Source organism: Triticum urartu, chromosome 7A (assembly GCF_056163025.1).
Source record: "Triticum urartu cultivar PI428250 chromosome 7A, HENAU_Tu73, whole genome shotgun sequence".
In the NCBI taxonomy this organism is placed as follows: Eukaryota; Viridiplantae; Streptophyta; class Magnoliopsida; order Poales; family Poaceae; genus Triticum; species Triticum urartu.
In genome coordinates this window covers 456973717-457045805 of record NC_141879.1, presented here as the reverse complement: position 1 = coordinate 457045805, position 72089 = coordinate 456973717, and positions in this window count along the sequence as shown.

Below are 72089 nucleotides of genomic sequence, written 5' to 3'. Positions count from 1 at the left end.
CTAAACCAGTTGTTGATCATCAACAACGGTTAAAGCCTAAGATGAAGGAAGTGGTAAGAAATGAAATATTAAAGCTTCTGGAAGCAGGTATAATTTATCCTACTGCTGATAGTAGATGGGTAAGTCCAGTTCATTGTGTCCCTAAGAAGGGAGGTACCAATGTTGTTCCTAATGATACCAATGAATTGATCCCACAACTAATTGTTACAGGTTATAGAATGGTAATTGATTTTAGAAAATTAAACAAAGCTACTAGGAAGGATCATTACCCTCTAGCTTTTATTGATCAAATGCTAGAAATATTATCAAAACACACACACTTTTTCTTTCTAGATGGTTATTCTGGTTTTTCTCAAATACCTGTGTCAAAAGAGGATCATGAAAAAACTACTTTTACTTGCCCTTCTGGTACATTTGCTTATAGACGTATGCCTTTTGGTTTATGCAATGCTCCTGCTACCTTTCAAATATGTATGACTTCTATATTCTCTGAATTTTTTGAAAAGATTGTTGAGGTCTTCATGGATGATTTCTCTATTTACAGAACTTCTTTTAATGATTGCTTAAGCAACCTTGATCAAGTTTTGCAGAGATGTGAAGAAACTAATCTTGTCTTGAACTGGGAGAAGTGCCACTTTATGGTTAATGAAGGTACCGTCTTGGGGCATAAAATTTCTGAAAGAGGTATTGAAGTTGATAAACCTAAAGTTGATGCTATTGAAAAAATGTCGTGTCCTAAAGATATCAAAGATATAAGAAGTTTCCTTGGTCATGCTGGTTTCTATAGGAGGTTTATTAAAGACTTCTCTAAAACTTCTAGGCCTCTCACTAATCTCTTGTAAAAAGATGTCCCATTTGTTTTTTATGATGATTGTGTAGAAGCCTTTCAAATACTTAAGAAAGCCTTAATTTCTACACCTATATTGTTCGACCACCTGATTGGAACCTATCCTTTGAAATTATGTGTGATGCTAGTGATTATGTTGTTGGTGCTATTTTAGGACAAAGAGTTGATAAGAAATTGAATGTTATTCGTTATGCTAGCAAAACTCTAGACAGTGCTCAAAGAAATTATGCCACTACTGAAAAGGAATTTCTAGCAGTTGTCTTTGCTTGTGATAAGTTCAGGTCTTATATTGTTGATTCCAAAGTAACTGTTCACTCCGATCATGCTGCTATTAAATACCTTATGGAAAAGAAAGATGCTAAATCTAGACTTATTAGATGGGTTCTCTTGTTAAAAGAATTTGATTTGCATATTATTGATAGAAAGGGTGTTGAGAACCCCGTTGCAGACAACTTGTCTAAGTTAGAAAATGTTCTTGATGACCCACTACCTATTGATGATAGCTTTCCTGATGAACAACTAGCTGTCATAAATGCTTCTCGTAATGCTCCATGGTATGCTAATTATGCTAATTACATTGTTGCTAAATTTATACCACCTAGTTTCACATACCAGCAAATGAAAAAGGTTTTGTATGATTTAAGACATTACTTTTGGGATGACCCACACCTTTATAAAGAAGGAGTAGATGGTGTTATTAGATGTTGTTTACCTGAGCATGAACGGGAACAGATCCTATGCAAGTGTCACTCTGAAGCTTATGAAGGACACCATGCTGGAGATAGAACTGCACACAAGGTATTACAATCTGGCTTTTATTGGCCTACTCTCTTCAAGGATGCTCGTAAGTTTGTCTTGTCCTATAATGAATGACAAAGAATTGGTAATATGAGTAGACGTCAGGAAATGCCTATGAATTATTCACTTGTTATTGAACCATTTGATGTTTGGGGCTTTGATTATATGGGACCTTTTCCTTCCTCTAACGGGTATATACATATTATAGTTGCTGTTGATTACGTTACTAAGTGGGTAGAAGCTATTCCAACTAATAGTGCTGATCATAACACTTCTATTAAAATGCTTAAAGAAGTTATTTTTCCAAGGTTTGGAGTCCCTAGATATTTAATGACTGATGGTGGTTCACACTTTATTCATGGTGCTTTCTGTAAATTGCTTGCTAAGTATGATGTTAGCCATAGAATTGCATCTCCTTATCACCCTCAGTCTAGTGGTCAGGTAGAATTGAGTAACCACAAAATAAAGTTGATCTTGCAAAAGACTGTTAATAGATCTAGAAAGAATTGGTCTAAGAAACTTGATGATGCATTATGAGCTTATAGAACTTCATATAAGAACCCCATGGGTATGTCTCCCTATAAAATGGTTTATGGAAAAGCATGTCACTTACCTCTTGAACTAGAACATAAAGCTTATTGGGAAATTAAAGAGCTCAAATATGATTTTAAACTTGCCGGTGAAAAGAGGTTATTTGACATTAGCTCACTTGATGAATGGAGAACCCAAGCCTATGAAAATGCCAAGTTATTTAAAGAAAAGGTTAAAATATGGCATGACAAAAGGATACAAAAGCGTCAATTTAATGTAGGTGACCATGTCTTGCTATACAACTCTTGTTTAAGATTTTTTTTTTGCAGGAAAGCTTCTCTCTAAATGGGAAGCTCCTTACATTATCGAGGAGGTTTACCGTTCCGGTGCTAACAAGATCAACAATGCCGAAGGCACTAACCCGAAAGTGGTAAACAGTCAAAGAATCAAACATTATATCTCAGGTACTTGTTCGCACACGAACACGTCATCATGTACCCTCGATGCCGGGGGTGATGCACCGCAGCTCACGTCGAAGGAGACCCGTCCGGAAGCGCGGTACGCAAGCAATCCGGCGGGTGCTTTTGAGGACCCGAAACCCCACACGCCTAGGAGGGACCCCGTCAGGGCGCGCGACGGCTATGGGCTGCCCTAGGTCGACCTGATTTCCCCTAGGGCCTCGAGGTTCGTCGCCCTGCAATGAAGAAGAACGAACGAAGAACGAGGAAGAAGAAGAACAAGGGAGAAGGAAAAGTAAAGGTAAAAGATGTAGATAGATTTGTTCGATTGTGTGTTGTTTCAATCGGCCGTCACCCCCAACATATATAAGAGGCGGCTGAACTTCCCGTACAAGCAAAGGATTTATCTAGGCTTTCCTTACAAGAAAATTACATCAATTCACGTCTAAAACCCTAGTCAAATTCGGAGTGGTTTTATCCGAACTTTCCAAAACTGTTCGGTTTAAACTGGCTGTACTTTGAGGGTCCTTTTTGTGGTGACAAACGACCTCGGATGGAAAAGAGCCCAAAAGCAATCTCAACAGTTTCGACGAGACGAACAACTTTCATGTTGAACGTTTTTTCATCAGAGGTCATCTCGAGGGTCAAATCGCTCGTGCAAGACAGCTAATTATTCACGTAGCACATCACACATACCCACATATGTGTCTGGTTCCGGGCGTCATATTTTTGCTCACTGGAGGGTCGCTCTGTGCGGGCTCTAACTTTTGCATATGACCTCGGATTGAGACGATCTTTATATCAAAATCGATCATTTCAACGAGACGAAGACAATTCATGTAGATCAATTTTCAATATGGGGCAGTCTTGGGGGCGTAATCAGCCGAATAGTGTTCTGAATACAAAATCTAAGTACTCCAAACACAACTTCGGCCTTAGAGATGAGACTAGATGACTATGGCCCAAATATCAAAGTTTTTCCTTTTGACGATACGGAACTTTCTCACTTTGAGCACTTCTCCATTTGAGGCCATCTTAATTAAGTTCTTCGCCGTGCCAAAATCTGGTGTCAACACATGCCCCCCTGTTTTTCGGCAAACTTGTGTGCCGAAAAGTAACTTGCACGATGCTTTTCCTAAGGATGTTGTCAACACTCCATCGGCCATTTTATATGCTTAGGACGATAAGTATATATCGGCCATTTAGATTAGCAACAAAAGTGAAGCTAATCAAACATATGATGATTTGGTAATACCCTTTAATGATGTAAGAAATTATATTAATTATATTGCATCCATGGATTAAAATAAGCCCATTGAGGGTAAACAATCATACCTAATGAGAAATTCCATGGCATAGGCATCAACGACATCATTGAAGAAAATGGACAATGTGTGGACCGAAGATGTTGAAACCTTCGGCTTGATCCTTCATAGTTTTCACTCTTTTCCTTCTTCACATTTGCCGCACTCCTTGTAAAGGAAGCTTGCACATAATTATTATTTTGAATACTTCCTTTGGGAACCCATGCCATGTTTCTCTTTTCAAGTTCTTGTGCACTAAGCTTTTGCAATTTCTTCTTTTGCCAATACGATAAGCCGAGTGGGCACTCCGGCTGTGATTTTGTTTGAAGTAATGGCAATTCTTGTTTTACCTTATGCACTCTCAACTTCTTCCCTTCAGATTTGGCACTTGATTGACTTGCCTCATTGCCTTTTATAGCCAATGTTGACACTTTAATTGGTTCCTTTTTATTTGAGATCATATCTGAACTGGCACTCTTACGACCATCTCTTTTGACGCGGTAGACTTGCTCAACCACCTCCTTATTCTTCCTTGTGCTTCGGACTGATTTTTTTTTTATTGAAACGGTCTTGAACATATGACTTCTCATTGAACATTGGTCTTCTTGGAGCTGCATAATGGTTGTCAGATGGTCTAAAATAAGATGAAGAATACGCCATTGCATCATACATGTCCCACAATGGATATGGATTTACATGATCATAGGAAGGTATCCATGGCATTGGCATTGGCGGCACAAAATAAGGATATGAACAAGTTGCATTCAAATTCTCTTCTTGCCAATATCGATCCTTGGATTTGCACCTAGGGGGTGATCTTGATGCCTTTGCACTAGTTGGCCGATAAGCACGATTCTCCTCACTTATCTTCTGATATTTTCCCAATAGTTGCGCGAAAGAGACTTTCGGCTTTTTACCTTTGTGCTTACGTCGGCCTTTGTTTTCTTTGGTTGTGCTTGCACCGATCTTTGGATTTTCTTGTTGCCCCCCAATTCTTGGCGTCTCCATTGTAGCTTCGATGGAATTCTCACCCTCAAGATTATGTTCATTATGCTCTTTAACAATTTCTTTACTTGAAAGCTTGATCCCATCACCTGCAGTTTTTACCTTCTCTTTAAATGGATCATCTTGAAGCAGCCGATGCAAAAACCTTTTACCATCGGGACCAATTGGAATAGATTCGTCATCTCTTGGTGTCTCAACAAATTTCAATCGTCCTTTATCAATGGCCGATTTAACTATTTGACAAAACATGTTGCAATCCTCAATACTATGCTTGAACGAATCATGCAACTTACAATAAATTCTTCCTTGGATAGATGGCTTGACATGGTGATCAAGAATTCTAATGTAATTATTTTTCAATAACAAATCAAAGATTTGATCACACATGTTTGAATCGAAGGTATACATTTTGTTTTCTAGCCGATCTTGGTGTGCGAACGGCTTTGGAGGTAAGCAAACGAATGATTCAGATTTAGAATCTCCCCATTCGGCTATGCATTGTGTTTTCTACTCTATCTCCGATGTCTTTGGATACGATATAATATTAGCATCGGATTTCTCAAAAGAATTTAATCTTGGCTTTAAACTTCTAAAATCAAAGTAGTTAGAACATACATGGCTCAATTGAGACCATGCGTAAGCCAAGTATGAAGTAAGCAAAGCTACCCAATTAGATATGAACTTTAAATAAAGTAATGAGAAAAGCTTTGGCTTCAACAACAAATCACTATCGGTCCCTTTGAATGGTACAATGTATTGACCGATATGCTTTGTAACAATTTTATTGCTATCGGTCTCTTTGAATGGTACAATGTATTGACCGATATGCTTTGTAACAATTTTATTGCTAACAAGTAGATTACCCTTCATCATTGGTCTTTCAAAATTACTTATGATAATTTTTATTATAGAAGCATCAACAATAAAGTTGTGACCAAATCGTAAGATAGGTAAATCACTTGCTAGACATACCTCTTCAAATACATTGGGAGAGCATGATGATTGCTTTACTTGAACGATATCTTGTTCCTCTTTAGAATAGCTCCCCAACACCTTGTCGTCCTCTTTTTCTAGAACAGATTCGGCATACATAATATTTGATTCAGTCTTTTCAATAACTGAATTAACTTTGTTATCTGAATCACCACTCTTTCTTTCTTTGATTCGCAAGGTTGCTTGTTCTTGTCTAAATTCAGCAAACATTGCAGTCATGCTATCTTTAAGCTTTTTTCGCCCAATTTCATCCCAATCTTCATCGGATTGCCCCTAATACTTTGAGACTCTTTCGGTAACGAGATGTCACTGAAATTCTGTAATTGTGTAGGGAAAACATTGTATGCTACGAAACTAGGTGAAGACACATGTGATCCTATAGAATTTTCACTTATTCGGCTATTAGCGTGAAGGTGCGAAGCCGAATTATGAATACCCATAGTTGCATATGGTGCCAAACAATTAGTAGCATGACATGTAGCATATGATGATTGAGGGTAATTGGCCGGATAACTAGTAGTAGCATGGCCAATTCCCGTATCCACCGGTATGTTTTGATTAACATATTGCAAGCTAGTTGCCGATGAATAAAAAGGTGAAACACTTTGTTACATACTACCAGAAGTTCCTATGTGAAGTGTTTCAACTTGATTAACAGAACTCATCATGTTGTTTCGGCATATGGATTTGTGGGGCTGTCGATGCATGGGAGTTCGTATACATATGTTCCATGTTGCTAAAATTATATGAGGTAGAAGCATGGAGATTTTGTTGCATCGGCTCTTGCACATAATTAGATGCATGATTGATAAAGCTAGGGCTAGCCGACACATTATGCTCATTAAACGATCTAGCAACAACATATGCATTATTTGCATCTACATAAGTGAATTGGGTATTCATGTTACCTTGTAGATTGCAAACCCTAGATGACGATCTCTTTGTAGCAAGAACGGGCCGGAGACCGTTCAAAGCTTCGTCCCCAGCGGAGTCGCCAAAAAGTGTGTTCGCACACAAACACGTCACCGTGTACCCTCAACGCCAGGGTGATGCACCGCAGCTCACGTCGAAGGAGACCCGTCCGGAAGCGCGGTACGCAAGCAATCTGGCGGGTTCTTTTGAGGACCCGAAACCCCACACGCCCGGGAGGGACCCCGTCAGGGCGCGCGGCGGCTATGGGCTGCCCTAGGTCGACCTGATTGCCCCTAGGGCTTCGAGGTTCGCCGCCTTGCAATGAAGAAGAATGAACGAAGAACGAGGAAGAAGAAGAACAAGGGAGAAGGAAAAGTAAAGGTAAAAGATGTAGATAGATTTGTTCGATTGTCTGTTGTTTCAATAGGCCGTCACCCCCAACATATATAAGAGGCGGCTGGACTTCCCGTACAAGTAAAGGATTTATCTAGGCTTTCCTTACAAGAAAATTACATCAATTCACGTCCAAAACCCTAGTCAAATTCAGATTGGTTTTATCCGAACTTTCCAAAACTGTTCGGTTTAAACTGGCTGTACTTTGAGGGTCCTTTTTGTGGTGACAAACTACCTCGGATGGAAACGAGCCCAAAAGCAGTCTTGACCGTTTCGACGAGACGAACAACTTTCATGTTGAACGTTTTTTCATCAGAGGTCATCTCGAGGGTCCAATCACTCGTGCAAGACAGCTAATTATTCACGCAGCACATCAGACATACCCACATATGTGTCTGGTTCCGGGCGTCATATTTTTGCTCACTGGAGGGTCGCGCTGTGCGGGCTCTAACTTTTTCATATGACCTCATATTGAGACAATCTTTATATCAAAATCGACTATTTCGATGAGACGAAGACAATTCATGTAGATCAGTTTTCAATATGGGGCAGTCTTGGGGGCGTAATCAGCATAATAGTGTTCTGAATATAAAATCTAAGTACTTCGAACACAACTTCGGCCTTAGAGATGAGACTGGATGACTATGGCCCAAATATCAAAGTTCTTCCTTTTGACGATACGGAACTTTCTCACTTTGAGCACTTCTCTATTTGAGGCCATCTTAATTAAGTTCTTCGCCGTGCCAAAATCTGGTGTCAACAGTACTCCCTTTAATGTTGAAACTAATATTATTAATACCATAACACCGGAGGAGTACATAAGGGAGACTTTCCAGAATGTTCCAGACTCCGAAAAGTAATAGGTATGTGGTACAGTAAGTAAACTGACTCCAAAACTTTTTCAATGGAAATTTTACTCCGTTTTGGAATATTTAAAAAATTAGGAAAATTAAAAGTAGTCGGAAGAGTGCACGAGGAGGCGACAAGCCTGGGGGCACGCCCTTGTGGCTTGTGGCCACCTCTTGTGCTCTCCAGACTCTGTTTTCTTGTGGAACACTCCTTTTCGTTAGTAAAAATTCATTATATAATCTCCCGAAGGTTTTGACCACCGTATCATAGCAATATCCCCTGTTTTCATTTTGAGCTGTTTTCTGCCAGAGTTTTCAAGGCCAGGCATCATGTCGTCCCCCTCCTCCAACAATGTGGACGATGACTCTTGTTTGATGCAGATGGAACTTAGGAGGGAGGGTGCGGAGGGAGTCACGATGGAGGAGGATGAAGGAGATTCACTTGAGGTTCAGCCTCTGGCTTCGGAAACAAGTACTCTGGTGGGCATCTCCACTATTCCAAATCCCTATCAAGCAATAGGGGCTACAAGCAACCACGAAGGCCAAGAGGTTTGAGAAGGGCTTCCCCCTAGGAGGCCCTTACATAGGTTACATCAGAACAACTTTCATAATTTGGTTCATAATTATGGGGTGGAGAACACCCCTCGTGCACATATACCCTCCAATTGGTACATATCCCGTCCAAGTGAGAGCAATAAAGGAAAAGGTTCTTGGTGGGCTGAAAATAAACATCTTTTCGAGGAAATCTAGAAGAATGCAAATATGCTCCAACGTTTACTCCAAGAATTACAAGTCCCGAGAGGTGACTTAATGAAGCTAACGGATACATCATCAACAACTCCCTCATCACAACCTCCGAAGAAAGAGATCTAAATACATGGGTATGGACACTCCCCTTGGCAAATGCCAAGCTTGGGGGAGGTGCCCCGGTATCGTATCACCATCACATTTTTACCTTTATCATTTTGCTTAGTTCGATCCTTTTGGTTATATCTTGATCTAGTAGAGTAAAAGTTTTTAGTATGATCTAGCTTTGAGTTTTGCTTTGAGATCTATGTATGTAGTCGAGTCTCTGAGTTATATAATAAAGAGTAGTTTTGAGTTGAGGGATTTGTCTTTCTTTCTATGATCTTGAGGGAATAAGAAAAATAAATAAAGAATAAAAGAAATAAAAGATTACATAATGATCTTATGGGAAGTGACGACTTCACATATAAGAAGTATGTCGCATGAAACTTGTTAGTTGACAAATATAGTTTTGGTCATTGTTACAATTAATAGGAAGTAATAAAGAAAGAGAGGTTTCACATATAAATATATTATCTTTGACATCTTTTGTGATTATGAGCACTCATTAAAATATGACATGCTAAAAAGTTGATGTTGGACAAGGAAGACAATATAATGGGTTATGTTTTCTTAGATCCGAATAGAAGTTATATTGTCATGGATCCTCCAACATGTTGAGCTTGCTTCTCACCCCTGCTAGCCAAATCTTTTGGACCGAGTAGAGATACTACTTGTGCATCCAAACATCCCTTAAACCAGTTTTGCCATGAGAGTCCATCATACCTACCTATGGATTGAGTAAGATCCTTCAAGTAAGTTTTCATTGGTGCAAGCAATAAAAATGCTCTCTAAATATGTATGATTTTTTAGTGTGAAGAAAATAAGCTCTATATGAATTTGTGATATGGAAGAAATAAAAGCGACGAACTGCATAATAAAGTTCTCTATCACAAGCGGCAATATAAAGTGACATTCTTTTGCATTAAGATTTTGTGCATCCAACCATAAAAGCGCATGACAACCTCTGCTTCCCTCTGAGAAGGGCCTATCTTTTAGTTTTACCTTCTACCTTTATACAAGAGTCATGGTGATCTTCACCTTTCCTTTTTACACTTTTTCTTTTTGGCAAGCACTACATGTTGGGGAAAGATCCATATATATATATATATAGTATTATTGTTGACATTACCCTTGAGGTAAAAGGTTGGGAGGCAAAACTATAAGCCCCTATCTTTCTCTATGTTCGATTGAGGCTTTGAACCCATAATTATCGCGTGAGTGTTAGCAATTATGAAAGACTAAAAGATGGTCGAGTATGTGGACTTGCTATACAAAAGATCTTACATTGACTCTTTACGATATTATGATAAATTGCAATTGCTTCAATGATTGGGATCATAGTCTGTTGGTTTTCAATAAAGTTTTTGATTCATACTTTCCCTTGTGAACGAATTGTTACTTTAGCATAAGAAATTATATGACAATATATGTTGTTGTTCTAAAGATGATCATGATGCCCTCATGTACGTATTTTTATTTTATCGACACCTCTATCTCTAAACATGTGGACATGATTATCGATTTCGGTTTTCGCTTGAGGACAAGCGAGGTCTAAGCTTGGGGGAGTTGATACATCATTTTTGCATCATGCTTTTATATTGATATTTATTGCATTATGGGTTGTTATTACCTATTTTGGTACCATACGTATGCCTTTTCTCTCTTATTTTACAAGGTTTACATGAAGAGGGAGAATGTCGGTAGCGGGAGTTCTGGACTGGAAAAGGAGCAAATCTGAGAGACCTATTCTACACAATTTCAAAAGTCCTAAAAATTTACAGAGAATTATTTTGGAATATATAAAAAATTGGGCGAAGAAAATACCATAGAGGACCCACCAGGAGGCCACAAGCCTGGGGGCGCGCCCTACCCCTAGGCGCGCCTCTGTGGCTTGTGGGCCACCTGGCAGGCCTCCGGTGCCCATCTTCTACTATATGGAGGGCTTTGACCTGAAAAAATCAGAAGGATGCTTTCGGGACGAAGCGTCGCTGTCTCGAGGCGTAACCTGGGCAGAAGCAATCTAGGGCTCTGGTGGAGCTATTCTGCCGGGGAAACTTCCCTCCCGGAGGGAGAAATCATCATCATCGTCATCACCAACGATCCTCTCATCGAGAGGGGATCAATCTCCATCAACATATTCACCAGCACCATCTCCTCTCAAACCCTAGTTCATCTCTTGCATCCGATCTTTGTCTCAAAACCTCAGATTGGTACCTGTGGGTTGCTAGTAGTGTTGATTACTCCTTGTAGTTGATGCTAGTTGGTTTATTCGGTGGAAGATCATATGTTCAGATCCTTAATGATATCCAATAGCCCTCTGATTATGAACATGAATATGCTTTGTGAGTAGTTACATTTGTTCCTGAGGACATGGGAGAAGTCTTTTTATAAGTAATCATGTGAATTTGGTATTCGTTCGATATTTTGATGAGATGTATATATGTTGTCTCTCCTCTAGTGGTGTTATGTGAATGTAGACTACATGAAACTTCACCATGATTTGGTCCTAGAGGAAGGAATTGGGAAGTAATAAGTAGATGATGGGTTGCTAGAGTGACATAAGCTTAAACCCTAGTTTATGCGTTGCTTCGTAAGGGGCTGATTTGGATCCACATGTTTCATGCTATGGTTAGATTTATCTTAATTTTTCTTTCATACTTGCGGATGCTTGCGAGAGGGGTTAATCATAAGTGGGAGGCTTTTCCAAGTAAGGACAACACCCAAGCACCGGTCCACCCACATATCAAATTATCAAAGTAACGAACGCGAATCATATGAGCATGATGAAAACTAGCTTGATAGTAATTCCCATGTGTCCTCGGGAGCGCTTTGCTTTATATAAGAGTTTGTCCAGGCTTGTCCTTTGCTACAAAAAGGATTGGTACACCTTGCTGCACCTTTGTTACACTTGTTACTTGTTACCCGTTACGAATTATCTCATCACAGAACTATTTGTTACCGATAATTTCAGTGCTTGCAGAGAATACCTTGCTAAAAACCGCTTGTCATTTCCTTCTGCTCCGCGTTGGGTTCGAAAATCTTACTTATCGAAAGGACTATGATAGATCCCCTATACTTTTGGCTCATCAAGCATAGAAAAAAATTATTTTATTCCATAAGAGTCCCCCTTTTGAGACAAACGGCGACGCACAAAATGAGCATGCTCATCTAATGATTTTCCCTCAACTAAACTAGTTGGGGTTTAAGCACGAGCACATATGGATATGATCCAAGTAGGAAACTTTAAGTGGATCCATAAACCTTTGATATCTGATTTTCAATAAACATACAATTATACCAAGCAAACGAGCAAACAAACCAAGTAATACATAAAGGCAAACGAAAAAGAAGGCAAATAAAAAGGCAAATATTTATGTATTTTTTCTGAAAACATTTTAGAAGTGGGGGAGAGGAAAACAAGAGGTAAATGGAAATAATGTAAGTGCAAGAGATGAGTGTTTATGATAGGTACTTGGTAGGTTTGATGTAGAACCTCCCCGGCAAAGGCGCCAGAAATTGGCAAGTTGATGGGAGACTATCCGATATGTCTCCAACGTATCTATAATTTTTGATTGTTCGAAGCTATTATATTATCCATCTTGGATGTAATATGCCATTATATGCTATTTTATATTATTTTTGGGACTAACCTATTAACCTAGATCCTAGAGCCTAGTACCAGTTTCTGTTTTTTTCTTGTTTTTGAGTTTTACAGAAAAGTAATACCAAACGGAGTCCAAACAAGATGAAACTTTACGATGATTTTTTATGGACCAGAAGAAGCTCACAAAGTATCAGAGATGGACTAGAGGAGCCATGAGGCATCCACAAGGGTGGGGGCACCCCTACCTTGCCACTGCCTCGTGGACCCCACTAACTTGAAACCGACGCCAAAATTCCTATAAATCCAGAAACCCCCAGAAAGAAACCTAGATCGGGAGTTTTGCCGTTGCAATCCACTGTAGCCATGAAAAACCAATCGGGAGCCCGTTTAGGCACCCCGCCGGAGGGAGAAACCATCACCAGTGGCCATCTTCATTATCCCAGTGCTCTCCATGGCGAGGAGGGAGTAGTTCACCCTCGGGGCTGATGGTATGTACCAGTAGCTATGTGTTTGATCTCTCTCTCTCTCTCATGTTCTTGATTTGGCATGATCTTGATGTACCGCAAGCTTTGTTACTATAGTTGAATCATATGGTGTTTCTCCCCCTCTATCTTCTTGTGATGAATTGAGTTTTACCTTTGAGGTTTCACTATTATCGGATTGAATACTATTATGGATTTGAGAACACTTGATGTATGTCTTGCGTGGGATACCCGTGTTGACAATGGGGTGTTCTATTGATTCACTTGATGTATGTTTTGGCACTCAACTCGCGGATTCCCAAGGTGACATTGGGGTAATCTATGCATAGGGGTTGATGCACGTTTTCGTCCTTGTTTCTTCGGTAGGAATCTTGGGGCACTCTTTGAGGTTCTTTGTGTTGGATTGAATATTATGAATCTGAAGTTGTTTGATGCATATCGTATAATTGACCCAAGGATACTATGGTGATATTGGAGTGTTTAGGTGACATTAGGGTTGATTGATGTGTGTCATATGGTGTTATTTTGCGACAAACTCTAGGGCTGTTTGTGAAACTTATAGGAATAGCTCAATGGATTGATCGGAAAGAATAACTTTGAGGTGATTTCATACCCTACAAGCAATTTCATCTTATGTTCTCCGTGATAGGAACTTTGGGGTGACTCTTTGTTGCATGTTGAGGGATTGTTATATGATCTAATTATGTTATCATTGTTGGGAGAACTTACACTAGTGAAAGTATGGACCCTAGGCCTTTTTTCAAGCATTGCAATACCATTTTCGCTTACTTTTTGTTACTAGTTACATTGCTGTTTTTATATTTTCATATTACAAAAACCTATATCTACCATCCATATTACACTTGTATCACCATCTCTTCGCCGAACTAGTGCACCTATACAATTTACCATTGTATTGGGTGTGTTGGGGACACAAGAGACTCTTTGTTATTTGGTTGCAGGGTTGTTTGAGAGAGACCATCTTCATCATATGCCTCCCACGGATTGATAAACCTTAGGTCATCCACTTGAGGGAAATTTTCTACTGTCCTACAAAACTCTGCGCTTGGAGGCCCAACACAAGTCTATAAGTAGAAGGTTGCGTAGTAGACATCAAGCTCTTTTCTGGTGCTGCTACTGGGGAGGTGAGTGCTTGAAGGTATATCTTTAGGTATTGCAATTGAATCTTTTAGTTTCTTGTTTTATCACTAGTTTAGTCTCTAAAAGAAAACTACAAAAAATGGAATTGAGGTTGCCTCATATGCTTCATCTTTTTAATGTCTTTCGTGAAAATGATGTAAAGGAAAATTGTGCTCAAGTGTTAGAGGAAGAAGTCAATAAAATGTTTGGCACTAAACATTTGAACGATGAACATGATTGCAATGTTGTTAGTATGAATTCTTTGAATATCCATGATGCTAATGATATGCAAGGCCATAAGCTTAGGGATGATATGTTCGATGAAGATGATATTTTTTGTCCCCAAGTTTTGATGAGCTAATTTATTATGATGAAAGCATGCCTCCTATTTATGATGATTATATTGATGAAAGTGGGTTTGGAAGAGTGTCAACTCTAGGTACTAATGACACTTTTTGGAGGGTGTTGAATCTTTTTACAATATTGATAGAAGTGTATTTGAAGAGGTCATGACTTTATTTCGTGATGAATCCACTATTTCAGAAGAGGTTTCAATTGATTATGAGAACAAAGTTACTATCTATGATGATTATTGTGATGACATGTATGCTATAAACAATAATGATAACCATGAACTTGTCATCATGATTTTAATTTTCAATTGGATTATGCCTCACATGGTAATTTGTTGAACTTGCTCCCACTATTATGACCGACAAGAATTTTGCTTATGGGGAGAGTAGTAAAATTTCTATGCTTGTGCATCATGAAAATAATGCTTTATGTGATGGTTATATTGTTGAATTCACTCATTATGCTACTGAAAATTATTATGAGAGAGGAACATATGCTTGTACATATTGCAATAATATCAAGTTTCCTCTCTATGTGTTGAAAATCTTGAAGTTGCACTTGTTTTGCCTTCCTATGCTAGATGATTCTTGTTCCCATGAATTGTTTGATCACAAAATCCCTATGCATAGAAAGTGGGTTAGACTTAAATGTGCTAGTTATATGCTTCATGATGCTCCATTATGTTTCAATTCTTATCTTCTATGTGAGCATCATTGTCATCATCATGTCTAGCTAGCAAGGCATTAAAGAAAAGTGCTTGTTGGGAGGCAACCCAATATTTACCCCTACTGTTTTTGTGTGTTCACATGCTTAGGCTACTGTATAAATCATGTTTTATAGATTTTGTTTCAATAAAGTGCAAAGTAAGACCTTTGGGATGGTCTATGGTGATAGTTAATTTGATCTTGCTGAAAAACAGAAACTTTTGCGCCTAGTAAAATAATTTTCAATTTTTACAGAAGCGAAATAAAATCCTGATTCTTTTTGCACAAGATTTATATACAAATTTCTCAGGTTGACCTAATTTTTCAGAATTGTTTGAGTTACAGAAGTATATGAAATTTCCAGATTACTACAACCTTGTTCTGTTTTCTGACAGATTCTGTTTTCATTGTGTTGTTTGCTTATTTTGATGAATCTATGGGTAGTATCAGAGGGTATGAACCATGGAGAAGTTGTAATACAATATATATAAAACCAATATAAATTTATAATGAGTTCACAACAGTACCTAAGTGGTGATTTTCTTTATTATACTATCGAGCTTACGAGTTTTCTGTTGAGTTTTGTGTTGTGAAGTTTTCGAGTTTTGGGTGAAGTTTCGATGAACTATGGAATAAGGAGTAGCACGAGCCTATGCTTGGGGATGCCCAAGGCACCCCAAGGTAATATTCAAGGAATACCCAAGCAACTAAGCTTGGGGATGCCCCGGATGGCATCCCCTCTTTTGTCTTCAATCCATCGGTAAAATTACTTGAGGCTATATTTTTATTCACCACATGATATGAGTTTTGCTTAGAGCATCATTTTATTTTATTAGGATTTACTTGCTGTTATTTATAGTAATGTTTTGCATCCTTTAGTTCAATAAAAAGGTCAAGTATAGCCCTTACCATGCTTATTTTGCAAGTCTATATGTTGCTGTTTTGAAAACAGAAAGTTTTCTATTATTGTCTGAATTCTTCTGGAAAGTCAAAACATGGTAAAATCTTGAGTGTTTTACACAATGAGTAACAACAAATTTTATTCAGTGTGGTAATTTTTCAGAATTTTTGGAGTTAGGGAAGTATGATTCCTCTTGCATTCTTTACAGACTGTTCTGTTTAGACAGATTGCTATTATGTTTGCATTGTTTGCATATGTTTGCTTGTTTAATGATTCTATTTGAGGATAGGAGTATTAAATATGCAGAGGCATTTAGTATGCAATGTTAAATAATAATTTTAGTGATTTTCTACAGTAGAGAATGATAAGGTTATGCATTGATTTATACTAATTTATCTCACGAGTTCTTGTTGAGTTTTGTGTGGATGGAGTTTTTAAGATTTAGGGAAACCGTGATATAAAAGGAATTAAGGAGACACAAAAGATCAAGCTTGGGGATGCCCAAGGCATCCCTAATTAATATTTCAAGAAGTCTTAAGCATCTAAGCTTGGGGATGCCCAGGTTGGCATCCCACCTTTCTTCATCAACAATGATCAGTCAGTTTTGGTTGAACCTAAGTTTTTGCTTCTTCACATGATATGTGCTATCCTTCAAATGTCATTTCATTTTGTTTTGTTTGATGTTTGAATAAGGTACTTAAGATATGAAATTCTTAAATGAGAGAGAGTCTTCACATAGTCACATAATTATTTGACTACTCATTGATCTTCACTTATATCTTTTGGAGTAATTTGTCATTTGCTCTAGTGCTTCACTTATATCTTTTTAGAGCACGGTGGTGGTTTTACTTTGTATAAATTGATGAGCTCTCATGCTTCACTTATATTATTTTTAGAGTCTCTAAACATCATGGTAATTTTCTTAGGTTATGAATTTAGTCCTAATATAATGGTCATCCAAGAGGGATATAATAAAAACTTTCATATTAAGTGCATTAAATACTATGAGAAGTTTGATTCCTTATGATTCTTTTGAGATATAAATATGGTGATATTAGAGTCATGCTAGTGAGTAGTTGTGGATTGGTAGAAATAATTGTGTTAAAGTTTGTGATTCCCGTAGCATGCACGTATGGTGAACTGTTATGTGATGAAGTCAAAGCATGATTTATTTATTTATTGTCTTCCTTATGAGTGGCGGTCGGGGACAAGCGACGGTCTTCTCCTACCAATCTATCCCCTAGGAGCATTCATGTAGTACTTAGTTTCATAACTAATAGATTTTTGCAATAAGTATGTGAGTTCTTTATGACTAATGTTGAGTCCATGGATTATACGCACTCTCACCCTTCCACCATTGCTAGCCTCTCTAGTGCCGCGCAACTTTCGCCAGTACCATACACCCACCATATACTTTCCTCAAAATATCCACCATACCTACCTATTATGGCATTTCCATAGCCATTCCGAGATATATTGCCATGCAACTTCCACCGTTCCGTTTATTATGACACGCTTCATCATTGTCATATTGCTTTGCATGATCATGTAGCTGGCATCGTATTTGTGGCAAAGCCACCTTTCATATTTTTTTATACATGTCACTCTTGATTCATTTCATATCCTGGTACCCCGCCGGAGGCATTCATATAGGGTCATATATTTGTTCTAGTATCGAGTTGTAAAGTAAATAAAAGTGTGATGATCGTCATTATTAGAGCATTGTCCCATGTGAGGAAAAGATGATGGAGACTATGATTCTCCCACAAGTCGGCATGAAACTCCGGACGAAAAATAAAAAAAATATAAAGGAGAAAAAAGAGGCCAAAGGGCCCAAAATAAAAAAATAAAAAAATAAAAAAATGAGAGAAAAAGAGAGAAGGGGCAATGCTACTATCCTTTTACCACACTTATGCTTCAAAGTAGCACCATGATCTTCATGATAGAGAGTCTCCTATTTTGTCACTTTCATATACTAGTGGGAAATTTTCATTATAGAACTTGGCTTGCATACCCACTAAGTTTCTTTTTGAGCTTTCATACACTTATAGCTCTAGTGCATCTGTTGCATGGCAATCCCTACTCACTCACATTGATATCTATTGATGAGCATATCCATAGCCCGTTAATACGCCTAGTTGATGTGAGACTTTCTCCTTTTTGTCTTCTCCTCACGACCTCCACCATACTCTATTCCACCTATGGTGCTATATCCATGTCTCACGCTCATGTATTGCGTGAAAGTTGAAAAAGTTTGAGAACATCAAAAGTATGAAACAATTGATTAGCTTGTCATCGGGGTTGTGCATGATGTAATACTTTGTGTGATGAAGATGGATCATAGCCAAACTATATGATTTTGTAGGGATAGATTTCTTTGGCCGTGTTATTTTGAGAAGACATAATTGCCTTGTTAGTGTGCTTGAAGTATTATTGTTTTTATGTCAATATTAAACTTTTGTTTTGAATCTTATGGATCTGAACATTCATACCACAATATAGAAAATTACATGGATAAATATGTTAGGTAGCATTCCACATCAAAATTTCTGTTTTTATATATCATTTACCTACTCGAAGACGAGAAGGAATTAAGCTTGGGGATGCTTGATACGTCTCCAACATATCTATAATTTTTGATTGTTCCATGCTATTATATTATCCATCTTGGATGTTTTATATGCTATTTTATATTATTTTGCGACTAACCTATTAACCTAGAGCCTAGTGCCAGTTTTTCTTTTTTTCCTTGTTTTTGAGTTTTCCAGAAAAGGAATACCAAACGGAGTCCAAACGAGCTGAAACTTTACAACAATTTTTTATGGACCATAAGAAGCCCACGAAGTATCGGAGATGGACCAGAGGAGCCATGAGGCATCCACAAGGGTGGGGGGCACCCCCCCTAGGGCGCGCCCCTACCTTGTCACTGCCTCATGGACCCCGTGACTTGAAACCGACGCCAAAAATTCCTATAAATCCAGAAACCCCTAGAAATAAACCTAGCTCGAACACAAAAAACCAATCGAGAGCCCGTTCCGGCACCCTGCCGGAGGGGGAAACCATCACCGGTGGCCATCTTCATCATCCCGGCGCTCTCCATGATGAGGATGGAGTAGTTCACCCTCGGGGCTGAGGGTATGTACCAGTAGCTATATGTTTGATCTCTCTCTCTCTCTCTTGTTCTTAATTTGGCACGATCTTGATGTACTGCGAGCTTTGTTACTATAGTTGAATCATATGGTGTTTCTCGCCCTCTATCTTCTTCTGATGCATTGAGTTTTACCTTTAAGGTTTCACTATTATCAGATTGAATACTATTATGGATTTGAGAACACTTGATGTATGTCTTGCATGGGATACCCGTGGTGACAATGGGGTGTTCTATTGATTCACTTGACATATGTTTTGGCACTCAACTCATGGATTCCCGAGGTGACATTGGGGTAATCTATGCATAGGGGTTGATGCACGTTTTCGTCCTTGTTTCTCCGGTAGGAATCTTGGGGAACTCTTTGAGGTTCTTTGTGTTGGATTGAATATTATGAATCTGAAGTTGTTTGATGCATATCGTATAATTAACCCATGAATATTTGTGGTGACATTGGAGTATCTAGGTGACATTAGGGTTGATGGATGTGTGTCATATGGTGTTATTTTGCTACGAACTCTAGGGCTGTTTGTGACACTTATAGGAATAGCTCAATGGATTGATCGGAAAGAATAACTTTGAGGTGGTTTCGTACCCTACAGGCAATTTCATCTTATGTTCTCCATGATAGGAACTTTGGAGTGACTCTTTGTTGCATGTTGAGGGATTGTTATATGATCTAATTATGTTATCATTGTTGAGAGAACTTGCACTAGTAAAAGTATGAACCCTAGGCCTTGTTTTCAAGCATTGCAATTCCGTTTTCGCTCACTTTTGTTACTAGTTGCCTTGCTGTTTTTATATTTTCATATTACAAAAACCTATATCTGCCATCCATATTACACTTGTATCACCATCTCTTCGCCGAACTAGTGCACCTATACAATTTACCACTGTATTGGGTGTGTTGGGGACACAAGAGACTCTTTGTTATTTGGTTGCAGGGTTGTTTGAGAGAGACCATCTTCTTCCTACGTCTGCCAGGGGTTGATAAACCTTAGGTCATCCACTTGAGGGAAATTTGCTACTGTCCTACAAAATTCTGCGCTTGGAGGCCCAACACGAGTCTACAAGAGGAAGGTTGCATAGTATACATCACTATCTTGACTTGATCCTCCCCGGCAACGGCACCAGAAATTCTTCCTGCTACTTCTTGAGCTTGCGTTGATTTTTTTTCCTTGAAGAGGAAAGGGTGATGCAACAAAGTAGAGATAAGTATTTCCCTCAGTTAAGAACCAAGGTATCAATCCAATAGGAGGCATAAGCAAGTCTCCAATATATGCACCTGCACAAACTAACAAACACTTGCACACCACGCAAAAAGGGGGTTATCAATCCCTTCATGGTCACGAACAAGAGTGAGATCTAATACTTCTCTCTTGAAAGAAAACATACGATGGGTAAACAAATTACTGTTGAGCAATTGATAGAAAAGTGCATAGTTATGACGATATCTAAGGCCTTGACCAGGAATATAGGCATCACGTCTGTGACAAGTAGACCGAAACGATTATGCATCTACTACTATTATTCCACACATCGATCGTGATGCAGCATGCATCTAGAGTATTAAGTTCATAAGAACGGAGTAATGCCTTAAGCAATATGACATGATGTAGAGGGATGAACTGAAGCAATATGATATAAATCCCATCTTTTTATCCTTGATGGTAACAATAGAATACGTGCCTCGCTTCCCCTTCTGTCACTGGGTGAGGACACCGCAAGATTGATCCCAAAACTAAGCACCTCTCTCATTGCAAGAAAAACCAATCTAGTTGGCCAAACCAAACCAATATTTCGAAGAGAAATACAAAGATATCTTAATCGTGCATAAAAGAGTTCAGAAAAGACTCACATAACATTGATCATAAATCCACAATTCATCGGATATCAACAAACACACCGCAAAAGAAGATTACATCGGATAGATCTCCAAGAACATCGAGGAGAACATTATATTGAAGATCAAAGAGAGAGAAGAAGCCATCTAGATACTAGCTATGGATCCTTAGGTCTGTGGTAAACTACTCACACTTCACCGGAAGGGCAAAAAGGTTGATGTAGAGGCCCTCCGTGATCGAATCCCCCTCTGACAGAGTGCCGGAAAAGTCCCCAAGATGGGATCTCACGAGAACAGAGGCTTGCGACGGCGGAAAAGTATTTTTGTGGACGCTTTTGATGTTTGGGGAATATTTGAAAATATATTGAGCTGGAATTAGGGTCAGGGGACTCCCAAGGGGCCCACAAGCCAGGGGCACGCCCCTCCTGGGGCGCGGCCTGAGGGCTTGTGGCCTCCTTGGGACTCTTCTGGCCCTCTCTCCAAGTCTTCTAGGTGTCTTCTGGTCCAAGAAAAATCATCGTAAAGTTTTATTCCATTTGGTCTTCGTTTGATATTCTTTTTCTGTAGAAGTCAAAAACAAGGAAAAAATAGGAACTTGCACTAGGCTCTAGGTTAATAGGTTAGTCCCAAAAATAATATAAAATAGCATATTAATGCATATAAAACATCCAAAACAGATAATATAATAGCATGGAACAATAAAAAATTATAGATACGTTGGAGACGTATCAACATGATGTTGACAAAGTAAACTCACGCATGAATAAACCCCATCTTTTTATCCTTAATGGCAACATTTAAAATACATGTCATGTCCCTTTTTGTCACTGGGATTGAGCACCGCAAGATCGAACCCATTACAAAGCACCTCTGCCATTGCAAAATAAATCAATCTAGTTGGCCAAACCAAATCAATAGATCGGAGAGAAATACGAAGCTACAATAATCATGCATAAAAGAGTTGAGAGAAAACTCAAATAATATTCATGGATAATCTGATCATAAGCTCACAATTCATTAGATCCCAACAAACACACCGCTAAAAGTGATTCATCGAATAGAAATCCAAGAACATCGAGGAGAACATTGTATTGAAGATCAAAGAGAGAGAGAGAGAGAGACATCTAGCTACTAACTATGAACCCATAGGTCTGCGGTAAACTACTCACATATCATCAGAAGGGCAGCAATGTTGATGTAGAGCCCCTCCGTGATCGATTCACCCTCTGGCAGAGTGCCGGAAAAGACCTCCAGATGGGATCTCACGAGAACAGGAACTTGCAGCGGCGGAAAAAGTATTTTGGCTGGCTCTCTGTTGGTTTCCCAATTTTAGAGAATTTATAGAGGCGGAGTTAGGTCAAACGGAGCCACATGGACCACACCGACCACCACCACCCCCTGGGGACGCCCTAGTGCCTCATGGGCCACTGCTCCATCTTCTGGTCCTCCTCAAAGCTTCTAGGGTCTCTTATGTCCAGGAAAAAATCTCCAAAAAGTTTCATGGCATTTGGACTTCGTTTGGTTCTGATATTCCGAAAAACCAAAAACAGGGGAAAAACAGGAATTGGCACTGGGTATTAAACCCAGTAAGAGGCGTTAGAAGGGAGGCCAATCAGCTATGCCACATGGCGCAAGCTGGTTGGCCATGGTGAGGTTTTTTTGGAATTTTCTTAGATGAAGGTGTGAATTATTTTTTAAATGTATTTTTTCTTTTAGATGGAGGTGAGGACCTTTGGTATTTTTTAAATGGAGGGTTATGCAAGTGGCACTCGTGGGTAAGATGCGGTGTTTTTTTCTTCTTCTTTTAGATGAAGATGGGGATTTTTTTTCTAAGATGTTATTTTACGGAGGCGAGGACTCTATGTACCTTTTAAATGGAAATGTGCATACAACTTGCTCTCAAGCAGCGCCACCCCAACCACTAGTTATGTTAATAGGTTAGTCCCAAAAAATGATATGCAATTGCTTGTAAATGCATATAAAACATCCAAGATTGATACTATAATAGCATGAAACAATCAAAAATTATAGATACATTGGAGACGTATCACTATGCTACTTGTGATAGTGTTAGGATTTCCCCGAAGAGGAAGGGTGATGTAGTATAGTAGCAGATAGTATTTCCCACAGTTAAGAGCCAAAGTTTATTGAACCAGTAGTAGACACCTCACAAACAAGATAAGCGGTACATGCACACATACAAAGCAAATGCTTGCGCCAAACGAAGGCAAAATGGTTGTCAATCCCCTTGTTCTAAACAATTTCAAGGATTAAATATGATAGTGATAGATAGATAAAAAATAAAATAAAAATAAAATAGAAAGGAAATAAAAACAACGAGGAAATTTAGTTTTTAGTAAATATGGAACATGGACCCAGGGGCATAGGTTCACTAGAGGCATCTCTCTCATGAGCATAGCAACGATGGGTAAACAAATTACTGTTGGGCAATTAATAGAATAGCGTATAGATAATTCTACATGGCATGCTCACTATATAGGCATTGCTTCTATGGCAAGTAGACTGAAAATCCATCTGCATCTACTACTTTTACTCCACCCCAGGACCGCTATCCAGCGTGCATCTTAAAGTATTAAGTTCATGACAAACAGAGTAATATGTAGACAAAGTAAGATCAAGTAATATGTTCGAACCCAATCGTTTTACCCTTAGTAGAAGCAATACAAATACGTGCCTTGCGACTTCTCCTGTCATAGAGTAAGGAAACTTCAAGATTGAACCTACTACCAAGAACCTCTCCCACTGAAGATAAATCGATCTAATTAGCCAAAAGAGATAAATAGACCGAAGAGAAATACAAGGCTATAAAATCACACATATATAAATCTCAGAAAAGACTCAAATACTCTTAACGAATAATTCGATTATAAATTCACAATTCACCGGATCTCAACAAATGCACCGTGAGAATTACATCGGATAGATCTCCGAAGAGATCATTGTAGTAAAGATCAAAAAGAGAGAGAAAAAGTCATCTAGCTACTGTTATAGACCCGTAGGTCCTATGTGAACTACTCACATCATCATGGATGGAACAAGGTCGATGAAGATTGCCTCCCCAATAGTTTCCCCCTCCGGCAGGGTATCAGAAAAGGCCTCCAGATGGGATCACGAAAGAATAGAGTCTTGCGGCGGAGGAATAATTGTTTCGGGTCTCGCTTCGGGGATTTTGTAATATTAGGGAATTTATAGGCCAGGGATTAAAAGACGGTTCTTAGGGGGCCATAAGCTTGGATGCCGCGCCCTTGAGCTTGTGACATCCTTGTGTGTCTTTTGGTCTCTCCCTGAATCTTCTAGCTCCTTTTTGGTCCAGAGAAAATCACCATAAAATTTAATCGTGTTTGGACTTCGTTTGGTATGGTTTTTCCGCGAAACAAAGAAATAAGAAAAAAATATGAACTGACATTGGGCACTAAGTTAATAGGTTAGTAAAAAGATATAAAATGACATAAAATATATATAGTTGATAACATAATAACATAAAACAATCAAAAACTATAGATACATTGAAGACGTATCATACCGCTCCCGACCGAGATCAACATCCGCTAAGACCCCGCGCCGCGACCTCCAGCTCCCAACTTGGCGACACAAGAAGGCAGCCGCCCCGCTCCACCTCACGAGTGTGCTCCGCGTCTCCACCACGCTCTCAGCTGTGTGCCTCCTCACCATAAGTCGTCCGCCACCCCGCCACTCGCAAGACAGCTCTCCTCTGCGCGAAGGAGGCCCGTGAGGGCGTGCAGAACTCGCCCGCCGCCTTGGTCGGCCGGGCGCCGCCGCCAGCGCCACCGCCCGAGGCCAAGGGGTCATGGAGAGTGGGTCGCTCGCGGGCTAGGGTTTCACATCTAGGGCCACGCGCTCAAGAAGACCGGGAGGGAGGGGAAAATATTCAGGGGAGATTTATTATAAGTGACGTGACATTCATGTTATGGAAGATGGATGGATGCCCGAAAAGCACATGGCCAGTGTGCCTACTACAAACCTGAACTGGGTCTTTTTTAGGGGAAAACTATCACCGCTCTATTAACTAAAAAAAAGTTTGGAATATCATCCGAAATTAAATCCAAAATAAAATCAGGAGGAGTTTGAAGCCAGAACTCCGATCTCTCCTCTCCTACCCCTACTCTCGCAAGCTTATGCATGGTGATGTTGGCAGACCGTCGAATCCTCATCACCTTAAAATCTAACACCGAGTTGAGCATGTCCTTAATCTCCTGAATCCATGGGCCTACATCCGACAAGTTCTTCTCCCTTTGCTTGATCATGTGAACCACCGCTTGGCAATCAAGCTCTATGTGGATCCTCTCCGCATGCATGTCAAGTGCCATCTGTATCGCCTTCTTGCATGAGTATCTCCACAGCTTCCGGGTCGGCTGTGTGTGGAAACAGGTGACAAAAACCTGCTCTAAAAGCTCATGCATGGTCTCTGATCACCGCACCACCACCTCCTTTCTCCCTATGCCTCGACGTCGCCCCGTCCGAGTTGATTTTCAGTCATCCTTCATCAGGAGGTTTCCATCTTTCATTGACCTTGACCGGTGGCTGGTGAACCCTGGGCACATGTATTTGACGCCATTCTATCATATGATCATACACCGACTGCACTATTTCATGTGGATGAGCAATCTTCTTGCCATCTCTAGCCTCATTTCTGGCCAACCAAGTACTGTAGACTAAATGAATCATTGCCTCCTTTTCGTCGTCGGCTGCTCCTGCGAACCACCCCAATTACCAGCTAGCTAATGCATTCTGAGAGTCCGTCGGGCTCGGTGGGATGGCCACCGAAACTCCCTTTTCCGACTGCATCGTTCGCCAGAATTGTGATGAATGCTGACATGCCCAGAATCTGTGATACACTGTCTCTTCTCTACCACATGCAACACAAAAAATGCCAGGTTTGATCCGATGACGGTGGAGTTCCACCCCCACTGCCAATCCATTCCTGATCACCCTCCACATATGTATTTTGCTTTGGCCGGTGCATTTGTATCCCATAATCCCATATACCCTTTGTGTCCATCAACAGATCTCGAAGAACACGGTTGTCTGGTTCTTGATTTTTTGAGTGACATCCTTAGATGATATGTTGACCTTACAGTAAACACGCCATTCTTTGTAAAGTTCCAAGCCAAATAATCATCATCCCCCGCCCCAACCGGAATTTGTTGGATATCTTGAGCATCCGTTGGAGTAAACATTGCCTAGATCTTTTATACATCCCAGGATGCACCACTCGAATCCAGCAAATCAGCCACCTTAGTCGCTCCCTGTACATAGGTTTGCCCAAGAGCTTTCAAGCTTCTAGAACGTGGTATCCAATTCTCATGATGTATGTTAACCTTTGAGCCATCCCCTATCTTCCATACCAGCCCCTCTCTAAGTAAGTCTCTGCCATGAACGATGTTCTTGAACATAAATGACCTAGCAAAGGGGAAGGTGGCTGTCATGATTGAGTGATCTGGAAAATACCTCGCCTTGAGTACCCTTGCACACAGAGACGACGGTACCTGCAAAATATGCCAAGCTTGCTATGCTAAGAGGGCTTGGTTAAAGGCTTCCGGGTCTCGAAATCCCAGTCCACCACTCCTTTTTGATGTGCACATCTTCTCCCAAGCAATCGAGTGTACTTTCCTTTCACCATCCATTGCCCCCCACCAGAATTTCGAGGAGATTGAATTCAGGTTCCGGCATATTTTATTTGTGAGTTGAAAGCAACTCATGGTGAAAGTAGGTACGGATTGAAGGCCCGACTTGGCAAGCACTTCTCTTGCTGCTTTGGAAAGTCCTTGGCCTTTCTAGCCATACACTTTGCCCTTAGAACTTTCTGTTACATATTTAATAGTGCCATCTTTGGACTGCCCAGCCAGTGTTGGGAGGCCTAAGTATCTTTCACTCAGGGCCTCAGAAAAAACTCCCAAAGTATTTTTGAGTTCTGCCTTTCCCTCATCAGTGCTGCCTTTACCAAACAAAATCAAGGACTTTTGTAAATTCACTTTTTGGCCAGATGCCTCCTCATACTTATGAAGAATATCTCTGAGAGTCAGCATATTATCCCGAGTTCCCTCAAGAAAGACAATACTGTCGTCAGCAAACAGGAGGTGTGTGACATGGGGGCCAGTGCCCCCAAATGACACCCCTTTGATTTTGTTTTCACTTTGAGCTTTCTTGAAAAGCGCAGAAAAACCTTCCACACAAAAGAGGAATAAGTAGTGCGAGAGAGGGTCGCCTTGTCGGAGACCACGAGAAGGAGAAAAGCCTCTAGAACACCCACCATTTAGTCTAACAGTGAAGTTTGGTGATCTGACACACCTCATGATCATAGATATCCACCCAGGGGCAAAACCAAACCGCTCCATCATCTGTTCCAGGAAGATCCACTCAACTCTATCATACGCTTTCATCATGTCAAGCTTGACCGCGCAAAGAGGTTTTTTCCTTTTCCGTTTCCTAATCGCATGGACACACTCATATGCCACCAGGACGTTGTCCGTAATGAGTCGACCCGGGACAAAAGCGCTCTGCTCCTCTGATATAAGGATGGGTAGGATGGATTTAAGCCTGTTGGCCAAGACCTTCGTAGCTATCTTGTACAATACATTACAGAGGCTGATCGGCCTAAACTTGGATAACAGCTCTGGTGAATTAATCTTGGGAATCATAACAATGACTGTGGCATTGAAAGCATCCGCAGCAGGAACTCCATTCAAGAAATCTCGCACAGCCCGACAAACATCCACCCGAACCAACGACCAGTGTCGTTGATAAAACAGTGCAGGCAGTCCGTCCGGTCCCAGAGCTTTCGTTGGACCCATTTGAAATAAAGCCACTTCAATCTCATCATTAGTGATAAGGGAAGCCAGTGCTTCATTCATATCTGCCATTACAATTTGTTTAATATTTTGTAGAAGTTCATCAGCACCGTTGGATCCTTCTGACCAAAATAATTTTTTGTAGAAGCCAGCTGCTAATTCGGGCATCTCCTCGTCGACAGTACAGTGGGATCCATCATCCTTCCGCAGCGCTTTAACTGTATTTTTTCCGCTTCCTATGGGTCACACGGTTTTGAAAATACCTTGTGTTCTAGTCGCCCGCCTTTAAGAAGTCGACCCGTGATCTTTGACGATACATAATCTCTTCCCGCTCGTAAATCTTGCGTAGCTGTTCTTCTATATCCCGAATCTCAAGTGAGACTCCAGATGTTGCCGCCCTTGCCTTGGCATCTGCAAGTTGGCCTTTCAGTTTTGTGATTTTCCTTCTAATTGATCCAAACACCTCACATGCCCATCTTTTCATGCTTCCAGTTAGAGTACCAAGGCATTGCCAAACTGCAAGCAAATCATGCTCTCCCGTACTCGCTTCTTCCCATGCTTCCTTCACCATGTCATCGTACTTTTCATGTCTCGTGCTGAACGATCTGGATTTGTCCCCAACGCACACACTAGGAGTGCCTGATGATCAGACTCCTCCGTCAGTATATGTTCCACTGATGTCTCCGGGAAAAGATCCAGGAAAGTGTCATTGCATGTGTCTCGGTCCAGTCTAACTTGGATGTTCTCTGCTCCATCTCTTTTGTTGTCCCATGTGTATTGGTATCCCGAGTAGCCCAAGTCCAGTAGTCCGCAATCAGCCAGGCAGTCACCAAAATCCTCCATTTGTGCAAAGCTTCTCAGGTTCCCACCTATCTGATCCGTTTGAAAGAGAGCCTCGTTGTAGTCCCCCACACATATCCATGGGATATTATCTTGAGCGTGGAGGTATCTAATAGCGTCCCATGATTTTTTTCCAAAGCTCTGTTTTGGGCTCTCCGTAGAATCCAGTGAATCTACAAGTTTTGCCCTCCCAAGATAACTCTGCGTCGATGAAATATTAGCACCATGGCCTCACTGTGACATTCACATGCTCTCTCCACCACAAAGCCAGACCACCACTCCGTCCCTCACAGTCCACAGCCACTCCACACTTGAACCCAAGGCTCCACCTTCTTTTCTCCATGGCCCTGGATTTCTTCTTCATTTCACAAAGGAACACCACCGCTGGGTTGTATGACCTAATCAGATCCCGTAATTCGCCAACTGTCGGGGTCAACCCCAATCCCCGACAGTTCTAGGCTAATAGATTCATGGCGTCCAGCGGCCCCGTGCCGCGGGGTCCGCCTCATTGTTGTTCTCCGAGATGCGATCAAACATTGTCGACGTCTTACGCCTCGTATCGCAAATGAATGCATCACTTGCAATCTGTCTATCTGGATCATCCTTCGCCACCCAAATCTGTCTCGGTCCCCGCTTCCTGCTCTCCCTCTCATATCTTTGATATCCCCTACTATGGTTGGCATACATATGATTAGGGCGCGACTTCCTTACATAAGTTCCTCGTCTCCTCTCCCTAGTATCCTTGGTCCTCGAGCAAGTGCCCACGTCCCAGCCCTTATTATAGTTATCACATTGCTCAGAATCATAATGCACATCTTCCTTCCCTTTCCTCTGCCATTCGCGTTCTTGCGCGCCTTCAAAACCATGTTGCTGCTCGAAGAGCTTGTTTCAGAGCTTTCTCTCCCTTCTCTGCTCTAACCCGTGGCATAGGTCGTTCTCCCTCGGTGGATCAACATTTGTGGTATTTTTATGAGAGCTACTTTTTTCCACCTCACGCCCATTTTGTGCTGAACCGCGCCAGTGCGCTGGTCCGTCGAACGAGCAAAATCATCATACAAGTTTCGTTTAGCATGATCATCTTTCTTGTTGCCAGAGCGCCCCGCATCAACTTCACCCTTGGGAGCACTACATCTACTGTTGTTACTACTTCCCGTCGAACCTTGTGAGTTTTCCTTCACATTATTGTTCCTTCCAGAAGATGTTCTCAGCCATTCTCCCCATTGGGACGTTGAGTCAATTGGGGGGTCACAGCGCCCTCCCACTTGCACTAGTCTTCCACACTCAAAACAGAAGTGTGGTACCTTTTCATAGTGGAAATCAAACCAGGTTCTATCCTTGTCCTCCAGTGAGGTCTTAAGGTAGAAACCCCGGACGAGCAGTTCATAAACTGAGATTTTCACCCGGACTCTCAAGTCATTGCCTCTCGCCAGTCCATCCTTGTCCACATCCACTCACACTACCTGGCCGAGCCAGTTTCCAAGAGCCTTCCCAAAAAGCCTCCGTCCTCTTATCTGGTGGCAGATCGGTGACCCTTACCCAGATATCTATCTTGTCAAAAATCATCTCTGATGGCCTTTTGTCACCCTCATAGTCCTTAAGAATCAGCACATTGAATCGTACTGCCACGGCCCATTGTTCAACGCATGGCGCCAATCGCCCTCACATCCAAAATGCACTTCAAAAACATTGGACCCAAGCTCTCTGGATTTTGACTCTTTGTGCAGCCCCCACGCCCTATGCATCGTTCTCTCCAAAGCACTCCTCACGAGCGGCCTTGATGAGCAGACTTTGCCCACTGCAGACCACCTGGATATCTTAGGCGCTGGTTCTTTCTCTGCAAAAATTATACCTTCAGCTTCCTTGTCCAGTAATACCATCCCACCCATCCTCGTCGAAAGACTCGATGTAGGGTCCGGAGTTTTACACTCGACCGGGGATTTAGATGCCTCTCTACTAACAGTACCATCTGATCTGCGCGCCGCCGGTGATGCCGACACCACCGGCCTCGCGGCGGTCGCGGTCACTTGCGTGGTCTCCTTCTTCTTCTGGTTTGCCGATCCATCCGCTGTCACATGTGGGATCGGTGCCTGTTCGGGTGTAGCCGCCGCCATCTTGGAAGATGCCATCTGCCGCGGATCCTTCATCGTCTTCTTTGAAGTTCTCTCTGCCATGAGCTCCACCCCTGGTGGAGATAAGCCCCTCCGATCAGTACCCCAGGCTGCGTCGTCGCCTCCCAGGCTACTACCGTAGTTGCACCACCCCCGCACACGAAACCCTAACCATAGCACAGGGGCGCAAATCGCCAAGCAATCGCCTCCCTGTCGCCTTAGCGTCTCGTTATGTGGTGGACCCTCTACTTCTCCACCGCGAACCTGAACTGGGTTAGTGCGTCGGTCGATGGTCAATTCCTTGTACATATGGTTAATTACTCTGACCGACTGCCACACAAAGTTTACCAGGCCGCCTTCAGGGGAGCTCCTACTCGACGCATTTTGCGTCAAACGGTGAAGCGACGCACGCACGGACCCCCCGACTAGGCCGGCCCAAATAGAGGGTGATGTAGTGAGCGCATTGACGTTAAAAAAACGGAAATGCAGGCAGAGTCTCTGTCACCAAGATTCGAACTCAGCACCTACAACTACGGTCGGAGAGCAGCTAACCAGTTGACCTAACAAGTACTTGTGAAAAATCAGAGCGTGGCGGTATAAAAGAACCCGGACAGCTTTTTTGATATAGTTCGAACTTTCCTCGGAAATTGTTATTTTTTGCAGCAACGCACAAAGTTTGAATAAAGAAGACAAAAATTTGAAAAACTCGGACAAATTCCAAAAAATAAAATAAAAGCGTGAACATATTTCGACAAAACAAATTTTGGAATTCCTGAACATTGACTGAAATAGCGAACATTTATTGACTTTTGAGAACCAAAAATTGAATAATGGGAACAATTTTTGTAAAGCGCAAAGATAATTTGAAATTCCCAAACATTTTTTTAAAAGCTCGAACAATTATAGAATTTTGAGAACAAAAATTGAAAATGTGTTCATGTTTTGAATTGTTAAATAATTTTTTAAAAGCTTGAACATTTTTTGAAATTTCAGAACATTTTTCGAAAACACGAACAATATTTGGATTTGTGAGACAATTTTTAATATTCTGAATAGTTTTCTATATTGGTAACATTTCTTGACTTGTTGAACAGTCTTCAGAAGCATGAACATTTTTTTTAAATTGCAGAACATCATTTGAAAACAGGAACATATTTTAATATTCTGAACAGTTTAAAAAACACGAACATTTTTTGAAATTTCGGAGCATTTATTGAATTTATGAACAAAAATCAGAAAACATGAAAGTTTTGGAAATTTGAAAACAATTTGCAGAACACGAACATTTTTTGAAACTTTCATGTATTTCTAGAAATTATGAAACAAATTTTAGAAAACAAGAACATTTTTTGAAAAAATAGGAACATTTCTTTGCTTTTTCGGAAAATCCTAAACATTTTGTAGAACTGTGAACTTGTGTTGAAAAAGAAAAAAGAAAAACAAAAAGAAAGGAAAAGGAAAAGAAACAGAAACAGAAAAAAAAGAAAAAAAAGGTGAAAAAACCAGCAAACCGATAAAAGAAACGAAAACCCGGTTCAGGGAACCCTTCTAGAAGGTTCACAAAACCGGATTGGGCAGTTCCTAACGTATCTATGTAAGTGGGCCGGCCCAAGCAGCGTCGCTCGGTCGTTCCCCTGTGCGAAGCGGCGGCATTTTGCCGCAATGAGCGGCCAATAGGAAATTCCCGCCTTCAGTACGGAACCAGATCCAATTAACTCTTGCTGTGGATCAATCACGAGATACTCGGCGGACCAGCTACCACCCTAGCTATAGCCACATTCGCATTGCGTTGTTTCATTTCTTATCCTGGAAGAATTCAATGGCTCCCATACGTATTTATATTATGTACACGCGATCGACCCGGTAGATCTCGAGACATGTACTCTACTACTCTACTACAGTTCTCGGCTTAATCCGAGACACGCAGTACATCATAGTGTGTATGTACGACGGTATGGTACCGTATACGCCCCTGGAAATCTTCTTGAGTACACGTAAGAGTGAATCTTCTTGCAGCCAATTCCGCACAATAATCACACTGCATCACTGCATGTAATATATGTAATATATATTATGCGAGAGAACTGTTCTGAAACATTATTAGAATGCATGTCAGTTACTCCTTCAGTTTCTAAATACAAGTCCTTTAAATATTTTAATATGGACTAGACATGGATCTATACAAACATATTTTAAAATATAGATTCATTTATTTTGCTTCATATGTAGTTCATATTAAAAGGAAAATAATTAGAATCAGCCGAATGATTACGCGTAGATTTTCGCCGCCCACGCAGCCATCAAATCTGAGTACAATCGGACGACGTATAACCTTTGCTCAGTCGGCCAGACCTTCACCACCTGTGCCTCTGCCACTTGACCATTTTCTGCAATATTATTTGTGTAACAATGCATATTGCAAAAAGGTTAAGATGAAGAAAAAACCCTGCAATGTTACCTCATGTTTCAAAAATGTTAAAATATTTTTTCCGTAATAGAACATCTTTTGTAAATGTTTCTGCAACACAAGGTCTGTTGCAAAGGACTCTGCAACAATGCCTTTTTTGCAATGGTGAGAAAAAGATCAGGTCGCTGGATGGCACCATATCAAACGGTTGCAGAGACGACGGATCTTTTAAAAAAAACGACTGACCGACGCATAGCATCACCCATATTAAAATTTCTAAAAGAATCTTATATTTAAGAACGGATGTGTTGTACATCTACCTAGTAGCTGGAATGACACGACGATGCGTGACTTAGGCAGGAGGTGCTCCTTTGAAACTGTTATAAGATTTTTGCTCATCGACGATCCTAAAGACAAAATGACAAATTGTCACAATTTGCATCTTCTTCTATTGTTATATTAGGAACAATTCACGTTACATACCCTTGGAAAAAAACACGTTTACGTTTCCTCTTTGCATCCATTGACTCGTACTACTACTGTTGGTCCTTGGTAGTGAAAGCGATAGCAGGCGGATTGCACGGGCCCTTTGCCAGAAGAAGAACCAATTACCAAAAGTTACTTCTGCTGTCTCTATTTTAAAGGCGGATTGTATCTAGAGCTAGAAAAATGTATGCACTAGTGGCCATTGCCAGAGTGTATACATACATCAACGCAACTAGATTTTTTTTTGAAAATATTACACATGATCACATAATCAGAATAACCGTGTGATGTTTTCTGTTAGCAGTAGTACTAGTATAATATTCCTAGACGTGTAATGTAAATCCATACTAGTAGTACTATGTGCATCCTCTGATCTAGATAAGAACACGTGGCATAACACCCTCTCTCTCTCTCTGTGGCTCTTTCGTTACTACTGTCACATGAACATGGCCCCGGCCCACCATCATGTCGGCACATTTGGACCACTCGGCAGCATTTTCCCTTGGTAGGACACTCACGTACATACGCACACACCGTCGTAATAGTAGAGCTAGAATTACCAACAGTGGTTGCAATAAATACCGCATGACCACAATAAAATCAACCATGCCGTATAGCACCAGTCTGATTATCGCCGTCGTGTCATGGCTGTGCATTCAATTCAAAACAGTGCAGCAGTACAAATATACACATGCAACTCTTTCCATCTACTGTGTGAAATGGGAGTGCACGCTAGAGAGACATGCATGTTTTCTGTTTAACTTTTGGAAAAAAAATGTTGTATGTGTTGTCCTTTGATTGAGCCTCTTGCATAAGGGCAACTCCAGCGTACCACCCCAAACGGATATCTATTTTGCCAGGATTCTATCCGTTTTGGTAGGGCAATGGGGTCGTATCCGGACAATTTCAAAGATGCGGTGGCTGTGCGCCCAACGCGCGGCCGCATCCCGGCCGCATCCTGTCCGCTTACATTTTTTTGCAAGCTCATATCTTTTTTCCATCATTGATTTTTGATACATGGTATGCATCATCAAATTTTGACTAGAAAAGTAAGACGAAAGAAAACAAGAACCACAAGAATACATTTTAGAAGATATCCAACTTCCATAACTGCTCCTGTAAGTTGGATTTGTGCCTTCTTGATGCATTCATTGTTGATATGTGGAGGCCCGATCTTGCGTGCTTCTTTTCTTCTTCGAATGTAAAGAAGTAGACATTGCTTCCTCACATCTAGTCTCATGTCTAGCCTCTATTCTAACAACAAGTGCACTAGTCTCATCTCTAGCCTCTATGCCAGCTAAAAGTGCACGAACATCTACTAAATTACGCTCTATCAATATATCGATGTACTCTTATTCCCAATACCAAAACTTGCATCCATTCTACACAATAAAATTTTAATTTAGCACAACTAGTCAAATCCGAGAGCACAACTGAAACTAAAGTAGCACATACCCTATCGGTTGAGCACTTGATGGACACCCATTCAGGATGTTCCGGCATTGTAGACACGCGGCACAAGACCTTCTTTGGACAGTCGTCGCACTTAATGAGTGGCAATGATGTGCCGATGAGCTTTTGGGCCAGCACCGAGCCCGGTCGACCGCCATTCATGTATCTGCCGGCGGACCACTGACGGTGTAGATCCGAGCGGCTAGAGGAGGAGCCGGAACCTGCATGCGGCCTTGCCGGGGCCTTCCGGCCCAGTGCCCAGCCAGTCCATAGCACGGCGCGGCCTCCCACAACCGGGCGAGCTCAAGCTCGACCGAATCCGCTCCAAATCCGGCCGCCGGATGCGCAGATCAGGTGGCCGTGGTTGGGTATGTGACGCCCCGGATTCAATCATGCACTAATCATACACGCAAACGTGTACGATCAAGATCAGGGACTCACGGGAATATATCACAACACAAATCTACAAATTAAATAAGTCATACAAGCATCATATTACAAGCTAGGGGCCTCGAGGGCTCGAATACAAGAGCTCGATCATAGACGAGTCAGCGGAAGCAACAATATCTGAGTACAGACATAAGTTAAACAAGTTTGCCTTAAGAAGGCTAGCACAAACTGGGATACATAACGAAAGAGGCGCAAGCCTCCTGCCTAGGATCCTCCTGAACTACTCCTGGTCGTCGTCAGCGGTCAGCACGTAGTAGCAGGCACCTCCAGTGTAGTAGGAGTCATCGTCGACAGTGGCGTCTGGCTCCTGGGCTCCAACGTCTGGTCGCAACAACAGGGTATAGAAAGGGGAAAAGGGGGAGCAAAGCAACGGTGAGTACTCATCCAAAGTACTCGCAAGCAAGGAGCTACACTACATATGTATGCATTGGTATCAAATGGAAAAGGGGTAGCATATGTGGACTGAACTGCAGAAAGCCGGAATAAAAGGGGGATAGCTAGTCCTATCGAAGACTACGCTTCTGGCAACCTCCATCTTGAAGCAGAAGAAGAGAGTAGATGGTAAGTTAACCAAGTATCATCGCATAGCATAATCCTACCCGGTGATCCTCCCCTTGTCGCCCTGTGAGAGAGCGATCATCGGTTGTATCTGGCACTTGGAAGGGTGTGTTTTATTAAGTATCCGGTTCTAGTTATCATAAGGTCAAGGTACAACTCAGGGTCATCCTTTTACCGAGGGACACGACTATTCGAATAGGTAAACTTCCCTGCAGGGGTGCACCACATTTCCCAACACGCTCGATCCCCTTTGGCCGTACACACTTTCCTGGGTCATGCCCGGCCTCGAAAGATCAACGCGTCGCAGCCCCACCTAGGCACAACAGAGAGGTCAGCACGCCGGTCTAAATCCTATGGCGCAGGGGTCTGGGCCCATCGCTCATTGCACACCTGCATGTTGCGAGGGCGGCCGGAAGCAGACCTAGCCCCCTTAATACAAGAGCAGGCTTATGGTCCAATCCGGCGCGCGCCGCTTAGTAGCTGACGTCGCGAAGGCTTCGGCTAATACCACGACGTCGAGTGCCCATAACTGTTCCCGCGTAGTTGGTTAGTGCGTATAGGCCAATGGCCAGACTCAGATCAAATACCAAGATCTCGTTAAGCGTGTTATTTTGAAATAACTACGGACGCCGACCAGGGCCAGGCCCACCTCTCTCCTAGGTGGTCTCAACCTACCCTGTCGCTCCGCCACAAAGGTTCACTCAGAGGGCCATCAGGACAAACGTCCTTTCGGACCCAATCCGTGAATCACTCGCGGGTACTCTACGAGCCGACCTGACTTCAGTTACCACAGGTATCATATAAGATGTATATAAGTATATACCCGTGATCACCTCCCGAGTGATCACGGCCCGATAATATAGCATGACAGACAGACAAGAATGTAGGGCCACTGATGATAAACTAGCATCCTATACTAAGCATTTAGGATTGCAGGTAAGGTATCAATAACTGTAGCAACAATGACATGCTATGCATCAGGATAGGATTAACGGAAAGCAGTAACATGCTACACTACTCTAATGCAAGCAGTAGAGAGAAGAGTGGGCGATATCTGGTGATCAAGGGGGGGGGGGCTTGCCTGGAAGCTCAGTCGAGAAGGAGGGGTCGTCAACACCGTAGTCGATCGGGGCACCAGCAGCGACGTCATTCTCGTAGTCTACTGGAGAGAAGAGGGGGAAGAAACAATGAATACAATGCAAACAGATGCATATCGATGCATGACATGACAAGTAACGGTGCTAGGTGTGCCCTAACGCGGTATGAGGTGATACCGGTGAAGGGGGGAAACGTCCGGGAAAATATCCCCATTGTTTAGCATTTTCGGACAAATGAACCAGAGGGGGAAAGTAGCGTGTTTGCTATGCTAGGCATGTGTGGCGGACGAACGGGCTGCGTATCCGGATTCGTCTCGTCGGTCTGAGCAACTTTCATGTACAAAGTATTTTCATCCGAGTTACGGATTATTTTATATGATTTTCTAAAGTTTTAATCATTTTCTGATTTTAATTATTTATTTAAATTCAAATTATCCAGAATAGTAAATGATGACGTAAGCATGACATCAGGGTGACGTCAACAGGTCAACTGGTCGGTTGACCAATCAAACTAGACAGGTGGGTCCAGTGGGACCCACATGTCATTGTCAAGGGCACTAACAGGGGGTTTAGACTAACTAAATGGGTTAATTAGCAGGTTGGGCCCAGTAGTCAATGAGAGATTAAGGTTTTAATTAACTAATTTAATTAATTAGTAATTTATCTATTTATTTTTATTCATTTATGGCGTGGGGCCCGCATGTCATAGACACAGGGGAGCCACGTCAGCGCTGTTGACTTCGGTCAACGTGGCCAGTTGGGGCCCCTAGGCCCACAGGCAGTGTCCCTGGGGTGGGCCCCTCCCAGGTCAGGTCAGCGCTGGCGCCGGAGTTGCCCCGGCGAGCCGAAACGTGGCGAAGGGCGCCGGTAAGCCTTGGGATTTCGCCACGGTGGCCCAAAACGGGCGCGGCCAGGCTCTCTGGAACGGCCTCTTCGCGCCGCGTCCGATGGAGGGGAGCACGACGGCGGGCGTGGCCAGAATGGTCGCCGGCGACGACATCGGGCGGATGCCGAGGCCCGACGAGTTCGAAGGCAAGGCCACGAGGCACGGTTCGTCGCAGGGATGGGGGTGTTCGAGCGCAGAGAAGAAGCTGCGTCGAACGGTAGCGATACCGTGGCTGGAGAGGCAGTGTAGCGATGGCGGCGAGCGGCGCGGCGGACGCCGGTGATCGGCCGCAAGAGGGATTGGCGATGCGGCGCGGTAGCGAGCGAACTGAGAGGCCAGGCACGACGTACGTGAGGCGGCGAGTGCAATGGGCGCCGGCCCGTGACCATTTGGTCACCTGAGTCTCGCCGGCGACGAGATCCGCGGCGGAGCGTTCGGGTGCTACGGCAACAACTAGCTAGGGCACGCGAGAGAGAGGGGAGGAAGCGGGGGCTCACCGAGCGGCACACACGGTGGCCCTTGGGGGTTTAGTAGCCACAGAGGGCGTCGCCGGAGTTGGTGAAGAGCGGCGGCAAAGCTCATCAGAGCAGAGGAGGAAGATGGCGGCGTCGTGGGCGTTGCGGTGGCTCTGAACTCCAACGGGGTGCACTAGTCGAAGCAGCGGATGACGGCGGCCCTTGGAGACACAGTGGGGCGGCGAGGTGGGCACGGTGGCCGTGGCTAGGCCAGAGCCATGGCGGCGCTGGCGTTCGGCTGCGGTGGGGAAGATAGGAGCGGCGTGGTGGATCTGAGGGGAGAGGGAGAGGCCGAGGGGGAGCGTGAGATGGAGTGGGGAGGAGACCCGAGGAGGCACGGCGCTGGCGATCTTATCCTCTCCCGGCGCCTGTGCTGGCGAGGCGGTTGGGCGGGAGCGCGCCCCTGTTCTGACCCGGGTCGGGGGAACAGGGAAGGGAGACGAGGCAGGGGGGCCGGGCCGGTTGGCCTTTACCCAGTTGGGCTGGCCAGCTGTTGCTAGCTGGGCCATGTGGCCCATGGGGTTGGGGGGGTTTTCTTTTTTTGTATTTCTCTTTTGTTTTGTTTTTCTGTTTTTATTCTTTTTCTTTTATTTATTTTCTTTTCTGTTTTAAATAGTTTTAAAATATCTAGGCAACTTCTAAAAATGGGTTTCTCGACAATAATTACCAGTGCAATATTTGGCACCCACCGAACATTTTTGTTTCAATGTTTGAATTTTTTTATCGTTCGACTCGATTTTGAATTTGAATTTTGTATCGGTTTCGAATCAACGCGAGTTTATCAACAGTAACCGAAGTGACGTGTCATCATTAGTAGAGTTTTACTGTAGCTTAATTATCTGGGCGTTACAAAACTCCTCCACTACAAGAAATCTCGTCCCGAGATTTTAGGAGGTAGAGGGAAACAACGCGGGGTATTCATCACGCAGGCGGTCCTCGCGTTCCCAAGTGGTTTCTTCTTCAGAGTGATGCGACCACTGGACCTTGAGGAACTTGATCGCCTTCTGACGTGTGCGGCGTTCAGCTTGGTCGAGAATGCAGACCAGATGCTCTTTATAGGAGAGGTCCTGTTGCAATTCTAGCACTTCATGATCCACTGCTCGGATTGGGTCCTTGAAGCAATGACAAAGCTATGACACGTGGAACACATCGTGAACCTGAGAAAGGTTCGGCAGAAGCTCCAGTTGATATGCCACTTTTCCATGCCTTTCTAGAATAGTGAAGGGACCGATATAGCGAGGAGCTAGCTTGCCCTTGATCCCAAAGCGGTGAGCACCCTTCATTGGTGTAACTCGAAGATAAGCCTTTTTGCCAGGTTGATAGACCATGTCTTTATGATGACGGTCATACTGACTCTTCTGACGTGACTGAGCAGTCTTGAGATTCTCATGAATAATGCTGACTTGTTCTTCGGCATGTTGGATAATATCCGGACCGAAGAGTGGACGTTCCCCAGTTTCTGACCAGTTCAGAGGGGTCCGACACTTTCGTCCATATAACACTTTGAAGGGGGCCATCTTCAGACTAGCTTGATAGCTATTATTATAAGAGAACTCAGCATACAGAAGAGATTCCTCCCATTTCTTATCGAAGGAAATTACACAAGCTCGAAGCATGTCCTCGAGAACTTGGTTGACACGTTCAACTTGTCCTTGTGACTGAGGATGAAATGCAATACTGAACGACAGATGAGTTCCCATAGCTTCTTCGAAACTAGCCCAGAATCTTGAAGTGAACAAGCTGCCACGGTCTGAACTAATAACCAGTGGAATACTGTGAAGTGAAATAATTTGGACATGTAGAGAGTTGCAAGCTGACTAGCAGTGATTGTTTCGTTGACCGCCAGAAAATGTGACCTTAGAAAGCCGGTCAATGACGACAAGAATAGCATCATTACCTTTCTGCGATTTGGGAAATCCAGTGACGAAGTCCATTTCAACATGGTCCCATTTCCATTCAGGAATAGTGATAGGTTGTAGAGTTCCAGCAGGCCTTTGATGTTCAACTTTGATACGATGGCAAACGTCACACTCAGCAACATAACGAGCAATGTCTTGCTTCATATTAGACCACTAGAATCTCTGACGAATGTCCTAGTACATCTTTGTACTACCGGGATGAATACACAAAGGCGTATCATGAGCTTCTTGCATAACCTCCTATCTCATATCCTGGTTTTCCTCTGAACATGGAACCACTAGGCGGCCCTTGAAGTACAAGGTTTCATCATCAGCAATAGTGAAGAATGAGGGCTTTCCTTCTGCGAGGTAGTGCTTGATCTTGTGGGCTTGAGAGTCATACTTCCGTATCATTTTGACACTGTTCACGAGATCTGGTATAGCAACCAGGGTATTGAGACAACCCTGGGTAACTACGTGGAGGTTCATCTTGCAGCACTCGGGGGGAGGGGGAGCGAGTGCACCCGGAGGAACTATATGGAGGTTCAGCTTTCTGAATTCTTCAACAAGCGAGGGTTGAACTTTCTGAACCTGGAGGTGGTTGCAGTAAGACTTGCGGCTCAAGGCATCAGCCATTACATTAGCCTTGCCTGGGGTATAGGATATACCCACGTCAAAGTCTGCAACAGTCTCCATCCATCTTTGCTGACGGAGGTTCAGGTCTGGTTGAGTAAACAGATACTTCAGACTCTAGTGGTCGGTGAAGATTTCGCAACGATTACCGAGAAGGTAATGTCGCCACTGCTTCAGAGCATGAATGACAGCAACAAGCTCGAGGTCGTGAACTGGGTAGTTTTCTTCATGAGGGCGCAGTTGACGAGAGGCATAAGCAATCACTCTGTGCTCTTGCATTAGGACACAGCCCAATCCTTGACGGGAGGCGTCACAGTAAATGACGAAGTCCTTCTTAGTATCAGGTGAAGCAAGCACTGGGGTAGAAGTCAACTTGTCTTTAAGCGCCTGGAAACTTTCCTGACACTTGTCTGTCCATTGAAACTTGACGCCCTTATGCAACAGATTAGTTAGAGGCCTGGCAATCTTGAAGAAGTTCTCAACGAATCAACGGCAATAGCTGGCGAGACCGAGAAAACTTCGGACTTGCTTGACATTCTTCGGAGGAGTCCAATCGAGAATAGCTTGCACTCGTTCAGGGTTGACGGCAATACCATCCTTGGAGATGACATGCCCAAGATAGGTTACTTCGGGTAGCCAGAATTCACACTTGGAGTACTTAGCGTAGAGTTGATGCTCTCGAAGCTTTTCCAACACAAGATGAAGATGTTCAGCATGTTCTTCTTTGTTCTTGGAAAATACAAGGATATCATCCAGATAAACCACAATGAACTTGTCGAGGTAATCCATGAATATGTAGTTAGTCAGACGAGAGAAGGTGGCTGGAGCATTCATTAAGCCGAATGACATGATGGTGTACTCGTATGATCCATATCGAGTCACGAAGGCGGTCTTTGGGATTTCCTCTTCACGAACACGGATCTGGTGGTAGCCCAACCTCAATTCGAGTTTGGAGAACACTGATGATCCAGCCAGTTGATCATACAGATCATTGATCCGAGGGAGGGGATATTTGTTCTGAATGGTGGCTTGGTTAATAGGTCGATAATCTTGGACCAATCGGTTTGTCCCATCCTTCTTCTTAACAAAGAGAGAAGGTGCTCCCCAAGGAGAGCAACTAGGGTGAATGAAACCTTTGCAAAGAGATTTGTCGATTTCCCCCTTAAGCTCAATGAGTTCATGCGGCGGCATCTTGTAGGGTCATTTGGCTATACGAGTGGTGCCTGGTTTCAAGTCGATGATGAATTCGACAGCTCTAGCAGGGGGAATCCCTGGAAGTTCTTCAAGAAAGACGTCTCGGAATTCACGAACGACGGGAACGTTTTCAATGCCCTCGAGTGGTGCAGCGCTCAATGCATTCAATGCATAAAGCCATGCCTCGGCATTCTGAACCAGATGAGCCTGGTAAGTAATTATTTCATCAGAAGGGTGTAGCAGATGGACGGTCTTAGTGGCGCAAACTATAGAAAAAGTATGCGCTTTATTCTAGTCCTTCGATTTCAACGGGGATGTCGTTGCAAATCATGGAGGTCCGACATTGGCCCACGGGTGTGTGTACTAATAGCGAAGCGTTCATGTCCTTGCTTTTAATGCCATGCACGAATGCAAAATCCTCTGACATGAATGAATGTGATGCACCTGTATCAAATAAAACGGATGCTGGTACAAAATTTACGAGGAGTGTACCCATCACGGTAGCAGGCTGCTCTAGAACTTCATTGAGATCAACGTGGTTGGATGAACACGACCATAAGACCTGACATTGTTGTTGCGAGGCTGGTTGCTTCCACAGCCAGCTGCAGGAAGGGCCAGTTGATTCTGATTCTGATTGCAGTATCTGGCACGGTGACCTGGTTAACCACACTTGTAGCAGAGACCATTATTGGGAGTGGGAACAGGAGCTCGGGTGGTGGACCTGGAAGTCTTGGCTGCCTAGTTGGTGGGGGAGGCAGACACGGTGTAGCATAGGACTACCTCGGAGCAGGTGCAGTTGGCTGGTGCATGCTATTGGGAATCCATATCCTACGCTTCTGCGAGGACAGGCCCGAAGATGAGCCCGTGTCACGGTTGCGCCTGTGAGAGCTCTGGTGTTCCTACAGACCAGTTTCGACATTGATGGCCTTGTTCACCAAGGTGGCCAAATCAGCAAAGTCATGCACTAGAAGTGCGAGCTTGATGTCAGCTTGAAGGCCATCATGGAACTTCTCCTGTCTGCATGCATCAGTTGCAATGTCTTCTTCAGCATAGCGAGATAAATCCAGAAACTCCCGCTGATAAGCTTCCACAGTTTTGTTGCCTTGGTTGAGGTTGCAGAACTCGCGCTTCTTCCGGTCCATGACTCCCTGAGGAATGAAGCGGGCACGGAAAGCAACTTGGAAGTCTGGCCAGGTGATGATTGTTCCGCCCGGCAGAGTACGCCTGTGGCTGCCCCACTATTGAGCAGCGGGTCCTTTCAGGAAGAAGGAAGCAAAGGTGACATAGCTGGCAGGGGCTACATCAGCAAACTCCATCTCATAGGTGATGTCACGGAGCCAGTCATCGGCATATAGAGGCTGAGTTGAGCTGCGGTACATAGTTGGGTTGAGGCGCATGAAATCCTGCAGTCACTTGGGCTGGCTGCTGGTTCATATTGGGGCGAGGAAACTGAGCCATCATATTTTCCATGAACTAGCGGTTCAACTTGAACTGTTGGATCATACCAGCCATGTACTCAGGCGGTGGTGGGGCATGGCCACCACGACCACGACCACCTGGTCTAACCATCCTGCTAATATATAACAGGGGTAGTTCATCATTGAGAAATTTGCAAGGATAAGAATCATTCATGATGAAACATTCATAATGAAAGGAACACGATAGATACTACATAGTAGTTGGCATACTTTACAAAAGGGAACATGCATAGAGTTCGGTACACAGAGTTCAGTACATAGACTAAAGACAACATAGGTGACATGCAGGCTCACGGTGAATGCATCTAACACTAACAAGCAAGCCTACATAACTCCCAGGAGGAACTGTGGAGGTAGGTGTAGCCGGACAGCTAGTAGTGACGCGACGGGAAGTCCTCCATGTCAGTAGCCTGGGGTCCGCGGATACTCTGGTGCAGAACCCGATGCGCAGGTGGCAGAAGAGGACCAAGTGCGGGAGTGTAGCCTCCCACATCTGGCCAGCCGACACCCTGGGGTATCACGGTCTTGGCAGGGTAGATCACAGAACGCGACAAATCACCAGATCGGACAAAGGGGTGCAACAACGTCAGAGCACAGTAAAGGTGCTGACGGGTGGTGTACAACTCGTGGCGAAGAGCTTGGTTAGATCTATCCAGTCCATCAACATGCAGAACCAGGTTCTGATGGTAGAAGGGCTCTCGGGTGACAGTGGAGTAGGCAGCAGTGTAGTACCCCTCCGCACCAACACCGGATGCGATAGCAATGTGCCTGAAAGGGGAGTTTTCCAACTCCCGACACTCTCCACGAATACGTGTCAGAGCAGCATAAGCAGCATCATGGACCGCCATGTCGATAGTCACTCCAACACCATGAGCAGTGTGTAGCGCGGTAGTGGAGTCATACTCCCGAGAGTAGAGGTGGACGATGGCACGGTACTGCTCCTGGTTAAAGTCCTGGTACTCCTCGTAGACGGTGTACTCAGGGTGCCAGCGATAACCCAGATAGGTCATCTTCTCAACCAACACAGCAGGTGGTCCTGAGGCACCAATGGCCGTCGTGTGGCGCACGACCTGTCTCATGGGTTCCATCTGAAAACAAAGATGTTTCAAAGGAGTCAAATGACAGTGTGGATAATGTTTAATATACTACTCTAAGGAATAGCTAGGGATTATCCAACTTTGGGGTGAATGTGGTCACGAGATGCTAATGTTAGAGTTAGTAAATACGTTTAACCCGAGTAGAAGAGAGTTCATAGCCCCAGAGTATGGATCGAGGAGTAAAAGATCCTAATACCACCCAAATGGCAACGTGGGCCCGTAAGACACACATCCATGTTAGTAAAAAGTTTTCTAATGTCTAGACTCGACTTCGGCCAAGGAGTGTGGAAGGAGGATTCCTACAGGCAGTCGGCTCTGATACCAACTTGTGACGCCCCCGATTCAATCGCACACTAATCATACACGCAAATGTGTACTATCAAGATCACGGACTCACGGGAAGATATCACAACACAACTCTACAAATAAAATAAGTCATACAAGCATCATATTACAAGCCAGGGGCCTCGAGGGCTCGAATACAAGAGCTCGATCATAGACGAGTCAGCGGAAGCAACAATATCTGAGTACAGACATAAGTTAAACAAGTTTGCCTTAAGAAGGCTAGCACAAACTGGGATACATAACGAAAGAGGTGAAAGCCTCCTGCCTAGGATCCTCCTGAACTACTCATGGTCGTCGTCAGCGGCCTGCACGTAGTAGTAGGCACCTCCAGTGTAGTAGGAGTCGTCATCGACAGTGGCGTCTGGCTCTTGGGCTCCAACGCCTGGTTGCAACAACAGGGTATAGAAAGGGGAAAAAGGGGGAGCAAAGCAACCGTGAGTACTCATCCAAAGTACTTGCAAGCAAGGAGCTACACTACATATGTATGCATTGGTATCAAATGGAAAAGGGATAGCATATGTGGACTAAACTGCAGAAAGCCGGCATAAGAGGGGGATAGCTAGTCCTATCGAAGACTACGCTTCTGGCAACCTCCATCTTGAAGCAGCAGAAGAGAGTAGATGGTAAGTTAACCAAGTATCATCGCATAGCATAATCCTACCTGGTGATCCTCTCCTCGTCGCCCTGTGAGAGAGCGATCACCGGTTGTATTTGGCACTTGGAAGGGTGTGTTTTATTAAGTATCCGGTTCTAGGTGTCATAAGGTCAAGGTACAACTCCGGGTCGTCCTTTTACCTAGGGACACGGCTATTCGAATAGATAAACTTCCCTGCAAGGGCGCACCAAATTTCCCAACACGCTCTATCCCCTTTGGCCGAACACACTTTCCTGGGTCATGCCTGGCCTCGAAAGATCAACGTGTCGCAGCCCCACCTAGGCACAACAGAGAGGTCAGCACGCCGGTCTAAATCCTATGGTGCAGGGGTCTGGGCCCATCGCCCATTGCACACCTGCACGTTGAGAGGGCGGCCGGAAGCAGACCTAGCCCCCTTAATACAAGAGCAGGCTTACGGTCCAATCCGGCGCGCGCCGCTTAGTCGCTGACGTCACGAAGGCTTCGGCTGATACCACGACGTCGAGTGCCCATAACTGTTCCCGCGTAGTTGGTTAGTGCATATAGGCCAATGGCCAGACTCAGATCAAATACCAAGATCTCGTTAAGCGTGTTATTTTGAAATAACCGTGGACGCCGACCAGGGCCAGGCCCAGCTCTCTCCTAGGTGGTCTCAACCTACCCTGTCGCTCCGCCACAAAGGTTCACTCAGAGGGCTGTCAGGACAAACGTCCTTTCGGACACAATCCGTGAATCACTCGTGGGTACTCTACGAGCCGACCCGACTTTAGTCACCACAGGTATCATATAAGATGTATATAAGTATATACCCGTGATCTCCTCCCGAGTGATCACGGCCCGATAGTATAGCATGGAAGACGGCCAAGAATGTAGGGCCACTGATGATAAACTAGCATCCTATACTAAGCATTTAGGATTGCAGGTAAGGTATCCATAACTGTAGCAACAATGACATGCTATGCATCAGAATAGGATTAAGGAAAGCAGTAACATGCTACACTACTCTAATGCAAGCAGTTAAGAGAAGAGTAGGCGATATCTGGTGCTCGGGGGGGGGGGCTAGCCTAGAAGCTCAGCCGAGTAGGAGGGGTCGTCAACACCGTAGTCGATCGGGGCACCAGCAGCGGCGTCAGTCTCGTAGTCTACCGGAGAGAAGAGGGGGAAGAAACAATGAATACAATGCAAACAGATGCATATCGATGCATTACATAACAAGTAGCGGTGCTAGGTGTGCCCTAATGCGGTATGAGGTGATACCGGTGAAGGAGGGAAACGTCCGGGAAAATATCCCCGGTGTTTCGCGTTTTCGGACAAATGAACCGGAGGGGGAAAGTAGTGTGTTCGCTATGCTAGGCATGTGTGGCGGACGAATGGGCTGCGTATCCGGATTCGTCTCGTCGTTCCAAGCAACTTTCATGTGCAAAGTATTTTCATCCGAGTTACGGATTATTTTATATGATTTTCTAAAGTTTTAGTCATTTTCTGATTTTAATTATTTATTTAAATTCAAATTATCCAGAATAGTAAATGATTATGTAAGCATGACATCAAGGTGACATCAATAGGTCAACTGGTCGGTTGACCAGTCAAACTAGACAGGTGGGTCCAGTGAGACCCACATGTCATTGTCAGGGGCACTAACAGGGGGGTTTAGACTAACTAAATGGGTTAATTAGCAGGTGGGGCCCAGTAGTCAGTGAGAGAATAAGGTTTTAATTAACTAATTTAAGTAATTAGAAATTTATCTATTTATATTTATTAGTTTATGGCACGGGCCCGCATGTCATAGACACAGGGGAGCCACACCAGCGCTGTTGACTTCAGACAACGTGGCCAGTTGGGGCCCCTAGGCCCACAGGCAGTGTCCTAGGGGTGGGCCCCTCCCAGGCCAGGTTAGCACTAGACCGGAGGTGCCCCAACGAGCCGAAACACGGCGAAGGGCGCCGGCGAGCCTCGGGATTTCGCCACGGTGGCCCAAAACGGCCGCGGCCAGGCTCTCTGGAACGGCCTCTTTGCACCACGTCCGATGGAGGGGAGCACGACGGCGGGCGTGGCCGGAATGGTCGCCGACGACGACATCGGGCGGATGCCGAGGCCCGGCGAGTTCGAAGGCGAGGCCATGAGGCACGGTTCGTCGCGGGACTGGGGGCGTTCGAGCGCAGAGAGGAAGCTACGTCGAATGGAGTGATATGATGACCCACAAGTATAGGGGATCTATCGTAGTCCTTTCGATAAGTAAGAGTGTCGAACCCAACGAGGAGCAGAAGGAAATGATAAGCGGTTTTCAGCAAGGTATTCTCTGCAAGTACTGAAATAAGTGGTAACAAATAGTTTTGCGATAGGATAAATCGTAACGAGAAACAAGTACCAAAAGTAAATAAAGTGCAGCAAGGTGGCCCAATCCTTTTGTAGCAAAGGACAAGCCGGAACAAACTCTTATAATAGGAAAAGCGCTCCCGAGGACACATGGGAATATCGTCAAGCTAGTTTTCATCACATTCATATGATTCGCATTCGATACTTTGATAATTTGATATGTGGGTGGACCGGTGCTTGGGTGCTATTCTTACTTGAACAAGCATCCCACTTATGATTAACCTCTATTTCAAGCATCCTCAACTACAACAAAAGTATTAAGGTAAACCTAACCATAGCATGAAACATATGGATCCAAGTCAGCCCCTTACGAAGCAATGCATAAACTAGGGTTTAAGCTTCTGTCACTCTAGCAACCCATCATCTACTTATTACTTCCCAATGCCTTCCTCTAGGCCCAAATAATGGTGAAGTGTTATGTAGTCGACGTTCACATAACACCACTAGAGGCTAGACAACATACATCTTATCAAAATATCAAACGAATACCAAATTCACATGACTACTCATAGCAAGACTTCTCCCTTGTCCTCAGGAACGAATGTAATTACTCACAAAACATATTCATGTTCATAATCAGAGGGGTAATAATATGCATATAGGATCTGAACATATGATCTTCCACCAATTAAACCAACTAGCATCAACTATAAGGAGTAATCAACACTACTAGCATCAATCCCGGACTTTGAGATAAGAATTGGATACAAGAGATGAACTAGGGTTTGGAGATGAGATGGTGATGGTGAAGATGTTGATGGGGATTGCCCTCTCCTGATGAGAGGAGCGTTGGTGATGACGATGGTGATGATTTCCCCCTCCCGGAGGGAAGTATCCCCGACAGAACAGCTCTGCCGGAGCTCTAGATTGGATTCGCCAAGGTTCCGCCTCGTGGCGGCGGAGTCTCGTCCCGAAAAGTTCCTTCTTATTTTTTTCTCATCGAAAGACCTCATATAGGAGAAGATGGACGTGGAGAGCCACCAGGGGGCCCACGAGGTAGGGGGGCACGCCCTAGGGGGGGGGGGGTGCCCCCCACCCTCATGAGCAGGGTGTGGGCCACCTGGCCTTCATCTTTGGCGTGGATTTTTCTTTATTTCTTTTAAGATGTTCCGTGGAGTTTCAGGACTTTTGGAGTTGCGCATAATAGGTCTCTAATATTTGCTCCTTTTCCAGACCAGAATTCCAGCTGCCGGCATTCTCCCTCCTTATGTAAACCTTGTAAAATAGGAGAGAATAGCCATAAGTATTGTGACATAAAGTGAAATAACAGTCCATAATGCAATAAATATCGATATAAAAGCATGATGCAAAATGGACGTATCAACTCCCCCAAGCTTAGACCTCACGTGTCCTCAAGCGAAAAGCCGCTAACAATAAATATGTCCTCATGTTTAGAGGTAGAGGAGTCGATAAAAATAAAATACGGACATGAAGGCATCATGATTATTCTCATAACAGCAACATATATAGATTTTGTCATATGATTACTTATATTGAAGTGATGATCTATTCGCAATGGAAAAGCATAAATCATAAACCTTATTGGGCTCCGACAAACTATAATCTCAGTCATTGAAGCAATTGCAATTTATCATAACATCGGAAAGAGTCTATGTCAGAGCTAAAAAGCAAGTCCACATACTCAACTATCATTTAGTCCTCCATAATTGCTAACACTCACTCGATATTTGTGGTTACGGAGTTTTAATCGGACACAGAGAAAGATAGGAGCTTATAGTTTTGCCCCACAACCTTTTACCTCAAGGGTAATGTCAACAATAATGGTTCATGCTCCCCTACATCCAATTAGATATATATATATATATATATACATATCATGTTCTTTCCAACATGCTGAGCTTGCCAAAGGATAAAATGAAAAATAAAAGGTGAAGATCACCATGACTCTTGCATAAGGTAGAAGATAATAATAAAGGATAGGCCCTTCGCAGAGGGAAGCAGAGGTTGCCATGCGCTTTTATGGTTGGATATATAAAATCTCAATGCGAAAGAACGTCACTTTATATTGCCCCTTGTGATATGAACCTTTATTATGCAGTCCGTTGCATTTATTACTTCCACATCACAAGATCGTATAAAGCTTATTTCTCCCACACCAATCAATCATACATATTTAGAGCAATTTTTATTGCTTTGCACTGATGACAACTTACTTGAAGGATCTTACTCAATCCATAGGTAGATATGATGGACTCTCATGGCAAAACTGGTTTAAGGGTATTTGGAAGCACAAGTAGTATTTCTACTTGGTGCTGAGAATTTGGCTAGCATGAGGGGGAAAGGCAAGCTCAACAAGTTAGAGGATCCATGACAACATACTTTATCTCAGATATAAGAAATACATAACTCATTACGTTGTCTTCCTTGTCCAACATCAACTCTTTAGCATGTCATATTTTAATGAGTGCTCCCAATCATAAAAGATGTCAATGATAATATATCTATATGTGAAACCTCTCTTTCCTTATTACTTCCTATTAATTGCAACAATGACCAAAGCTATGTCTGCCAACTCCCAACAACTTTTAATCATCATACTCTTTCTATGTGAAGTCATTACTCTCAATAAGATCAATATGAAGTTTTTGTTTCTTTTTATTCTTTTTCTCTTTTCTTTTATTCACCCAAGATCATGGCAAAATAATCAAGCCCTTGACTCAACACTAATCTTTATTATATATAGCTCATGGACTCGATTACATAGAGAGATCATAAAGCAAAACTCAAAACTAGATCATGCCATAAACTTTATTCTACTAGATCAAGATACTACTAATAGGATCAAACTAAGAAAAACGGTAAAGATAGGAGTTGTGATTGTGATATGATACCGGGGCACCTCCCCCAAGCTTGGCAGTTACCAAGGGGAGTGCCCATACTCATGTGATTATGTCTCCTTCTTTGTTGTCGGTGTAATATTCTTGGCGATGATTCCCCTCAGGATGCGGTTCTCCTCCTCGAGCTTATTGACTTGCTGTTTGAGGTCCATTATTTCCTTACGAAGCTTTCCTGTGACAGCTAAAGCTCATTGCACCCAAGGGTGTTGCATAGCTGCGGGAGAATAAGTGACACTCCTCTTCATATTTTCATAAGAAAGAAATCTAACATTAGAAGGGATAACCGAGTTTGGAATAGCTGAGCTCTGTAGTTCCCCCATCGTGAACCCAGCTCGGAGGCGAGAGGTGACTTCTTGATCCTCCATGGCATCTACTCTCTTTAAGTCAGCCTCCATCTCTTCCTCCGTTGCTGGCCCAAAGTGGTTAGTGTCGCTGTTTGCCCTTGGTTCCGGTGCTGGATTAGATACTCGGCTCTCCCCTATTGACTCTTGAGAAGACATCTTGCTCTAATCTGCAGCTGCAACAGTTCGAAAACAAAAATAGAGGAAATTTGCGTGATACGGGAGTCAAAACCTTCGGGAGAATATATAATGAATTTTTACCGACCAAAATACGTAACGTGCAAGAAAACGGAGTACGGAAGGCACACGAGGTGCTCATGAGGTAGGGGGCGCGCCCAGGGGGTAGGGAGCGCCCACCACCCTCGTGGGGCCCTCGTGTCCCTCCCGGACTGCTACTTATTTTTCTATTTTTCTAAATATTCCAAAACGGAGAAATATTGCGTTAAAATTGTTTTGGAGTCGGTTTACTTACCGTACCACATACCTATTCCTTTTCGGAATCTGAAATGGTCTGGAAGGTGTCCCTTATGTATTCCTCCAGGGTTATGGTTTCAATAATATTGGTTTCAACATTTATGGGATTACCTGAAATATAATGTTTAATTCTTTGACCGTTTACCACCTTCGGATTTGTGCCCTCGAAGTTGTTGATTTTTATGGCACCGGAATGATAGACCTCTTCGATAACATAGGGGCCTTCCCATTTAGAGAGAAGTTTTCCTGCAAAAAATCTTAAACGAGAGTTGTATAGCAATACATAATCACCTACATTAAACTCACGCTTTTGTATCCTTTTGTCGTGCCATCTTTTAACTTTTTCTTTAAACAACTTGTCATTTTCATATGCTTGGATTCTCCATTCATCAAGTGAGCTAATATCAAATAACCTCTTCTCACCGGCAAGTTTAAAATCATAGTTGAGCTCTTTAATAGCCCAATATGCCTTATGTTCTAGTTCGAGAGGTAAGTGACATGCTTTTCCATAAACCATTTTATACGGAGACATACCCATAGGATTTTTATATGCAGTTCTATAAGCCCATAATGCATCATCAAGTTTCTTGGACCAATTCTTTCTAGACCTATTAACAGTCTTTTGCAAAATTAATTTGAGCTCTCTATTGCTCAACTCTACTTGACCACTAGACCGAGGATGATAAGGAGATGCAATTCTATGATTAACATCATATTTAGCAAGTATTTTACGGAAAGCACCATGAATAAAGTGTGAACCACCATTAGTCATTAAATATCTAGGGACTCCAAACCTCGGGAAAATAACTTCCTTAAGCATTTTAATAGAAGTGTTATGATCAACACAACTAGTTGGAATAGTTTCTACCCACTTAGTAACGTAATCAACAGCAACTAGAATATGTGTGTATCCATTAGAGGCAGGAAAAGGTCCCATATAATCAAAGCCCCAAACATCAAACGGTTCAATAACAAGTGAATAATTCATAGGCATTTCTTGACGTCTACTAATATTACCAATTCTTTGACATTCATCACAAGACAAGACAAACTTACGGGCATCCTTGAAGAGAGCAGGCCAATAAAAACCAGATTGCAATACCTTATGTGCAGTTCTATCTCCAGCGTGGTGTCCTCCATAAGACTCGGAATGGCACTTGCGTAGGATCTGTTCCTGTTCATGCTCAGGTACACAACGTATAATAACACCATCTACTCCTTCTTTATAAAGATGTGGGTCATCCCAAAAGTAATGTCTTAAATCATAGAAAACTTTTTCTTTTGCTGGTATGTGAAGCTAGGTGGTATAAACTTAGCAACAATATAATTAGCATAATCAGCATACCATGGAGTACTACGAGAAGTACTTATAACATTTAATTGTTCATCAGGAAAGTTATCATTAATAGGTAGTGGGTCATCAAGAATATTTTCTAACCTAGACAGGTTGTCTGCAACGGGGTTCCCAGCTCCCTTTCTATCAACAATATGCAAATCAAATTCTTGTAGCAAGAGAACCCATCTAATAAGTCTAGGTTTAGCATCTTTCTTTTCCATAAGATATTTAATAGCAGCATGATCAGTTTGAATAGTTACTTTAGAATCAACAATATAAGATCTGAACTTATCACAAGCAAATACAACTGCCAAAAGCTCTTTTTCAGTAGTAGCATAATTCCTTTGAGCATTGTCTAGAGTCTTACTAGCATAATGAATAACATTTAATTTCTTACCAACTCTTTGCTAGAACAGCACCTACAGCATAATCACTAGCATCACACATAATTTCAAAGGGTAAATTCCAATCAGGTGGCTGAACAATAGGTGCAGTGACTAATGCTTTCTTAAGTATTTCAAATGCTTCTACACAATCATCATCAAAGACAAACGGTATATCTTTTTGCAATAAATTAGTCAGAGGCCGAGAAATTTTTGAGAAGTCCTTAATGAACCTCCTGTAAAATCCGGCGTGACCAAGGAAACTTCTTATACCTTTGATGTCCTTGGGACATGGCATCTTTTCAATAGGATCGACCTTGGCTTTATCAACTTCAATACCTCTTTCAGAAATTTTGTGCCCCAAGACAATACCTTCATTAACCATAAAGTGGCACTTTTCCCAATTCAAGACAAGATTAGTTTCTTCTCATCTCTGCAAAACTCGATCAAGATTGCTCAAGCAATCATCAAAAGAGGAACCATAGACGGAAAAGTCATCCATGAAAACCTCACAAATCTTTTCACAAAAGTCAGAGAATATAGCCATCATGCATCTTTGAAACGTAGCAGGTGCATTACATAAACCAAAAGGCATACGTCTATAAGCAAAAGTACCAAAAGGGCATGTAAAAGTAGTCTTTGATTGATCTCTAGCCAACACAGGTATTTGAGAGAAATCAGAATAACCATCTAGAAAGCAATAGTGTGTATGTTTGCATAATCTTTCTAGCATTTGATCAATAAAAGGTAAGGGGTAATGATCTTTCTTAGTAGCTTTATTTAATTTGCGGAAATCAATTACCATCCTATAACCTGTGATAATTCTTTGTGGAATCAATTCATCTTTATCATTAGGAACAACAGTCATACCTCCCTTCTTAGGGACACAGTGGACAGGACTTGCCCACTCACTATCAGCAACAGGATAGATTATACCTGCCTCTAGAAGCTTTAGTATATCTTTTCTTACCAATTCTTTCATTTTAGGATTCAGACGTCATTGAGGATCACGAACTGGTTTGGCGTCTGCTTCCAAATTTATTTTATGTTGACATAGAGTGGGACTAATGCCCTTAAGATCATCAAGAGTATATCCAATAGCAGCACGATGCTTCTTCAGAGTTTTCAATAATCTTTCTTCCTCATGCTCTGAAAGGTTAGCACTAATAATAATAGGATATATCTTCTTTTCATCAAGATAAGCATATTTAAGATTATCAGGCAACGGTTTAAGCTCAAACACGGGATCACCCTTGGGTGGAGGAGGATCCCCTAAGATTTCAACAGGAAAATTGTGATGCAGAATAGATTCTTGTTTAAGGAATACTTCATCTATTTCCCTTCTTTCATTCATGAACATATCATTTTCATGGTCTAGCAAAAAGTGTTCTAAAGGATCACTAGGAGGTACGGCAATAGAAGAAAGACCAATAATTTCATCCTTACTAGGTAATTCTTCCTCACGATGTTGTTTACTAAATTTAGAGAAATTAAACTCATGAACCATATCATCCAAGCCAACAGTAACAACATTCTTAGTGCAATCTATGGTAGCATTGACAGTATTTAAGAAGGGTCTACCAAATATAATGGGACAAAAGCTATCTTGTGGGGAAGTAAGAACAAGAAAATCAGCAGGATACTTAGTTTTCCCACACAAGACTTCAACATCTCTAACAATTCCAATTGGTGAAATAGTATCTCTATTGGCAAGTTTAATTGTGACATCAATATCTTCTAACTCAACAGGTGCAATATCATGCATAATTTCTTTGTATAAGTCATGAGGTATAACACTAGCACTAGCACCCATATCACATAAGCCGTGATAACAATGATCTCCTATTTTAACAAAAATAACAGGCACGCCTACCACAGGTCTATGTTTATCTTTAGCACAAGGTTTAGCAACTCTAGCAGTTTCACCTTCGAAATGAATAACATGCCCATCAATATTATCAGACAAGAGATCTTTAACAATAGCAATATTAGGTTCTACTTTAACTTGCTCAGGAGGTGTATTAGTTCTAATATTGCTTTTACGAACAACAGTTGAAGCTTTAGCATGATCCTTTATTCCAAAAGGGAAAGGTGGTTTCTCAATATAAGAAGTAGGAACAATAGGATCATTATAAGTGACAGTCTTTTCTTCAACTTTAATAGGTGCAGCTACTTTTACTTCTATGGGAGGATGATATTTAAACCACTTCTCCTTAGGGAGATCAACATAAGTAGCAAAAGATTCACAGAAAGAAGCTACTATCTCAGAGTCAAGTCCATATTTAGTGCTAAACTTATGGAAAATATCGGTGTCCATAAAAGATTTAACACAATCAAACTTAGGTGTCATACCTGACTCCTTACCTTCGTCGAGGTCCCAATCTTCAAAGTTGTGTTTAATTCTATCCAATAAATTCCATCTGAATTCAATAGTCTTCATCATGAAAGAGCCAGCATAAGAAGTATCGAGCATGGTGCGATTGTTTTCAGAAAGCCGAGCATAAAAACTTTGCATAATTATTTCTCTTGAGAGCTCATGATTGGGGCATGAATATAACATTGATTTAAGCCTCCCCCAAGCTTGAGCGATGCTTTCTCCTTCGGGAGGCCAGAAATTATATATATAATTGCGATCACGATGAACAAGATGCATAGGGTAATACTTTGATGAAATTCCAACTTCAATCTTTTATAGTCCCATGATCTCATATCATCACATAGCCTATACCATATCAATGCGTCCCCCTTCAAAGATAAAGGGAAGACCTTCTTCTTAGCAACATCATCGGGTATACCTGCAAGCTTAAATAATCCACAAACTTCATCCACATATATTAAGTGCTCATCAGGATGCTTTGTTCCATCTCCTATAAAAGGATTAGCTAGCAGTTTTTCTATCATACCCGAAGGATACTCATAAGGAATTTCATTTTCAATAGGTTCAGTAGGTTGAGGAGCAACTCTTTGCTCTACTGGTTGGGGTGAAGATACCCCGAACAAGCCCCTCAGAGAATTATTTTCCATAGTAACAAGTGACAGTAAATTTTAGCACACTATATAAATTTTTCCTTACCAAATTCCACCTACCAAAGGCGCTACACTCCCCGGCAACGGCGCCAGAAAAGAGTCTTGATGACCCACAAGTATAGGGGATCTATCATAGTCCTTTCGATAAGTAAGAGTGTCGAACCCAACGAGGAGCAGAAGGAAATGATAAGCGGTTTTCAGCAAGGTATTCTCTGCAAGTACTGAAATAAGTGGTAACAGATAGTTTTGTGATAGGATAAATCATAACGAGCAACAAGTAACAAAAGTAAATAAAGTGCAGCAAGGTGGCCCAATCCTTTTGTAGCAAAGGACAAGCCGGAACAAACTCTTATAATAGGAAAAGCGCTCCCGAGGACACATGGGAATATCGTCAAGCTAGTTTTCATCACATTCATATGATTCGCGTTCGATACTTTGATAATTTGATATGTGGGTGGACTGGTGCTTGGGTGCTGTTCTTACTTGAACAAGCATCCCACTTATGATTAACCTCTATTGCAAGCATCCGCAACTACAACAAAAGTATTAAGGTAAACCTAACCATAGCATGAAACATATGGATCCAAATCAGCCCCTTACGAACCAACGCATAAACTAGGGTTTAAGCTTCTGTCACTCTAGCAACCCATCATCTACTTATTACTTCCCAATGCCTTCCTCTAGGCCCAAATAATGGTGAAGTGTTATGTAGTCGACGTTCACATAACACCACTAGAGGCTAGACAACATACATCTTATCAAAATATCAAACGAATACCAAATTCACATGACTACTCATAGCAAGACTTCTCCCTTGTCCTCAGGAACGAATGTAATTACTCATAAAGCATATTCATGTTCATAATCAGAGGGGTAATAATATGAATATAGGATATGAACATATGATCTTCCACCAATTAAACCAACTAGCATCAACTACAAGGAGTAATCAACACTACTAGCACCAATCCCAGACTTTGAGATAAGAATTGGATACAAGAGATGAACTAGGGTTTGGAGATGAGATGGTGCTGGTGAAGATGTTGATGGAGATTGCCCTCTCCCGATGAGAGGAGCGTTGGTGATGACGATGGTGATGATTTCCCCCTCCCGGAGGGAAGTATCCCCGGCAGAACAGCTCTGCCGGAGCTCTAGATTGGATCCGCCAAGGTTCCGCCTCGTGGCGGCGGAGTCTCATCCCGAAAAGTTCCTTCTTATTTTTTTCTCATCGAAAGACCTCATATAGGAGAAGATGGACGTCGGGGAGCCACCAGGGGGCCCACGAGGTAGGGGGGCGCGCCCTAGGGGGGGGCGCCCCCCACCCTCGTGAGCAGGGTGTGGGCCACCTGGCCTTCATCTTTGGCGTGGATTTTTATTTATTTCTTTTAAGATGTTCCGTGGAGTTTCAGGACTTTTGGAGTTGCGCAGAATAGGTCTCTAATATTTGCTCCTTTTCCAGACCAGAATTCCAGCTGCCGGCATTCTCCCTCCTTATGTAAACCTTGTAAAATAGGAGAGAATAGCCATAAGTATTGTGACATAAAGTGAAATAACAGTCCATAATGCAATAAATATCGATATAAAAGCATGATGCAAAATGGACGTATCACGATACCGTGGCCGGAGAGGTAGTGTAGCGACGGCGGCGAGCGGCGCGGCGGACGCCGGTGTTCGGCCGTGAGAGGGATTGGCGATGCGGCGCGGTAGCGAGCGAACTGAGAGGTCAGGCGCGACGTACGTGAGGCGACGAGTGCTGGCACGTGACCATTTGGTCACCGGAGTCTCGCCGACGACAAGATCCGCGGAGGAGCGTTCGGGTGCTACGATGACAGCTAGCTAGGGCGCGCGCGAGAGAGGGGAGGAAGCAAGGGCTCACCGAGCGGCACACACGGTGGCCCTTGGGGGTTTAGTAGCTGCAGAGGGCATCACCGGAGTTGGTCAAGAGCGGCGGCGAAGCTCGTCGGAGCAGAGGAGGAAAACAACGGCGTCGTGGGCGTTGCGGTGGCTCCGAACTCCAACGGGGTGCACCAGTTGAAGCAGCGGACGACGGCGGCCCTTGGAGACATAGTGGGGCGGCGAGGTGGGCATGGTGGCCGTGGCTAGGCCGGAGCCATGCCGGCGGTGGCGTTGGGCTGTGATGGGAAATAAAGGAGAGGCGTGGTGGATCTTTGGGGAGAGGGAGAGGCTGAGGGGGAGCGTGAGGTGGAGTGGGGAGGAGACCTAAGGAGGCGCGGCGCTGGTGATCTTATCCCCTCCCGGCGCCGGTGCTGGCAAGGCGGTTGAGCGGGAGCGCACCCCTGTTCCGACTCGGGTCGGGGGAACAGGGAAGGGAGACGAGGCAGGGGGCGGGCCAGTTGGGCTGGCCAGTTGTTGCTAGCTGGGCCATGTGGCCTAGGGGGTTGGGGGGTTTTCTTTTTTTTTATTTCTCTTTTTATTCCTTTTATTTTATTTATTTTATTTTCTGTTTTAAATCATTTAAAAATATTTAGGCAACTTCTAAAAATGGGTTTTCTCCACAATAATTACCAGTGCAATATTTGGCACCCACCGAATATTTTTGTTTCAATGTTTGAAAAAATTTATCATCGACTCGATTTTGAATTTGAATTTTGTATCGGTTTCGAATCAACGCGAGTTTATCAACAGTAACCGAAGTGACGTGTCATCGTTAGCAGAGTTTTACTGTAGCTTAATTATCCGGGCGTTACATGGTAGCTCGGGGGCATCGAGGGAAAGGGGGTTGGGCGAGCGCGCGTCCGAGCTGCACAACTGCAATGGAAGCACATGACGGCGGCCGCGAGGGGCAAGACTGGAGAAGAGTGGAGGGGGTGCGACTGCAGGGGGGCGGATAGAAAAAAGGACCCCTGTGCCACAGACGGGCGGGCCAGAGGAGGACAAGCGCACACGACCCACCCGTCCGCACATTGTCCGTTTCAGCACAAAAGCGGCCCAAACTTGGACCGTTGATGGGTCGAAAGCAGACAAAAGTCCATTTGCGTCTCCGCGCTGGACCATATGGTATGTCCTCTTTACCCCAAACGGACGCACCCGGATAGGATGGGGGCACGTGCTCGATGTGCTAGCTTCAATGAGTCAGGTAGCTCCAAAAAAACAAAGCCACAAGATGGCAAGAAATTGAAAAGCCATAACCAGAGGTACAGTTCCACTTTTCTAGCAATGCATATTATCTCTAGAGAAAATGTGGAAATGGTTAAAGCATAATGCAACGGTACACCCGTTCTGCAAATGCAAAGTGGTGCGTGCTACTATTCGACATAGATTTCTGCTGAAGAAAGTTTATATACATTGCAATGTGTATGTGTAATCTTGTCATCTGGATATCAGTTCTCTTGCAGCAACACTAGCACAGTATCCCTACGCGCTGAGTATATGAAGAACGCTCCATAATGTTTTGGACGTTGTGACGGCTGTGTATGAACACAGAGTCGCCATAAATCTGCCTGCATAATTTTGATGCAAGTAGGGACCATTTTTCATTGGATTATAGATTTATTTCCCAAGTAACCCAAAATTTAGAAGAACACAACACATTCACAATTTATCAGTTCATTCCTAGGGTGAAAGACTTAAATAAATAATCAAAAAATGTAAATAGTGAACAATATGATTTTAGTCATACCCCGAAACGCTTCAACCGTCCTCCGATGCAGATTGGACGAGCGCACATGGCGCTCTCCCGATTCTTTGCTCTCCTAATTTTCTCCCCTGCCCAGCTCTCTTCCGCCACCGGGTTCTTTCTGTCCCTTTTTCTTCTTTATCCTTCCCCACTCTCTTTTTGTCTCTCTCCACCCACCCCCGTCCCGCGCATAGGTTTTTATAGTTGATGATCAGTAGTATTGTTACATTGTTAGTGGGCTGGGTGGGAATGAAAAATGAAGTGCACAAGTAGGGACTCAAACCCTGGTCGTGGTGATAACGAGATAGCCTGATGACGGGCTGAATCAAAGTTTGTTGATGTCAACAACACAAAAACTTCACATTTGACCTTTTGTTACTACTTACTACCATATCATTAAAAAAATCTATTTCGGTTCCTTTCTTGGATTTCTCTAGTGCATTATTTGTTGATGTTTCCACAAACTTTGGTTTGGAAAAAAATATATTGAAACATACCCCGATAACGTATGTATAAATAACATAGTAATTTACGCACAGAAGACTTCATAATTTACACAATTGTAACTTTGACCAGAAAAAAGGTTGTTGAAACATACTCTCGCAACTCCTGTGTAGATAGCACGGTAATTTACGAAGGGCAGACCTAATAGCTTACGTACAAACACTGTTGTAACTTCGATCCGCGAAAAAAGTTGTTGACCCATACCTCGGTAACTCTGTGTAAAAAGCATGGTAATTTATTCATCGTAAAAATGGTAACATTGACCTGGGGGGGTATTTCTTCAAACACACCCCGATAACTTCTGTGTAAATATCATGGCAATTTATACATCATAGACCTGATAACTTATGTACAACACGACAGAACTTTGATGCAGAAAAAATTGTTAAAACATACCCTCATAACTTATATGTAAAAATCACGGTAACTTATGTACCGCATGACTGGGAACTTACGTGCCCTAGGGCTTGGTAACTTTTTACCCAAGAAAAGTTGTCACAACATACCAACATGAGGTCCAGTTTCGAAGGTCTCGTCGAGGCGGATTTGATGATGAAAGTGATTTTTTAATCAGACCGAAGGTTCGAGCTACAAAATGTTTAAAAAAATTTAATTGTTGAGAAATTAGGATGACATCAACCTTTTGTCTTCTAGTGCATGCATGCATGTGCATATGGGAGAAGGTTGGTGAAATCATTTTTTATGCCCATGGTAACTTCATTGTAGACACTATGGGCGTGTTTGGCTGCCCGCATGCAGCCCAACCAGGCCCGCGTGGGATGTGCGCAGCCTGTTTGGTTGCCTGGGCTACATGCAGTTTGTGGCCCGCATGGACCTTAAAGTAGCCAGCAGCCTGGCCCGGCGGAAATTGCCGAATCGGCAGTTTCTTGCGAGACTGGCTGGGCACGGCCACGCGTGCGAGGCAGTTGCATGCCTTGGGTAGCGCGGGAGATGGAGGGGACGTCTCATTACTCTCCCCACTCTCCTGTCACTGCCCAGCCACACTGTTCCCACCGCTCCCTCACCGCCCCTCCCTCTCCTCTCCTCCGATGGCTCCGCCTCGCCCACCGCTGCGCCGCCCTCTGACCCCCGTCGACCAGCGCATCACCAGCATCCAGGAGCGCTGGCTGGCCGGGCTCCAGAACTCGGGGCGGGACTTGGCATCGGCCCTGCAAGCGTCGTCCCCCATCTGCTGCCGGCCACCACCAGCACCGGCCAATGCGGTGCCGGCCGTTCCGGCCGTTCCTGCTCCGCCGCGGATTCTGGACCTCGTGGTCATGGGCTCAGCGCCGGCGCTGTCGATGGAGCCGCGGCTTGTTGGGACCCCATTGGGCAGGGGGTTTTCTTGACCCCCATCCAAGGGTTTTCTCCTATCGGCGGGCCGTCCTTCTCGACCTCCGGCATGGCGATGAGCACGGGGCCGATGCTGCAGGCCGTCACTAGGGCCGGCTCCTCCTCTGCTCCGCCACCTCTCTCCTTCCCGTCGGGGTTTTCACCCCGGCCTCGGTTCGCTGCGATTACGCGTGCTACGGTGAGTCAAACCCCCTCAATGCTTGCTCATAGATGTAGATTAGGGGTTTATTTTTTAGGCATGTGCTAGTAGTTAGTGGAATCGATAGGATTAGATAGGATTGGAGTAGATCCGATTGGATGCGATCCCAACCGAATCCAATCTGATCGATCTGTTCTTGTTTCATATAGTGTGTGTCCTAGGATAATTTTCTTCTGCTACTGCTAGTGTGTCCTAGGATCTGTGTTCATGCTAGAATCCCAATGGTAGTGTGCTTTGCTATGATCTGTGTTCATGGTAGGCTTTTTCTAGGATGTGTGTTCATGCAAATGGCATGTTCATGTTCAAGCTAGGATCATGTTCATGTTGTTGTTCATGTTGCTAACATACATGTTCAAGCTAAGGTTTGTGTTGATTGTTATACGTGCATGTAGTAGAACCATTTTAGGATGCTGCCAAATGTGCATGGCTCCACATGGGTGCTATTGGCACTTGTTGTTGCTATTTTTAGATGTTTCCATGCTTAGGATAGTGCACTGATCAGTGCACTGATGAGTGGCAGTTGCAGAAAAGAAGATGCCATTAATCATTGGCACTTGCTGTTGGGCAAGTCCACAGATTAGTGGCATTTTCCCAACAACAAGTGGCATTGATTAGTGGCATTTGGGAAATTGCCACTTATCAATGTCACTTGCTGTTGGGCAAAATGCCACTTATCAATGGCACTTGCTGTTGGGCGAGTCCACTGATCAGTGCCATTTCCCTAACAGCAAGTGCCATTGATAAGTGGCACTTGCTCAAAGAGTTTGTGCACTGATAAGTGGCATTTGCTCTTGGGCAAATGTCTCTTATCAGTGCAATTTTGCAAAGAGTTTGTGCACTAATACTTGTCATCTTACCTGGCAAGATATTGAAGAATGACTGGGATGTGGCGGGTGGAGGAGCTCAGGTGGTGGCCGGAGCTAAAGGTTTTGAGGATTTCATCCCCACGAACAAGTGGCTCAGGATGGTGGACCTGCATGGCAGGATCGCCTTCATGAGCCTGCCTCGTTCAAGGGGACGATCTCCGAGGCAGGGCCACGAGGAGGGGGCCCGGGAGCCGCTGCGCTTCTACCAGCAAATCAAGGACAACGAGGGCCTCGCCATGCTCGTCATCCCTCGCAAGTTTGTGGAGGTGATGAAAACCTGGTTGGTCATCAAGCGACTCCCACGCGTGGTCAGGCTATCGGCAAACAAGCGTGTGTTCTGGGTGCAGGTCCAGAACTTCGAGGGGCAGATGGTGCTTGGCCGGGGCTGGAACTACTTCTGCCGCCACCACCAGATCATCCCCGGCGACCTCGTCGTTGTGCACACCTCAGGACTCGGACTGAAGGTTCAGATCTACAACCACGACTCCTCGGTCATGTGCAGGTTTCGTTGCAGCAGGGACAACTGCATTGGTGACATCGAGCATGCTATGTAGTTAAGTTAAGTAAGGAGTTAGTGTTGAACTTTTATGGTGTGTGGCGAGACTTGTGTTGGGAACTTGTTCATATTTTGGCCAGGAGCAACACCCTGGCATGGAGCAGGGAAGGAGGGTGCCCCTGCTGTTAATCTAGACTTATGCCATGTAGTTAAGTTTGCTGTCATTTCCTTGCTTGCTGTGTTAAGTTTGCTGTCATTACATTGCTTGCTTTGTTTGATCTTGCTATTATGCTGATCATGTGGTGGTAAGACCACCACATTTGAATGGGGTGAGCAGAACACAAACGTTGTACCAAACAGCTGAAGTTTGCATCTGCTCACACCCTAAGCACAAAAACGACAACCAAACAGTAGGGGGGTAAGAGCCCCTCCATGCGATGCAGGCAACCAAACAGGTTGCATATGCTGCATTTCAAGAACCAGGCTGGCTGGAGATGGACATGCAATGCAACTACTGTTGCAAACTGCAACCAAACACACCCTATGTCAACTTGCATACTCCGGATGTGGTAACTTTTGACCTGAAAAAAGTTATGAGAACATATAAACATGGGATCTAGTTTTGAAGATCTTGTCGCAATATATTTAATGGTAAAAATAGATTATCAAGTGGATCGACGATTTAATCTATAAAAATTTTGAAATATGAGAGAGTATACTGGTGCTATCATCAATTTTGTCTTATCTACATGCATGCAATCAGACTTTCTAGGATGTGTTTGGTAGCATGCCTTTTGCATTGTTGGGAGCCTCATAGAGCTAGTCTTGGCTATGTGAATACATGATAAATATCATGTTGTGCATATAGTGTGATAGTCTACATCCTTCTCTGTATGGCTGAGAAAAAACACATGGTTGTTTGGTAACAAGTATTTTCTCCTCATATGCACCGTGTTGTTGTTTGGTAACGTAGGCGTGGATGATTAATCTCACCTCTTATCCACGTAATGAACTTACCACATGTGGAAACGGGTGCTGAATAAATAAGAGAAAGGCCGACTCGAGGTAGAAGAAGGTGTGGCAACCCTTAAATGTTCATCCAACGGGTCGACTCGAGGTAGAAGAAGGTGTGGCAGCCTTCGGATGCTCATCCAACGATCATGAAATTGACTAGGCAGGAATCATTTTTCAGGTGCCAGGCGCCTAGGTGTCACACGTTTGTACATTTAGTAGGGAGACACGGACTACTCGTCTACGATCATCGAAACACAAGACGTACAACACGAAGGTCGTGTGAAACAGCGAGATGAAGCTAGTGTTCAAGGAAATTTCAAACAGTCGACCGGGTGCTAAGATTGTGCCAAAGTTCATTGTTTTATAATATGCACACATGAACATGTTTGTGTCGACCAGTAGAAGATGTAGGTCTATGTTGCGAAATGTAGTAGAAAATAAAAAAAATTGCCTATGCACACCCAAGATCAATATGAAGATGCATAACAGGTTGGGATCATGATCGTTACAATCACCGAGTTGCGGTAGAAGAAGAACGTGTCGGTGTAGATTGTACTTGGAGTCCCTGGAATCATCGATTAATGATCCTGTGAACCACCCACGAACAGTCCCTCGAACCAAAGACCGAAAGCACGACCGCTCTACTTGGTTGCAAGCGTGGAACCTTCATGATCTGGCAGCGCTTCATCGTCCAGAGCTAATCGTCACCAGAAGAATTAGAGGGAGGAGATTAGAACCACACTAGGCTTCTAATTTATGGGGATTAGAAGAGCTAGACCAAGCTCTAATTAGTCAACTAGGACCAACTAGCACTAGGGCTAGATTTACTAGAGGAGGCTCCAAAACTTGTGTATCCAATAGAGCAAAAAAACTAGTATATATATGTTGGAGGGGAGGGAGAGAGTAGCCACCAAGGAGGGAAAGTCCCTCCTTGGGGCGCCAACCAAGGAGGAGGAGAATTCCTCCTCCCCTAGTCCATTCCGGCTTCCCCCTTCCTTAAGGGGTGTGGGGGTCCTCCACTTGGGCCTTGGTGGCCCAAGTTGCCTTTCACCACTTGGCCTTTTTAGGCCCGTTGATATTAAATTAAATATAAAAGCCTTTTAATTATTATTAGACCCATATATATATATAACTGTGTCTACCATAGCTTGCCACAGAACTAGTTAAGTGTCCCTAAACTTTTAATGGTTTAAAAGTTATCAAAAAATATGAAATAAGTATGGGTGCATCTCTCTAATATAATAAGATTATCCAACGGAGGGATTGTCAAAATATGCATCTATGTGTCCTCGGCAAAAATAATAAGCATTTTCGCTCACTTCGACATAAATATATGCCGAACTATTTGTTTTTTGTCCAGGACACATACAATCATATTTTTTAATCCCTCTGTTGGATCATGTTATATTATAGCTGTGTTGGTTCAGTACCTTTTTCAGAATTTTTGAGAACTTTTGCACCGTTGAAACCCTTAACTAGTTCTGTGGCAAGCACTTGTAGAAAATCCTATATATATATATGCCTTAACATCACCGGAAGCATTTCCAACCTATATATTAATTATCGGGAATACCCAGTGTTGCCCGATAAACTCTGAAACCCTTCAGGTGACCACGAAATGCTTTGGGATCCCCTTGAAACTATTTCGAATATTTATGAAATAATTCCACAAATATATTCTCATCACTCCCGTCCCACTAACACTCTGTACACCATGATTGTCTTAAGCTTGTGACCCCATAGGTTTGGATGGTGATGGTGGTGATGATGGTGGCGGCGCGGATGGTGATGGTGATGACGGTGGCATGTCGGCGGCCCATGGTCGCGTCCCATCGGGGTGCCTCCCTTCCGATATACTTCAAGGTTGCAACAATGGTTTCTTGATGTGGACGGCGACTGGACTTGGAGATGAAGCTTGATGAGACGAGAATGATTGAAGATTGAGGCGACATCTAGGGTTGAAGGTGAATATATAATAACTCTCCCCATGTCTCCTCCCTTGATGTGGTATCTCCCCTTTGATCCAAGGGCTCTCGATGAGCCCAATCCTCTCCCAAATCATCCCTTGAAGGCCAAGGGAGTCTTGGGAACAAGCGGGGACAAAATCCTTGAAGAATTCCGTCACGAGAGGCAACTTTCGGTGCTGTGTGGGCTCCATACGGGCGCCCAAACAACCAAAAGTGGTCATATGAAATGTCGTCTTTCATTGTGCCCCTCTCCGGTAAAACGTTCACCATTTCTTCATACGAACTAGGAATTTGATGTTCTTGGATTTGTTGGATTTGTATGAGCGACACCGATCCATTTCTAGTTTTAGATCTTGATTTGGAGCGCTTAAAAAAGACCTTTTCCACCTTTGAAATGGCTAAGTCTGGGTCCTGGATGTCCACCGTTTGAACTCCTTTCATCGTGCTAGAGCTTGGGAAGCCCATAACACCCACAAAACACACTAAGACAAAGAAAACTAATAAAAACTACCAAAGAATAAATATTACGCAATGCTCGCGGTGAAAATGATAAAAACTGGAAATCATGCATATGGAGATGTAATTGGCTCAATGGAACATGATATGACTTGATATACAAATATAATGTGCTACAAATGAGCTCTAAAGATGCGTAAAATATGGAGCCGTCGGGAAGACAAAAACTAGAGAAAGTCTTGCATCAACTCGGCGAATCGTTAGGTAATGGATATGCCTTTCGATCGATATCAATGCGGGGAGTAGGGATTGCTATGCAACGAAGGCACTAGAGCTATAAGTGTGTGAAAACTCGCTACTGAAACTAAGTGGGTGTGCATCCAACTTGCTTGCTCATGAAGACCTCGGGCATTTGAGGGAGCCCATCATCGAATTATACAAGCCAAGTTATATAATGTAAAAATTCCCACTAGTATATGAAAGTAACAAATCATGGAGACTCTGTATATGAAGAACATGGTGCTACTTTGAAGCACAAGTGTGGTAAAGGATAGTAGCATTGCCCCTTCTCTTTTTTCTCTCTTTTTTATTTTTATTTTTTCTCATTTTTTAGAACAATACCATGAACCTCATCCCCACTTTTTCGAGGACTCACTACTCTCCATCATTCTTTACCTCACTGGGACAATGCTCTAATAATGATCATCACACTTGTTTTTACTTACAACTCGATAAACTAAATGATATGACTCTATATGAATGCCTCTAGCAGTGTACCTGGATGTGCAATGATCTAGCATAACATGTATTACAATGATGAACGGTGGCTCTGGCACATATATCATGTTAGTTGTATATGATCATGCAAAGAAATATGACGATGAACACACAAGTCATGTGAATAGTAAGCGTGGAAGTTGCATGACAGTATATCTCAAAATGGCTATGGAAATGCCATGCTAGGTAGGTATGGGCTGTTTTGAGGAAGGATATAATAAGGCTTATGTGTGATAGAGTGTATCATATCATGGAGTTTGGATGCACCAGCAAAGTCTTGCACCGATTCTCGAGGTGAAAATGGGCAATGCATGGTACCAAAGAGGCTAGCAAGATATGGATAGGTGGGAGTGTTGTAATAGTCCATGAACTCACATTAGTCATAAGGAACTGATATACTTATTTTGAAACCTATTAGCCCTCAAAGCAAAGTACTACGTGCATGCCCCTAGGAAGGAGGTTGGGAGGAGTTAACCATCGCGAGCCCCTCATTCGAACAACACAAAGGGTTTCAACAAGGAATAAATATGCTCCAACATCCCGATTATGTCATGACTAGTATTTAAATGAGTAGTACATAACAAGCTTTAATATCGATATTTGTACAAACCAATGATTATGCATACATGAAAGGATTTATTATACACTCTTGTATACCTATCATTTTTAGACTAAACATATAGCTCGTGCAAATTACCACTTCATATTTAAACTCTCAAAAAGATATAAGTGAAGCATGAGAGTGCAAAGTATTCCTTTAAAATATAAATACCACCGTGCTCTAAGAACATAAGTGAAACATAGGAGCAACTGCCTTAGCTCAAAAGATATCAGTGAAGCATAAAGAGCATTCTAACAAATCATGACGAATACATGTCTCTCTCAATAGGTGTGTCCAGCAAATAATGATTGTGGCAAACAAGCAAACAAAATAAAACTATAGCACAAGACACTCCAAGTAAAAGACATATCATTACAGACAGATTGGAGACGGGAGAGGGGATGCCATCCGGTGCATCCCCAAGCTTAGACGTTTGGGTCTTCCTTGAATATTACCTTGGGTTGCCTTGGGCATCCCCAAGCTTAGGGTCTTGTCGCTCCTTATTCCTTCATCCATCGCGATCTCACCCAAAACTTGAAAACTTCAGCACACAAAACTCAAAAGAACATAAACTTAGGTATTATTATAAACAAATTCACAATTTACCTTGCATAATAACTATTGTATTCTAACCTCTCCATGACTTATACCCCCCGATATAATCCATAGCATCATCAAAGTAAGCACACTATGCAATAAAAACGGAATCTGTCTAAAACAGAACAGTCTATAATGATCTGAACTAAAACCATACTTCTGTAACTCCAATTTTTTTGAAAAGGTAGGAAATTTGTAACTCAATACTGCGTAAAAATTTCGGAATTTTATCACATACCACTAAAAATGTAAATTCAAATACTGGGCGCAAAAGTTTCTGTCTTTGCACAGAATCAATTCAACTATCATCCAAATCATCCCAACGGCTTTACTTGGCACAAATACTAATTAAAATATAAAAACACAATCATTATAGTAGCTATAATCATGTTTACTCAAGAAAATAAAAAGGAAAACAAAAATAAAGATAACTATTGGGTTGCCTCCCAACAAGCACTATTGTTTAATGCTCCTAGGTAGGCATAATGCATAGTTTCCAGTGTTGTCATCCTTCACGTCCATCATCCCCTTGTAAGTAATATTATCATAAGAACTTCTCAAAATTTCTCTTTTTTAGCATTAGACTTCCTATTAGGGGAGCATAAATAGTGGAATGTACTATCCTTGGTAACCTTAAAATCAATGGAATCCAATTCCCAAGGATTATGGTCATCAAGGGACCTTTCATAAGCAACTATGAATTCATCATCTATCATCATTCTAGCATTTTAAAGCAATCATCATCAAACCCTTGTTGGTTTCCTTAAACAATCCAAGCATATTGATCATTAGTGATATTGAATAGATGTTGGATTAAAGGTAATTTTGGGACTTTCATTTTATCATTTTCTTCAAAAGCTTAATTATCTTGAGACATATATCTACGCATAAAATCTTGATCATAGAGAATTACGTCTATCAAGTTACACTCATGATTCATGTCATAATAATCAAAGATCTCTCTAGCTTCACGAACTATGTAATCATATTCGTTCACAAGGATAATTGTAGCAATCTTTTTAGCTCTAGGATCATGTATGACTGGCAACTCAAAAAACAATCTTTTCAAAGTGGGATGGGTACGAAAAAACTTTCTTTCAAGTTTGACAACAAGTGCAGCGATAGCATTGACATAACTATTTGTTCTATTAAGAATGGATACTTCATTAGTCACAATATCTCTCATACATGTAAAGAATTCTTGAATAACACTCTTTCCAATAATATTCCCACTCCCAACAAGAGAAGTTTTAGTGTCTAGATTAACGGGAGGCTCATTATCATAAGGTTAATCATCAAAATCAACAAGCTCAGGCCTTCCCTCATAAGACTCGCTAGAAATATCTTCACTAGCACTTTCAGTTATAACTTTCTCAAACTCTAACATGATAGCAACTCAAGCAAGATAGCACACAAGATATTTTTGATATTTTTATGGAACTAATAAAGGCAAATAAAAGAAAATAAGAAGTACAATAAGTAAATGCTATATGTGTGTGGTGGGACTTACATTTGTTTGATGAAGTCTCCCCGGCAACAGCACCAGAAATTCTTCTACTACTTGTGATAGGCGTTGGGATTTCCCCAAAGAGGAAGGGTGATGTAGTATAGTAGAAGATAGTATATCCCTCAGTAGAGAACCAAGGCTTATTGAACCAGTAGGAGATTCACGAAACAAAGATAAACGGTACATACACACACAAAACAAATACTTGCACCCAACGCGGGCAAGAAGGTTGTCAATCCCCTTGAACTCGTTAATTGCATGAATAAATTCTAGTAATGGTAGATAGATAAATTACAAAACAAAATAAAAGTAAATAAATTGCAGCAAGGTATTTTTGGTTTTATTAATATGATGTCAATGGACCCGCGGGCCATAGCTTACACTAGAGGCATCTCTCTCATGAGTGTAGTAATAGTGGGTACACAAATTACTATTGGCAAATTGATAGAAAAGCACATAGTTACGATGTTATTCATGGCATGATTAGTACATAGGCATTACATCCATGATTAGTACATAGGCATCTCTCTCATGAGTGTAGTAATAGTTATGATGTTATTCTGCATCTACTACTATTACTCCACCCCTTGGCCACTATCCAACATGCATCTTCAGATATTAAGTTCATAAGAAACAGAGTAAGATTGGAGCATGATGACATAATGTAGAAAAATAAGACCAATCAATATGATCGAACCCCGTCATTTTACCATTAGTAGCAACAATACAAATATGTGCCCCACTACCCCCTCTATCACGAGGTGAGGACACTGCAAGATTGAACCTACTACTATGCACCACTTCCACTGGAGATCTACTCATCAACTTAGCCAAAGAAAACTCATAGATTGGAAAGCATTGCATATCTATAACAATCATACATAATAAAGTTCAGAAAAGACTCAATTAGTTTTAATGAATAATCTGATCATAAACCCATAATTCATCGGATCCCAAAAAATGCACCACAAAAGTATCACATCAATCAATCTCCAAAGAGAATATTGTATTGAAGATCAGAGAGAGAGAGAGAGAGGGAGCGAGAGAGAGGGAGAGAGAGAGATCTAGCTACCGCTATGGACCGTAGGTCCTATGGGGAACTACTCATGCATCATTGGAGATGCGGCAAGGTTGATGTAGAGGCCCTCCATGATCAATTCCCCCTCCCACAGAGTACCGGTGGAGGCTTCCAGATGGGATCGCGGAAGAACAAAGGCTTGCGGCGGCAGAATAATTGTTTTGGGTCTCGGTCTTGTGGTACTATTTTTCTATGAAACAATCAAATAGGAAAAAACAGG